This window comes from Lepidochelys kempii, chromosome 26 (assembly GCF_965140265.1).
Source record: "Lepidochelys kempii isolate rLepKem1 chromosome 26, rLepKem1.hap2, whole genome shotgun sequence".
NCBI lineage: Eukaryota > Metazoa > Chordata > Testudines > Cheloniidae > Lepidochelys > Lepidochelys kempii.
This window is the reverse complement of record NC_133281.1, coordinates 16535393-16607325: the sequence shown is the minus strand read 5'-3', so window position 1 is coordinate 16607325 and position 71933 is coordinate 16535393. Positions and strand designations below refer to the sequence as shown.

Genomic DNA, 71933 nt, shown 5'->3' with positions numbered 1-71933 from the left:
GCACGAACCGATCTGTTCCAACGCACCAAGGGAGAATGCCTTTGCTTTTCTGCTGGAGGATTCCGTGGGAAATTTATCAGAGGACGGCTGAGGAATGAATTGTCTCATTCCTAGTCAGTTTCACGGACCGATTTTAGTCCAAATCTCCAGGAGCTAATTATGAATATAGTACGGAGGATGATTCCATGTGTATTTAATTGCTAACATTGATCAGAAAGAACTGCCTCCTTTTTAGTCATTTCTACCAAATCGTCAACTGATATCTTCCTAATCACAAGGAGCCAATGTTAAAGGCTTTTGGAGCATGAGTCCATTTGTCAGTGATTATTAGCATTGAAAAGTTATAACTTTCTCTTTTTTAGCAATTTTCACGGTAAATCTCTGCCAAATGTCGAAGAGAGAATAGACTTGCTTTTTGGTGGATGGTTCCATGAGAAAGACATCAGGATACCTGATTACGAAAGACGTTCTCATTTTCAGTAATTTTCGCAACCTGCTCTGTACCGTCTGACAAGAAGTGAATCCTCGGGGCTTTCAGGAAGATTTCCTCTCAAATGTATCTGTCGCACAGGTCAAAGATGAATTTTTCTAGTTTAGTATATTTCGAGAAACGATTTCTTCCAAATCACCAGCAGGGAATCGAAAAGCGTTTTGGTGAATCATTCGAGGAGAAATGGATCCCTAGTACTTGTCAATCATGTATGTCTCATTATGAGTAATTTTCTTGAACAGATCTCTACCAAATGATCAGGCGAGATTACGTATGGCTTTTCGAGGAAGAGTGCATGAGACATCAACGGCTACATCTGATTAGTAATGAATCTCTCATTTTTAGCAATTTACACTACCCATCTGTATGTGTGACGTGTTCTGTGTGTGTGTGCGTCGGTGTCGTGCTGTGTGTGTTGTCTTGGGTGGCCACAACACAGGGTAATGCACAAAGCATTCCCCTCCTGGAGGAAGAGTGACATGACGTGGCCACTCAGGAGTAACACACAAACAATCCCCCGCCTCCTCCCCACCCCCCACTCCGGAGCAACAGTGATGTGTGTGGCCAATTCAGGCCATGCACAAAGCATTTCCCTCCCGGAGCAACAGTGACACCGGGCAGCCCCTTGGAGTAAGACACAAATCATTTCCTCACGGAGCACCAGTTGCACAAACTGAGTTTAATAATAATAATAATAATTAATAATAAAACTAAACAAAAAATAGATAGGTAGATTTTCAGTGATTAGAAGGGATAGCAAACAGAAGAAGGCAGATTTCTAAGCAACTACAAATATGCACTCATACTGAGCCTAAGATCTACAAGAGACGGGATTCAAGAAGTAATTGCCGATCCTACATGTCTTTCGGCAACTTGAAGAGTTTCTGTAGCTTAGACTTCCCGTTGTTTCTCTTCACAGACCACACTCCTGTTTTAGGCTGGACTTCCCTCTTCTCATTTCCTTTGTCTCTTCAAGTACTTTCAGCAGCCTTTCTACTGCCCTGCATGATATTCGTCCGCTCCGACTTTTCCATGGCTCCCGAGACCTCACTTGTGGGAATGCACACCTACCCGCGTCCTGTGAAGGGACACGGCACGAGGAGAGAAGAGCAGAGAAGAGAACGAGAGAGTTAGCGAACACAGGAGAGAAAACAGAGAAGCATGAGAGCAAGGCGAGCAACTCACCACCTGGAGTCATCCTCTTGGATCCAAGCTTCAGTTGTGGAGAAGACACCGTTCCTGACCAGAGAAACGAGCAGCCTCTGAAAATGGGACCTTTTCTCCCTCGTAACCACAGCTGATCAGGAACCTTTGCTTACAAACCGAACCCTAATGGATGGGGCTTCCCGACCCGGACTCAGGTGGGGGCGTGAGCAGAGTCCTCACCAAACCAGACACTTCTCTCACCGAGACTGGCGAGAGCTCGGCTCCCAGATGGAGTTCTCTTGCCTGGCATCACCAACGGTCACAGGCTCGCTGCTCTCACTCACATTCCGTCGCACGAGGGCAGTAGACTCTGAGGCTGGACTTCTTTTTCCTTGCTACTAAACCCAGCCCAAGGGGAAAAAAACAAGTAAGTTACCATCTCAGTCGGCAACATCTCGGAGGCTCCTCTGTTTGCCTCTTCCACACGGCGGGGATCCGCCCTCCACTCTCCTCCCATTACACCTGGAGCATCCCAACCAAAATCTCCTTTTCTTACGGCACCCCACAGAGTCACTCTGCTCAAGAGACTCTGGCCCCTCTCCACCTACATCCCCCCGAGCCCCGTCCCCAGCGAGGACGCCCACGGCCGCTGAGGAGGACGACAGCGAGTGCGGACGAGGAACTGGAAGCACTGACCTGGCAGCCAGGTCTGCAGAGGGCAGAGAGCGGAGGCCTTGTTCCACCCCCTTGGAAAGAGGCCCAAGCGGCTCAGGCCCCCTCCTGCCGTGTTCCCCTCCGGCGAGAGCTCCAGCACCATTCCTCGCCAGAGCCGCTGCGAAAGCCGAGCCGGAGCCCTCGCTCCACAGCCCTCGACACGTTGTGGGTCGTCTTGTGTTGCGTGTGACATGTTGTGGGTCATTTTGTGTGGAGTGAGTGTGTGTTTGTGAGATGTTGTGGGTCGTGTGTGTGATGTTTTGTGTGTGATGCTTTCCGTGTCGCGGGGGTGTGTGTGTCTTTGTCGTGTGTTATTTTTGTGTGTCGTGTTCTGTGCCCTTCTGTGTCGTCGTATCGAAAAGCATTTTGGTGAATCATTCGAGGAGAGCTTCAGCACTAGTACTTGTCGATAATTTAAGTCTCCTTAGGAGTAATTTTCTTAAACCAATCGCTACGAACTCTCCAGGAGAGAAGCTGGATTGCTGGAGTCTTTACCACTAGGTATTTGTAAAGAATGATTTTCTACCTTGAGTCCTTTGCACGAACCGATCTGTTCCAACGCACCAAGGGAGAATGCCTTTGCTTTTCTGCTGGATGATTCCGTGGGAAATTTATCAGAAGACGGCTGAAGAATGAATTGTCTCATTCTTAGTCAGTTTCACGGACCGATTTTAGTCCAAATCTCCAGGAGCTAATTATTAATATAGTACGGAGGATGATTCCATGTGTAATTAATTGCTAACATTGATCAGAAAGAACTGCCTATATTTTAGTAATTTCTACCAAATCGTCAACTGATATCTACCTAATCACAAGGAGCCAATCTGAAAGGCTTTTGGAGGATGAGTCCATTTCTCATTGATTATTAGCATTGATCAGTTATAACTTTCTCTTTTTTAGCAATTTTCAAGATAAATCTCTGCCAAATGCCGAAGAGAGAATAGACTTGCTTTTTGGTGGATGGTTCCATGAGAAAGACATCAGGATACCTGATTACGAAAGACGTTCTCATTTTGAGTAATTTTCGCAACCTGCTCTGTACCGTGTGACGAGAAGTAAATCTCGTGGCTTTCAGGAAGATTCCCTCTCAAATTTATCTGTCACTGTCAAGGTTCCTCCCCCACTCTGAGCTCTAGGGTACAGATGTGCGGACCTGCATGAAAAACCTCCTAAGCTTATCTTTACCAGCTTAGGTCAAAACTTCCCCAAGGTACAAATTTTCCACCCGTTGTCCTTGGATTGGCCGCTACCACCACCAAACTAATACTGGTTCCTGGGGAAGAGCTGTTTGGACACGTCCTTCCCCCCAAAATACTTCCCAAAACCTTGCACCCCACTTCCTGGACCAGGTTTGGTAAAAAGTCTCACCAATTTGCTTAGGTGATTACAGACCCAGTCCCTTGGATCTTCAGAACAATGAACAATCCTCCCAACACTTGCACCCCCCCTTTCCTGGGAAATGTTGGATAAAAAGCCTCACCAATTTGCATAGGTGACCACAGACCCAAACCCTTGGATCTGAGAACAATGAAAAAGCATTCAGTTTTCTTACAAGAAGACTTTTCATAAAAATAGAAGTAAATAGAAATAAAGAAATCCCCCCTGTAAAATCAGGATGGTAGATATCTTACAGGGTAATTAGATTCAAAAACATAGAGAACCCCTCTAGGCAAAACCTTAAGTTACAAAAAAGATACACAGACAGAAATAGTTATTCTATTCAGCACAATTCTTTTCTCAGCCATTTAAAGAAATCATAATCTAACACATACCTAGCTAGATTACTTACTAAAAGTTCTAAGTCTCCATTCCTGGTCTATCCCCGGCAGAAACCAGCATATAGACAGACACACAGACCCTTTGTTTCTCTCCCTCCTCCCAGCTTTTGAAAGTATCTTGTCTCCTCATTGGTCATTTTGGTCAGGTGCCAGAGAGGTTACCTTTAGCTTCTTAACCCTTTACAGGTGAGAGGAGCTTTCCCCTGGCCAGGAGGGATTTCAAAGGGGTTTACCCTTCCCTTTATATTTATGACACGCCCCCCAAATCTCAGCTAGGGTGAAACACTGGCTGGGATTTCTTCCTGGAGCTCTAGGAAAAACAGAGTTAAGAAGACACATGCATCTCTAAATATACTACCAAGTACATAAATACTAACAATATTTTCCACATCTCAAGGACGATTTTAACCAGTTGATTCTGGGAAACTTTCACGGGAGAGTGCATCAGCCACTTTGTTAGGAGCTCCTGAGATGTGTTGGATGTCGAAATCAAAATCTTGGAGAGCTAAACTCCACCGAAGAAGTTTTTTGTTAGTTTCCTTGACGGTGTGAAGCCACTTCAGTGCAGCATGGTCGGTTTGCAGGTGGAAACGCCGTCCCCAAACATATGGGCGTAGCTTTTCCAGAGCGTAGACAATGGCCTAACATTCTTTTTCAGTGACTGACCAGTTGCTTTCCCTCTCAGACAGTTTTTTGCTGAGAAACACTACAGGGTGAAATTCTTGATCAGGTCCTTTCTGCATTAAAACTGCTCCCACACCACGCTCGGACGCACCTGTGGTTACTAGGAACGGTTTGTCAAAGTCTGGGGCCCTTAGTACAGGGTCAGACATGAGTGTCGCTTTAAGCTTGTTAAAGGCCTTCTGACACTTTTCGGTCCACTGAACAGCATTTGGCTGTTTCTTTTTGGTTAGGTCTGTCAGTGGGGCAGCGATTTGGCTGTAGTGCGGTACAAATCGTCTGTAATAACCGGCCAAGCCTAAGAAGGATTGAACCTGTTTCTTTGACTTTGGGACAGGCCACTTTTGGATAGCATCCACTTTGGCCTGTAGGGGGCTGATAGTTCCTTGACCCACCTGGTGTCCAAGGTAAGTCACTCTGTTTCGGCCTATTTGACACTTCTTAGCCTTAACAGTTAGTCCTGCCTCCCTTATGCGCTCAAGGACTTTGTGTAGATGTTCCAGGTGGTCTGCCCAGGAATCCGAAAATATGGCCACATCGTCAAGGTAGGCGACTGCATATTCTCCTAATCCCGCTAGGAGACCATCTACAAGTCTTTGGAAAGTGGCGGGTGCATTTCGCAGCCCGAAAGGGAGTACATTAAATTCATACAGCCCGAGATGTGTGATGAAGGCTGACCTTTCCTTGGCAGATTCATCTAGCGGTACCTGCCAGTACCCCTTGGTTAAGTCCAAGGTAGAGATGAACTGGGCCCATCCCAGTTTCTCTAATAGTTCATCTGTGCGTGGCATTGGATAGTTGTCTGGGCGAGTTACAGCATTTAGCTTACGGTAGTCCACACAAAAACGTATTTCCCCATCTGGTTTGGGAACTAGAACCACTGGAGATGCCCATGCACTTTCAGAGGGGCGGATTACACTCATCTGTAACATATCCTGGATCTCCCGTTCTATAGCAGTTTTAGCTTGAGGAGACACCCGGTAAGGGTGGACCCTAATTGGGCGAGCATTACTTGTGTCAATGGAGTGGTATGCCCGTTCAGTCAGTCCTGGGGTGGCTGAGAACGTTGGCGCGTAGCTAGTGCACAGCTCCTGGATCTGCTGTCGCTGCATACGCCCAAGGGTCATGGAGAGGTTCACCTCTTCCACACCACCACCACATTTCCTTTCGTAGTAGACACCTTCGGGCCACTCCTCCGTGGGCTGTAAACTGACAAACCTTTAATTCTCTGGAATAAAAGGGCTTTAGAGAATTAATATGGTACACCTTAGGCTTTCGGTTGGAGGTGGGGAATGCTATGAGATAATTAACAGCTCCCAGGCGCTCCTGGACCGTGAATGGCCCTTCCCACGATGCTTCCATTTTATGGGCCTGGAGCGCCTTTAAGACCATGATCTGGTTTCCTACTTTGAAGGAACGCTCTCTGGCATGTCTATCATACCAGGCTTTTTGCTCTTTTTGAGCATCCTGTAAGTTTTCTCTAGCAAGGGCTAAAGAGGTTCGGAGGGTGTTTTCTAGGTTGGTTACAAAGTCCAGAATGTTAGTTCCTGGAGAAGGTGTAAATCCCTCCCATTGCTGCTTCACCAACTGCAATGGCCCCGTAACCTCACGGCCATATACAAGTTCAAATGGGGAAAACCCTAAACTGGGATGTGGTACAGCTCTGTAGGCAAAGAGCAACTGCTGCAACACTAGGTCCCAATCATTGGAGTGCTCATTTACGAATTTACGTATCATGGCCCCCAAAGTTCCATTAAACTTCTCCACCATGCCATTTGTTTGATGGTGGTAAGGAGTGGCAACCAAGTGATTTACCCCATGAGCTTCCCAAAGGTTTTCCATAGTTCCTGCCAGGAAATTAGTTCCTGCATCTGTGAGGATGTCAGAGGGCCAATCTACCCTGGCAAAAATGTCTGCTAGTGCCTGGCACACACTTTTAGCCCTGGTGTTGCTTAGAGCTACTGCTTCCGGCCATCGGGTGGCAAAATCCATGAAAGTCAGTATGTACTGCTTTCCTCTGGCTGTCTTTTTCGGAAAAGGACCCAGAATATCCACAGCTACTCGCTGAAATGGAACTTCAATGATGGGGAGTGGCTGGAGAGGGGCTTTGACCTGGTCTTGGGGTTTTCCCACTCTTTGGCACACCTCACAAGACTGGACATAGGTAGAAACATCCTTGCCCATTCCCTCCCAGTGGAATGACCCCCCCAAACGGTCTTTGGTCCTGTTCACCCCAGCATGGCCACTAGGGTGATCGTGGGCTAAGCTCAAGAGCTTGGCCCGGTATTTAGTTGGAACTACCAACTGTCTCTGAGGATGCCAGTCTTCCTGGTGTCCACCAGAAAGAGTTTCCTTGTATAAAAGTCCTCTTTCTACAACAAACCTGGATCGATTAGAAGAGCTGAGAGGCGGTGGGTTGCTCCGTGCCGCCGTCCAAGCTCTCTGGAGGCTTTCATCTGCTTCCTGTTCGGTCTGGAACTGTTCCCTTGATGCTGGAGACATCAGTCCCTCATTGGATTGTGGACCTAGGCTTGGTCCCTCTGGAAGCGATATAGGGGATGGAGCTGTTTCTGTTGACTGTGAACCGCTCTCCGCTGGTGCTCTATGTTGGGATTCAGGCTCCGACTGAGCCTCTTGTGTCAGGTTATCGGCTGCTACCAGTTCAGGGTCGGTGGGGCCCTCTGGTGTTGAGGTTGCAAGTACTGGATTCAGTGCTGACACGGGGTCTGGTGTTGGTTGTTCGGCTGGTTCTGGTTCTGGGACTGGTTCCGTCTGGGTCTCTGGGACTGGATCCACTACTGCTGTTGCAGACATTGGCATGGGGTCCGGGTCCATCACCTCTGACCGGGTCCTGATAGAAGTTTCCGGAACAGAGCTAGGCCTCACGGCTTGTTTAGCCTGGCTGCGGGTGACCGTTCCCACCCTCTTGGCCTGCTTCACATGATTGGCCAAGTCTTCCCCCAACAGCATGGGGATGGGATAATCATCATTGTCACGGAGTCCCTGGGCGATGCTCTGGAACTGCTCCCCATGAAGCCAGTCAGGACTCTGGGGCAGTCGCCTTTCTGTGAGCAGCCTGTCTGCAGGACACACAGCTCACACAGCTTCCACCTTCCTGGGTCTGACCTCGGAGCATTCAGCATCCTCTGCCCCTCCGTGCGCTTCCCCCCAGTGAGTCCGCTCAGGCGGGGCTCCTGGGGAAGCCAGAGGGTCCTGCACCCCAACTTCGCAGTCAGACGTGACTCTCAGCCAGCCAGTAAAACAGAAGGTTTATTAGACGACAGGAACATGGTCTAAAACAGAGCTTGCAGGTGCAGAGAACGGGACCCCTCAGCTGGGTCCATTTTGGGGGGCAGTGAGCCAGACAACCACGTCTGCACTTCACTCCATGTCCCAGCCAGCCCCAAACTGAAAACTCCCTCCAGCCACTCCTCCTCTGGGCTTTGTTCCTTTCCCGGGCCAGGTGGTCACCTGATTCCTTTGTTCTCCAACCCTTCAGCTCTCACCTTGCAGGGGGGAAGGGCCCAGGCCATCAGTTGCCAGGAAACAGGGTGTTGGCCATTCTCTGTGTCCAGACTCCTGCACACACATGCCCTCTAGGGCTCTGCAATGATCATACACCCCTACTCCACCCCCCCAGATACCCAAGAACTGCCTAGGGGAAACTGAGGCACCCCCACACCACTCAGAGGAAGCATCAAGAACAGTCCCACTTCGTCACATCCATAGACTGCAAAAGTCCACATTCCTGACCAGCCCTTGTACTGGACAGGCAACTTGGCTGTAGGCAAATTGAAAGAGTTGGACTTGAAGGGTTGAATCGTCACTTGGATCTCTGGGTTGATGAAATTGGGGTCCACTAAGGAAGCATGGATAGCTGACACTTGTGCTCCGGTGTCCCTCCACGCGGTGACCTTCTTCCCGCCCACACTCACAGTTTCCCTCTGCTCCAAGGGTATCTGGGAGGTATCTGGGCCTGTGGACCTCTGGTGTGATTCTGGTGCAATGAACTGTAATCTGTTGGGGTTCTTGGGGCAGTTGGCCTTTACATGCCCCAGTTCGTTACATTTAAAACATCGTCCAGCTGACGGGTCACTGGGGCGAGGAGGGTTGCTGGAGAACGGGGTGGTGGGACGATAAGGGGTCTGGAGGGTTCTTTGGGAGGTAGGTGGGGCTTTGGGCAGCCCCCGGTAATAGGGTGTGGTCTGGGGTGGTCCCTTCTGGTCTCCGCTCCAACTACGACCAGTTTTCTTCTTCTCTGCCACCTCCACCCATCTGGCTCCAATCTCTCCTGCCTCGATTACAGTTTTGGGTTTCCCATCTAGGATGTATCTTTCTATTTTCTCAGGAACACCCTCTAAGAATTGTTCCATTTGCATTAGGAAGGGCAAATTTACTGGAGATTCAACACTTGCTCCTGATATCCAGGCATCCCAATGTGGTAGGCATGTCGGGTAGATGACATGTCTGGTTTCCACCTTAGGGCTCTGAACCTCCAACGAGACTGCTCGGGTGTTATCCCCATTCTGACTCTCGCCTTGGATTTAAACAGTTCATACTTGTTCATGTGTTCTTTAGGCATTTCAGCTGCCACCTCAGCTAAGGGTCCACTGAGCTGCGGCCTCAGCTCTACCATGTATTGGTCAGTAGAGATGTTGTACCCAAGGCAGGCCCTTTCGAAGTTTTCTAAGAAGGCCTCAGTATCATCACCTGCCTTGTAGGTGGGGAACTTTCTGGGATGGGAAGTGGTACCTGGAGAAGGATTGCTAGGGTTTGTTGGTATATTCTGTTGGGCCTTTATCCTCTCCACCTCCTCCACATGCTTCCTCTCTTTTTCCTTCTCCTCCTCCAAATGCTTCCTTGCTTCCTTTTCCCTCTTGTGGGCAGCCTCCTGTACCTCCTTCTCCAGCCGCATGAGTTCTATCTGTCTTTCATGTTCCCTTTGTTTTTCCTCAGCCTGAAATTTGGCTAATTCCAGCTGTAGTCGAGCTGCGGATTTTGTCATTCTAACCTCTCTGTTTTTAACTAACTTTACACTCGAGGTTTAGAAATAAACAAACAAAACTTGGCTGTAAAATTTTGCTGTGCTGGAATAGAATACCTATTCTCTGATAGTGATTGTCAGCCTACAGAAAAAGGCAATTCCCTTGTCTCTGCTCTGGGCCCAAATTAAAGCTAAAAACCTCCAACTACTTGGAAACCTGCTTACCCAGCCCAAAGAAAAAGCAAATGGGTAGAACACACACCCCCTATTTACTTTTAGGAAGAAAAGAAAAAACAACAACTCTGGGTTGGAAGACTGTGAATTTCCCTGCAGGAGTTAAGTACCCTGCCTCCAGGCAAAGAAAACCTGCAATTCACAAAGATAATCCCCTTTTGTCTCTGCTTGGCCACAAAGCAGAGAAAAAACAAGCTGCTTTCAGTTTCAGCTGCTTTCTGGACTTCCTTTCCAAAGGAAAAAAAAATTTCCTTTTTAAAATCTGTATTTCTAGTTCAAAAAATCTCAACTGGATCTCAAAATGATTTCAGGTTAATCCCACCACTATGCCACCATGTCAAGGTTCCTCCCCCACTCTGAACGCTAGGGTACAGATGTGGGGACCTGCATGAAAAACCTCCTAAGCTTATCTTTACCAGCTTAGGTCAAAACTTCCCCAAGGTACAAAATATTCCACCCGTTGTCCTTGGATTGGCCACTACCACCACCAAACTAATACTGGTTCCTGGGGAAGAGCTGTTTGGACACGTCCTTCCCCCCAAAATACTTCCCAAAACCTTGCACCCCACTTCCTGGACCAGGTTTGGTAAAAAGCCTCACCAATTTGCCTAGGTGACTACAGACCCAGACCCTTGGATCTTCAGAACAATGAACAATCCTCCCAACACTTGCACCCCCCCTTTCCTGGGAAATGTTGGATAAAAAGCCTCACCAATTTGCATAGGTGACCACAGACCCAAACCCTTGGATCTGAGAACAATGAAAAAGCATTCAGTTTTCTTACAAGAAGACTTTTCATAAAAATAGAAGTAAATAGAAATAAAGAAATCCCCCCTGTAAAATCAGGATGGTAGATATCTTACAGGGTAATTAGATTCAAAAACATAGAGAACCCCTCTAGGCAAAACCTTAAGTTACAAAAAAGATACACAGACAGAAATAGTTATTCTATTCAGCACAATTCTTTTCTCAGCCATTTAAAGAAATCATAATCTAACACATACCTAGCTAGATTACTTACTAAAAGTTCTAAGTCTCCATTCCTGGTCTATCCCCGGCGGAAACCAGCATATAGACAGACACACAGACCCTTTGTTTCTCTCCCTCCTCCCAGCTTTTGAAAGTATCTTGTCTCCTCATTGGTCATTTTGGTCAGGTGCCAGAGAGGTTACCTTTAGCTTCTTAACCCTTTACAGGTGAGAGGAGCTTTCCCCTGGCCAGGAGGGATTTCAAAGGGGTTTACCCTTCCCTTTATATTTATGACAGTCGCACAGGTCAAAGATGAATTTCTCTATTTTAGTATATTTCAAGAAACGATTTCTTCCTAATCACCAGCAGGGAATCGAAAAGCGTTTTGGTGAATCATTCGAGGAGAAATGGATCACTAGTACTTGTCAATAATGTATGTCTCATTATGAGTAATTTTCTTGAACAGATCTCTACCAGATGATCAGGCGAGATTACATATGGCTTTTCGAGGAAGAGTGCATGAGACATCAACGGCTACATCTGATTAGTAATGAATGTCTCATTTTTAGCAATTTACATTACCCGTCTGTATGAGTGACGTGTTCTGTGTGTGTGTGCGTTCGTGTCGTGCTGTGTGTGTTGTCTTGGGTGGCCACACAGGGTAATGCACAAAGCATTCTCCTCCTGGAGGAAGAGTGACACGACGTGGCCACTCAGGAGTAACACACAAACAATCCCCCGCCTCCCCCGGCCCCTCCCCACCCCCCCAGAGCAACAGTGATGTGTGTGGCCAATTCAGGTCATGCACAAAGCATTTCCCTCCTGGACCAACAGTGACACTGGGTGGCCACTTGGAGTAATGCAGAAAGCATTTCCCTCACGGAGCAATAGTGACACTGCGGGGCCAATTCAGGTAGTGCTCAAATCGTTTCCCTCCTGGAGCAACAGTGACACCGGGCAGCCCCTTGGAGTAAGACACAAATCATTTCCTCATGGAGCACCAGTTGCACAAACTGAGTTTAAGAATAATAATAATAATAATAATAATAATAATAAAAATAAACAAAAAAATAGTTTCACTAGAAAAGGTAGATTTTCAGTGATTGGAAGGGATAGCAAACAGAAGAAGGCAGATTGCTAAGCAACTACAAATACGCACGCATACTGAGCCTAAGATCTTCAAGAGACTGGATTCAAGAAGTAATTGCCCATCCTACATGTCTTTCGGCAACTTGAAGAGTTTCTGTAGCTTAGACTTCCCGTTGTTTCTCTTCACAGACCACACTCCTGTTTTAGGCTGGACTTCCCCCTTCTCATTTCCTTTGTCTCTTCAAGTACTTTCAGCAGCCTTTCTACTGCCCTGCATGATTTTCGTCCGCTCCGACTTTTCCATGGCTCCCGAGACCTCACTTGTGGGAATGCACACCTACCCGCGTCCTGTGAAGGGACACGGCACGAGGAGAGAAGAGGAGAGAAGAGAACGAGAGAGTTGGCCAACACAGGAGAGAAAACAGAGAAACATGAGAGCAAGGAGAGCAACTCACCACCTGGAGTCATCCTCTTGGATCCAACCTTCAGTTGTGGAGAAGACACCGTTCCTGACCAGAGAAACGAGCAGCCTCTGAAAATGGGACCTTTTCTCCCTCGTAGCCACAGCTGATCAGGAACCCTTTCTTACAAACCGAACCCTAATTGACGGGGCTTCCCGACCCGGACACAGGTGGGGCGTGAGCAGAGTCCTCACCAAACCAGACACTTCTCTCACCGAGACTGGCGAGAGCTCGGCTCCCAGATGGAGGGCTCTTGCCTGGCATCACCAACGGTCACAGGCTCGCTGCTCTCACTCACATTCCGTCGCATGAGGGCAGTAGACTCTGAGGCTTGACTTCTTTTTCCTTGCTACTAAACCCAGCCCAAGGGGAAAAAAACAAGTAAGTTACCATCTCAGTCGGCAACGTCTCGGAGGCTCCTCTGTTTGCCTCTCCCACATGGCGGGGATCCGCCCTCCACTCTCCTCCCATTCCACCTTGAGCATCCCAACCAAAATCTCCTTTTCTAACGGCACCCCACAGAGTCACTCTGCTCAAGAGACTCTGGCCCCTCCCCAGCTTCATCCCCCAAGCCCCGTCCCCAGCGAGGACGCCCACGGCCGCTGAGGAGGACGACAGCGAGTGCGGACGAGGAACTGGAAGCACTGACCTGGCAGCCAGGTCTGCAGAGGGCAGAGAGCGGAGGCCTGGTTCCGCCTCCTTGGAAAGAGGCCCAAGCGGCTCAGGCCCCCTCCTGCCGTGTTCCCCACCGGCGAGAGCTCCGGCACCATTCCTCGCCAGAGCCGCTGCGAAAGCCGAGCCGGAGCCCTCGCTCCACAGTGCTCGACATGTTGTGGGTCGTCTTGTGTTGCATGTGACAAGTTGTGGGTCATTTTGTGTTGAGTGAGTGTGTGTTTGTGAGATTTTGTGGGTCGTGTGTGTGATGTTTTGTGTGTGATGCTTTCCGTGTCGCGGTGTGTGTGTGTCTTTGTCGTGTGTTATTTTTGTGTGTCGTGTTCTGTGCCCTTCTGTGTCATCGTATCGAAAAGCATTTTGGTGAATCATTCGAGGAGAGCTTTAGCACTAGTACTTGTCGATAATTTAAGTCTCCTTAGGAGTAATTTTCTTGAACCAATCGCTACGAACTCTCCAGGAGAGACGCTGGATTGCTGGAGTCTTTACCACTAGGGACTTGTAAAGAATGATTTTCTACCTTGAGTCGTTTGCACGAACCGATCTGTTCCAACGCACCAAGGGAGAATGCCTTTGCTTTTCTGCTGGATGATTCCGTGGGAAATTTATCAGAAGACGGCTGAGGAATGAATTGTCTCATTCCTAGTCATTTTCACGAACCGATTTTAGTCCAAATCTCCAGGAGCTAATTATGAATATAGTACGGAGGATGATTCCATGTGTAATTAATTGCTAACACTGATCAGAAAGAACTGCCTCCTTTTTAGTAATTTCTACCAAATCGTCAACTGATATCTACCTAATCACAAGGAGCCAATCTGAAAGGCTTTTGGAGGAGGAGTCCATTTGTCATTGATTATTAGCATTGATCAGTTATAACTTTCTCTTTTTTAGCAATTTTCACGATAAATCTCTGCCAAATGCCGAAGAGAGATTAGACTTGCTTTTTGGTGGATGGTTCCATGAGAAAGACATCAGGATACCTGATTACGAATGACGTTCTCATTTTGAGTAATTTTCGCAAACGGCTCTGTACCGTATGAGGAGAAGTGAATCCTCGGGGCTTTCAGGAAGATTCCCTCTCAGATTTATCTGTCGCAGAGCTCAAAGATGAATTTCTCATTTTGAGTATATTTCAGGAACTGATTTCTTCCAAGTCAACAGGAGCAATTTGAAATGTACTGAGGAGGATCATTATGTGAGGAAAGAATGACTGCCACTAAGCCGTTAAGAATTTCTCATGTTTCGGAATTTTCGAGACTCGATCTCTAACAAATCACCAGAAGCAAATCTGAAACGATTTTGGAGGATCATTCCAGATGGAGTTAATGACTAGCGATGATCAGTAATAACTGTCTCAATGTTAGTAATTTTCATGAACCGATCTCTACCAAAGCATCAGAAGAGAATCCGAATGGCTTTTCGAGGAAGAATGCATAAGACAGCCATGGCTACAGCTGATTAGTAATGAATGGTTCATTTTTAGTAATTGACACAAACTATTTCAACCAAATGACCAGGAGAGTATCTAAAAGATCTTTGGAGGATGATTCCATGAGGTACTAATTACTTGCACTTTTCAGTAATAACTGACTCCTTTACAGTAAGTTTCACTGACCGTTATTCACCAGATCCTAAGGCGAGAATCCTTATGGCTTTCTCGGATGACTCCATGAGGAATTTATTAGCAGCCCTGAGAAGGTATTACTTTCTCATTGTTCAGTAAATTTCATGAATGGAGCAGACCTTTGACCGGAAATGTATCCTAAGGGGTCGCCAGACAATTTCTTGAGAAAGATAGCCGTCCCACACATCGAGGATGAATTCCTCATATTTAGAAATTTTCACTAACCGATGACTTCCAAATCATCATGATCAGAGACTGGAAAAGAGTGTTGTGTGAAAGTAGACTAAATTCGATTGAAATTATCATTCATTCAAGAAATGCTGCTTGAAGGGTTTGTTGAAATATAGTAGTCAGGAAGAGAATGAGTGTGAAACAATCGTCCTCAAACCAATTAAGTGAGAGTTCCTACTGAGCTAGGAGATTGGTAAACGTTAGTATGCAAATAAGATATGTATGTATATTTGTCAGTTTCCGCTTCCTTTTGTCTCTTATGGTAAATTGGTTCTGGCTTAGCTATATAAATAAATCAGCTTGAGCTTTTCCAGGAGGTTCACATCTATCTGGGTGCATTGGCAAAGCGTTTTCCTAATCAACAGAGTGGTCTGACAAATTCAGTGAGTCTTGAGTCTGACTTTGACAGGTGGGAAATGATTGCTGAAGACTTTATCACTAGTACTTGTAAGGAATGATTTCCTCATTTTTAGTAATTTTCACAACGCAAGCTTTACGAAATCCTGAAGAGATAATACAACTGTTTTTTGGTGCGTGATTGCATGAGAAATATGTCAGGAGACCTGAGGAAAAATAACTTTCTGATATTAATTTTCACAAACTGCTCTGTAACATAGCGTGAGAAGTGAATCCTCGGGACTTTCAGGAAGAGTCCCTCTCAGATTTATCTCTCCTACAGCTCAAAGATGAATTTCTCTTTTTTAGTATATTTCAAGAACGGATTTCTTCCAAATCACCATCAGAGAATTGAAAAGCATTTTGATGTGCATCATTCGAGGAGAAATTGATCACTATTATTTGTCAATAATGTATGTCTCATTATGAGTAATTTTCTTGAACAGATCTCTACCAAATAATCAGGAGAGAATCCGAATGGCTTTTTGAGGAAGAGTGCATGAGACATCAACGGCTACATATGATTAGTAATGAATGTCGCATTTTTTGCAATTTACCAAACTGCTCTGTACCCTGTGACGAGAAGTGAATCCTCGGGGCTTTCAGGAAGATTCTCTCTCAAATTTATCTGTCTCACAGCTCAAAGATGAATTTCTCATTTTTAGTATATTTCAAGAATCGAATTCTTCCAAATCAGAAGCAGAGAATCGAAAAGCATTTTGGTTAATCATTCGAGGAAAGCTTTATCACTAGTACTTGTCAATAATTTAAGTCTCATTAGGAGTAATTGTCTTGAACCAATCGCTACAAACTCACCAGGAGAGAATCTGGATTGCTGGAGTCTTTACCACTAGGTACTTGTAAAGAATGATTTTCTACCTTGAGTCATTTGCACGAACCGATCTGTTCCAACGCACCAAGAGAGAGTGTAATTGCTTTTCTGGTGGATGATTCCATGGGAAATTTATCATAAGACGGATGAGGAATGAATTTTCTCATTGCTAGTACTTGTCACGAACCGATTTTATTCGAAATCACCAGAAGCTAATTATGAAAGGATTTCGGGGATGATTCCATGTGTAATTAATTACTAACATTGATCAGGAATAAGAGTCTCATATTTAGTAATTTCGACCAAATCATGAACTGATAGCTACCAAATCACAAGGAGCGAATCTCAGAGGCTTTTGGAGGATGATTCCATTTGTAATTGATTTATAGCAAGGATCAGTTATAACTTCCTCATTTTTAGCAATTTTCACGATAAATCTCTACCAAATGCCGAAGAGATAATAAAATGGTTGTTGGTGGATTGTTCCATGAGAAATGGACAGGATACCTGATAATGAATGACTTCCTCATATTGAGTCATTTTCACGAACTGCTCTGTACCGTATGACAAGAAGTGAATCCTCAGGGCTTTCAGGAAGATTGCCTCTCAAATTTATCTGTCGCACAGCTCAAAGATGAATTTCTCATTTTGAGTATATTTCAGGAACTGATTTCTTCCAAGTCAACAGGAGTGAATTGGAATGTACTAAGGAGGATCATTATATGAGGAATGAATGACTACCACTAAGCCGTTAAGAATGTCTCATGTTTCGGAATTTTCAAGACTCGATCTCTAACAAATCACCCGAAGCAAATCTGAAAGGATTTTGGAGGATAATTCCATATGGAGTTAATGACTAGCAGTGATCAGTAATAACTGTCTGAATTTTAGTAATTGTCATGAACTGATCTCTACCAAAGGATCAGGACAGAATCTGACTGCCTTTTCGAGGAAGTGTGCATGAGACATCAAGGGCTACATCTGATTAGTAATGAATGTCTCATTTTTAGCAATTTACACTACCCATCTCTACCAAATGACCAGGAGAGTATCTAAAAGGTCTTTGGAGGATGAGTTCATGAGGTACTAATTACTAGCAGTGATCAATAATAAATGTTTGATTTTTTAGTAATTTTCATGAACCAATCTCTAGAAACTCACCAGGAGAGAATCTGGATTGCTGGAGTCTTTACCACTAGGTACTTTTTTTTTTTACTGGGGAGGGGTCCTGCTTTTGAGCAGGGGGTTGGACTAGATGACCTCCTGAGGTCCCTTCCCCAACCCTGATATTCTATGATTCTATGATTCTATACTTGTAAATAAGGATTTTCTTACTTTGAGTAATTTGCACAAACCGATCTGTTCCAGCACACCAAGAGAGAATGCAATTGCTTTTCTGGTGGATGATTCCATGGGAAATTTATCAGAAGATGGATGAGGAATGAATTTCTCTTTCCTAGAAATTTTCAAGAACCGATTTTTTTCGAAATCACCAGGAGGTAATTATGAAAGGATTTCGGAGGATGATTCCATGTGTAATTAATTAATAGCATTGGTCAGTTATAACTTTTTTAGTTATTTTCATGAATCGGTCTCTACAAAATCCCCAAGAGATAATAGACTTGGTTTTTGGTGGATGGTTCCATGAGAAATAGATCATGATACCTGATTATGAATGACTTTCTCATATTGAGTAATTTTCACGATATGACGAGTAGTGAATCCTTGGAGCTTTCAGGAAGATTCCTTCTGAAATTTATCTGTCACACACATCAAAGATGAATTTCTCATCCGCTAAAGAAGGAGATTCCATCACCTCCCTTGGTAACACATTCCAGTGTTTCACCACCCTCCTCGTGAAAATTTTTTCCTAACATCCAACCTAAACCTCCCCCACTGCAACTTGAGACCAGTACACCTTGTTCTGTCATCTGCTACCACTGAGAACAGCGTAGAGCCATCCTTTTTGGAACCCCCTTTCAGGTAGTTGAAAGCAGCTATCAAATCCCCCCTCATTCTTCTCTTCCACAGACTAAACAATCCCAGTTCCCTCAGCCTCTCCTCATAAGTCTTGTGTTCCAGTTCCCTAATCATTTTTGTTGCCCTCCGCTGGACATTTTCCAATTTTTCCACATCCTTCTTGTACTGTGGGCGTTCAAAACTGGACACAGAACTCTAGATGAGGCCTCACCAATGCCGAATACAGGGGAACGATCTACCACTCCTCCCAGTTTGGTGTCATCTGCAAATTTGCTGAGGGTGCAATCCACACCATCCTCCAGATCATTAATGAAGATATTGAACAAAACTGGCCCGAGGACCGACCCGTGGGGCACTCCACTTGATACCGGCTGCCAACTAGACATGGAGCCATTGATCACTACCCATTGAGCCTGACGATCTAGCCAACTTTCTGTCCACCTTATAATCCATTCATCCAGCCCATACTTCTTTAACTTGCTGGCACGAAATACTGTGGGAGTCCATATCAAAAAGCTTTGCTAAAGTCAAGGAATAACACGTCCACCGCTTTCCCCTCATCCACAGAGCCAGTTATCTCATCATAGAAGGCAATTAGGTTAGTCAGGCATGACTTGCCCTTGGTGAATCCATGCTGACTGTTCCTGATCACTTTCCTCGCCTGTAAATGCTTCAGAACTGATTCCTTGAGGACCTGCTCCATGATTTTTCCAGGGACTGAGGTGAGGTTGACTGGCCTGTAGTTCCCCGGATCCTGCTTCTTCCCTTTTTTAAAGATTGGCACTACATTAGCCTTTTTCCAGTCATCCAGGACTTCTGCAATCACATCTGCCAAGTCCTTTAGCACTCTCGGATGCAGCGCATCAGGCCCCATTGACTTGTGCTTCTCCAGCTTTTCTAAATAGTCCCTAACCACTTCTTTCTCCACAGAGGGCTGGTTAACTCCTCCCCATGCTGTGCTGCCCAGTGCAGTAGTCTGGGAGCTGACCTTGATCGTGAGAACAGAGGCAAAAAAGCATTGAGTACATTAGCTTTTTCCTCATCCTCTCTCACTAGGTTGCCTCCCTCATTCAGTAAGGGGCCCATACTTTCCTTGACTTTTTTCTTGTTGCTAACATACCTGAAGAAACCCTTCTTGTTACTCTTAACTTCTCTTGCTAGCTGCAACTCCAGGTGTGATTTGGCCTTCCTGATTTCACTCCTGCTTGCCTGAGCAATATTTTTATACTCTTCCCTGGTCCTTCATCCAGTCTGCCACTTCTTGTAAGCTTCTTTTTTGTGTTCAAGATCAGCAAGGATTTCACTGTTAAGCCAAGCTAGTCGCCTGCCATATTTACTATTCTTTCTACATATTGGGATGGTTTGTCCCTGTAATCTCAATAAGAATGCTTTAAAATACAGCCAGCTCTCCTGGACTCCTTTCCCCCTCATGTTATTCTCCCAGGGGAGAAGTCCAGGGTCCATATTCTGCAGCTCTCCTTTCTTCCCTGTGTCAGGATCCTGAAGTCGACCATCTCATGGTGACTGCCTCCCAGGTTCCCATCCACTTTTGCTTCCCCTACTAATTCTTCCCGGTTTGCGAGCAGCAGGTCAAGAAGAGCTCTGCTCCTAGCTGGTTCCTCCTGCACTTGGACCAGGAAATTGCCCCCTACACTTTCCAAAAACTTCCTGGATTGTCTGTGCACTGCTGTATTGCCCTCCCAACAGATATCAGGGTGATTGAAGTCTCCCATGAGAACCAGGGCCTGCGATCTAGTAACTTCCGTTAGTTGCCTATAGCAGAACTCCCACCACAACATCACCCTTGTTGCTCAAGCTTCTAAACCTAATCCAGAGACAGGTTTTCCTGCAGTTTCATACTTGAGCTCTGAGCAGTCATACTGCTCCCTTACATACAGTGCAACGCACCCACCTTTTCTGCCCTGACTGTCCTTCCTGAAAAATTTATATCCATCCATGACAGTACTCCAGTCATGTGAGTTATCCCACCAAGTCTCTGTTATTCCAATCACAACATAATTCCTTGACTGTGCCAGGACTTCCAGTTCTCCCTGCTTGTTTCCCAGGCTTCTTGCATTTGTGTATAGGCACCTGAGATAACTCGCTGATCGTCCCTCTTTCTCAGTATGAGGCAGGACCCCTACCCTCTCGCGCGCTCCTGCTCCTGCTTCCTCCTGGTATCCCATTTCCCCACTTACCTCAGGGCTTTGGTCTCCTTCCCCCGGTGAACCTAGTTTAAAGCCCTCCTCACTAGGTTAGCCAGCCTGCTTGCGAAGATGCTCTTCCCTCTCTTCGTTAGGTGGAGCCCCTCTCTGCCTAGCACTCCTCCTTCTTGGAACGCCATCCCATGGTCAAAGAATCCAAAGCCTTCTCTCCCACACCACCTGCGTAGCCATTCGTTGACTTCCACGATTCGACGGTCTCTACCCGGGCCTTTTCCTTCCATGAGAAGGATGGACGAGAAGACCACTTGCACCTCAAATTCCTTTATCCTTCTTCCCAGAGCCACGTAGTCTGCAGTGATCCGCTCAAGGTCATTCTTTGCAGTATCATTGGTGCCCAGGTGGAGAAGCAGGAAGGAGTAGTAATCCGAGGGCTTGATGAATCTCGCCAGTCTCTCCGTCACATCGTGAATCCTAGCTCCTGGCAAGCGGCAGACTTCTCAGTTAGATGGCAGATAGGCAAATAGGCAGATCGATGACTCAGTCCCCTGAGGAGAGAGTCCCCGACCACCACCACCCTCCTCCTTCTCTTGGGAGCGGTGGTCGTGGAACCCCCAACCCTAGGACAGTGCATCTCATGCCTTCCAATCGGCGGAGTCTCCTTCTGTTCCCTTCCCTCATATGTATCATCTAGTCCACTCTCCACATTAGTACCTATGGAGAGAACATGAAAACAGTTACTTACCTGTAGTCTGCGTTGCTGGTACATGGACGCTCCCCTTCCTTCTTCTGGAGGTCACATGCTGCCAAATTTCCTCACCGTCTTCCTGTCCCCGCTGTGCAGCCTGCTCTGAATCTTCAGAATTTTGTGCCCATAGAAGCATATCCTGACGTCTGTCCAGGAAATCTTCAGTTTCTCTTATGCAACACAGGGTCGATACTTGTTTCTCCAGACCTTGAACCTTCTCTTCCAATATGGAGACCAGCTTGCACGTTGTACAGACAAAGTCGCTTCTGGCCTGTGGAAGAAAGACAAACATGGCACATCCAGTGCAGGTCACAACAGCTGAATGCTCCCCATCCATATTAACTTCCTTCTATGATTTTCCTCAGGAGTTGTAGTAACTACTCAGAGACGCCTGCAAGATGAAAGCCTCAGTGGGCTCTGCCCAGGCAAACTCCAATCAAGCACACGGTCAAACTGTCCCCACAACAGACACTCAGATACTCACAACACAGCCTCCTTAATGCAGCCCTTAGCGTACCTCCTCTCAGGCAGATCCCAGGCAAACCCTCTGTTAGCCGCTCTGCTGTTTGCGGTGCAACCTTCTGAGATGCTCATTTTGTATTGTCCTTTGTTGTCTGTTGGGAGATGCTCAATAAACGTAGACATCTGTGTAAAAACGTTGTGAGTGTATTTGGCTAATAGCGTGATGTAGTTAGTGATGCATAACTGAAGAGTCACTGAGGAATAGGCCTTTCTATCAAGCAGGTCAAGGCGTTTCCAGTCTTTGTCGTAAGGGGTAGTACGAGAAAGGTGTTGTTTTCCCCTTTGATTAATGGTTTCCACAACCGGTGAGAGTGAAGAGGAATTCAGCCCCTTTTGCTGGTACATAATACTTGTTTGAACATTTACAAGAGGGTGGGGCCGTTGCCAGTGTCTGACAGACCATTTTTGCCAGGTCCTTAATGGCAGAATTAATCGGCAATGTAATCTTGGCCATAGAAGAGGCATGGAGAATATCAGTGAGCTTATGCTGTGTCTCTGGCAGCTCTTCTAAGCAGATGCCTAGGGAATCAGCCACACACTTGAATAGATCTTGGAAAGATTTAAAGCCGTCCGGTGACTTCAGGGGAGGCTGGAGCAACCAGTGAGGTAGATCTAGGCGATCTTGGTCTTCTGGACCTGGATTGGATGGAAGGGCTGAATATTGTGAGCCCTGTTTAGTGCCCAGGGTCCCAGTATGGTCAGTTTGGTGGGAGAGCCATTTGGGGGGGGGGGCATCCATTGAGGGGGTTACCACACTGTGGGTTGTAGCCCTGAGGTTCCAGGTGTTGCCGGCACCCAGTGCCGAGAGGCTGAACAACAGCTTGAGTTGGTTCGTTACCCAGTGTGCTACACCCAATAATCACAACGGGGTGGAGAAACAGAAAAGTTTATTTGCAGCTGCAAAAAGGTACAGGGAGAATAAAATCTCAAATCCTGCACACAGAGCAGGAAGTTACACAGGCTTTTATACATCCTTTTTCCCAGCATACTTATCCAATAGCAAGCTGCCCCAAGTATCCATATAGCCAGCCAATCCAGTTCCCAGCTAGTTCCCTGATTCTCTGTATCATTTGTTTAACTATACATAAAGCTGCTTTATTCAGCATTGTTCTTCCATATCTCCCCTGTTTGGCCTTGCTTAGTTTCAGGCAGTCTGACTCTGCAACATGTTGTTGCAGATTCTCAGCATAACTGCTGTGTGTGCCTCCAGGCGGGGGGACCAAGGACACTTGGGCCTAGTACGCAGAGCTGCTGCGAGTGCCTCCAGGCAGGAGGGGGGGCCAAGGACACCTGGGCCTAGTGCGAGGGGGCTTCATCGACACTCATGGTCTTCCATCCCCTCGAGTTACCTAGTGGCCATGCCCCAGTGTCCCCAACAACTCCCCCTTTGAGAACACTCAACAACCTTGGCTCTGAGTTTTCTCACTTGGGTTACTTATTTCTTTACAATAGGACTTTGCATAAGCACTTTGTGATAGCCTGAAGAGAATGACTTATTAACTTTTGCAAAAGGGCCCTGACACATGATACTGCACAGCATAATACCAGTAATACAAGCAATACAGGAAAGAGAATTTTCAATAGCAGGCTAAATAAACCACCAAGCCAAGACAACAAACCCCAGCCCGAAAACAAGGTTTGCAACCAATCATTCTCTGGGGCAGTATAGGCAACCTGTGCTCCGGCTCTGGCATGGGCCTCAGCCTGTACCACCTTTTCATAGATCTCATAACTGCTATCATTTACATATACACAACATTGGGGCCCGACGAGGGCACAAACCCCTCCTTGGGATGCCAAGAGATAGTCCAAAGCCAGCCTGTTTTGGAGGGAAAACGTCCTGAGCTGCTGTACCTCTTTATTTAATGTTTTTACTGCTGACCCTAACTCACTAACCGAGTCCTCTAACTCTAAGGCCACTTTCTCAAGTACCATTTGCAGCCTTATAGTATAGCGGCCTATGCATGCCATGGCTGGTCCGGTAAACAGTGGCGCTATTCCCAGTACAGAGCACCCTACAAGCTTCTTGGTTGTGAGGGAATTCTTCATATTGCCCGCCAATGCCTTAGTCAGTCGCCGCAGGGTGTTTTCTTGTGACTCAACAGAGGTGTCTCGGGCATTTCTAATCTTTCCTTTGGGTAGTGTGGCAGTTATGGAAAGATGAGGAACTCCACGAGCTATATAACAGCTACCTGTCCAGTTGGCTGGCAGCACCTTGTAAGCCTTTCGGCCACATACAAAATAGTGACCCTGTAGGGCCCAGTAAGGACTGTTTCTGAAGGGGATTCCTGGGATATTTAAGGCTGTTCTTCCAAACAGTTCATATGCCCCTAAGGGGGCATCCCATCCTCCTGATTGCGTACAAGTGGGGGCATTTTTAATTGTGCCGTTCAAATTACACTCGCCATAGGGACCACTACAAACCCACCATTGGCTTGCTACATTGGAGATGTTAACTTGATGGCAAGTTACGTTTCCAAACCCCTTTTTTTGTGGTAAGATTATTTGTAAGTGATTCCCTAAAAGGGGAGGAACCATTACACCCACACTGTTGGCCTCCCCTGTTGGTCTTTATCCAATACCCATCAGCCCACTGTGTAATAACACAGGAGCTTTTTCCCACAGGACGCCCATAGTGATCAGATTGGTTTCGGGTAAAACATAACACTCCCTCAGTGAGTACTGCAACTGAATACTCCTGGTCCTGATAGGTGGCTTGCTGTAAAGAGGTCTTGTTCCAGAACGGTGAGTCCGTTCTTTCCTGCTCTTTGGTGGTGGCTAATTCTGCTAGGGTCAAGGGCAGCATGTCAAGGGGCATTCCCGTTTTGGGGGATAGTGGAGTTGGAGCACATACCCAGCAATCAGTCTGGTTTGTTAAATTAGCAACATGGTGCGCAAGCAAAACAAAGGAGTTATGCTCCCGATATGCACAGTTTGGAAATACCAATACAGAGAATAACAATGTTACCCAATTAATTATGACCAGAGTCTTCCCAACCCAGGGTCTCCAGTACCTGGGTGGGCCCATTTTAGCATTAAGGTGCCCGCTATTTGTGTCTTTTAAACAGTAGCTTTAGCCCGAGATCGTCACTAGATGAGGAGTCAGCAGGTTGGACGGTCCACTGTTCTGCTGACAAGGGGGCGGGTACTGCCTTCAGACGAGAGTAATGGATCCAGTTCTTGTGTCCCTCGATCTTTGCCACTGTATGGGAGATCAGCAGGACGGTACAGGGTCCTTTCCACTTTTCCTGGAGAGGCTCGTCTTTCCAGGTGCGAACAAGCACAGAGTCACCGGGCTGTAAGGAGTGAACGGGAGAGTCCAAGGGGAGAGGCTGGGAATCCTTGGTATACCTGTGAAGAGACAAGAGAACAGCGGACACAGGGGACACATATACTGAGACAAAAAACCATTACCCAACTCCCATTCCTCTGACAGAACCGGGGTGCCATTCATAGGCCATGCCCTTCCAAACATAATTTCAAAGGGACTGAGCCCTAATCTACCCTTTGGGAGAGTGCGGATATGGAGTAGGACAAGGGGCAAAGCATCAGGCCATCGCAGTGAGGCTTCTTGGCACACTTTTGACAGATGCCGTTTAAGGGTCTGATTGGTACGCTCCACTACCCCACTGGCTTGCGGTCTCCAGGGCGTATGGAGTTTCCAGGGGATCTGTAAGGCATTTGAGATGCTTTGAATGATTTTTGACGTGAAGTGTGTCCCGTTGTCAGATTCCATCCACAGGGGGAGTCCAAAGCGAGGAATGATCTCCTTAACAAACTTGAAGGCCACTGTTCTGGCAGCGCAGTTACGGCATGGGAAGGCTTCTGGCCATCCGCTGAACCGATCCACTATAACAAGGAGATATTTGAACCCTTGGGTCCGGGGAAACTCAGTAAAGTCTATTTGCCACACTTGTCCAGGGCCCGGAGTGGGTTCTAGGGCAACTGATGGCACAGGATGACCCGGTCGGGGGTTATTCTTTTGGCAGACTAAGCAGTCCGCTTGTACCTGGGCAGCCAGGGGTCGGAGTCTGGAAGTGATAAAGTATTTTCCCATTAGCTGGATAAGTGCTTCCCTGCCAGCATGAGTGGTTTGATGTAGTTTCTGCAGCAGTGGCTGGATTAGGCCCTTTGGTAAGAGGACCTTCCCTTCTGGGGAATGGAGCCATCCCTCCTTTTCCCGGAGACCAAGTTTGTCAGTTAGCTGTCTCTCCTCCCCAGAGTACTGAGGGGTTGGAAGCTCCCCTACTGATGGGATAAGGGCATGCATATGGGCGTTCTCAGTCTGAGGGGATGGCAGGGTGGCAGCATTCTTAGCCTCTCTATCTGCCCGGGCGTTACCTCTGGCCACATCTTGATCCTCCCTTTGATGGGCTTTACAGTGTACTACCGCCACTTCCGAGGGAAGTTGTACGGCTTCTAGGAGCCGGAGGATTTGGGGCCCATACTTGACTAGGGAGCCTTGGGCTGTCAGCATTCCCCTTTGCTTCCATAGGCCAGCATGAGCATGCAGCACACCAAAAGCATACTTTGAATCAGTAAAAATGTTGACCCGCTTTCCTTTTGACAGTTCAAGTGCACGGGTCAGGGCTATTAGTTCGGCAAGCTGGGCAGAGGTCCCAGCAGGCAAACCTTCAGCTTCCACAGTGTCATGGAGGGTCACAACAGCATAACCCGCCCTCCTTTGCCCATTTATTACAGTACTGCTACCATCAGTGTACCACTCATAATCTGCATTTGGGAGGGGTACATCCTTTAAATCCGGACGGCTGGAGTACTGGACATCTATGATCTCTAAACAGTCATGTTTCTGTTCCTCTGTTTCTGGCAAGAGAGTGGCTGGGTTAAGGGAGGGGCAAGGCTGTAGGGTGACTTCAGAGTTCTCTAACAGCTTAGCCTGGTACCGAGCAATCCGAGCCTGGGTGAGCCAAAGCCCTCCCTTTGCATCCAATAAAGCTCGGACCATATGGGGAGTATAGATTTGCATAACCCCTCCCAATGTTAGCTTCTCGCTTCCTCAAGCACTAGGGCAGTAGCTGCGACCAACCGTAAACATGGTGGCCAACCCTTTGCAACCTGATCCAATTGCTTAGAAAAATAAGCCACGGGACGTCTCCATGCTTCTAACAGCTGTGTGAGCACTCCTAGGACCACCCCCCTTCGTTCATGTACATACAACTGAAACAGCTTAGAGAGATCTGGCAGGTCCAGAGCTGGGGCTTCCATCAATTTCTTTTCAGGATTTTAAATGCCCTGTCAGCCTCTGGGGTCCAATAGAAGGGGTCATGATCTCCTTTTACACAGTCGTACAGGGGTTTAGCCCACAGTCCAAACTCTGGGATCCATATCCTGCAAAAGCCTGCCATACCCAGAAATGCCCTGAGCCGCTTACAATTACTTGGAGAGGAACTTGACAGATAGCTTCCTTTCTTTTTTTTTTTTTTTGAACGCTGACGCTCCCCTTGCCTTAGCTGTAACCTGATCCCTCTCCACCTCAGACAACAGGGTTCTCAGGAGGATATTACAGTCGTCTCAATCGGCTTGTGACTACTGAGGCACCCCTCAAAGACTGAAATAAACCTGCTTGCATTCGTTGAGAATTCTCCAGCCTGTGTTTTAAAAGCTGCTAAGTCTATTGGATTGAATGGCACGTGGGTGTAAACTTGCATAGTGGTAGCCTGATGTCCGTCTGCCCCTGGGCAAGCCACAACAGTCTCGGTAAGCAAAGGATAGAGTCCCACCGAGGGGGCAATCTCTGTAACCCGAGGCATCCTACCCTTATACGGTGGGGGTGTGGGGGCCGAAGGGGACACCGGCTCTGCCATTACAGTGGGGGTGGCGGTCTGGGGACTGACTTTAGCTGCTACCGAACCAGTCGGAGTCAGATTACAGTGTTGTAAAATATCTGGTCGAGTACATAAAGTCAGAAACAAATGAGCATACATATGTTCATTCCATTTCCTTGTTCTCTGACAGAACAGGAGTAACTGAAGGATCGTGTTGTAATTAATTGACCCTCCTGGTGGCCACCACTCCTGGTCCTCTAGTTGATATTGAGGCCAGTCAACTGTACAGAATCGTTTTAATTGGCTCTTAGTTATCGGATCCGCACCAAATACCTTCCAGTTTGCTAGAATGCACTCTAGGGGCGTACACCGTGCCCTAACCTCTGAGCTCTGTCCCTGTCCCATACCTACAGGGTAACTCTGGGCATCCCCAAGTTCCAACAGAGCATATAATCCGGATTTTAAAAGGTTCCTACCTTATCCAAGGGACCGGTTCTTCACCGTGGCCTGCAGCTGCTCCTCCCCCACGTCTAAGGGACCGGTTCTTCACCGCCGTCCACAACTGCTTCTCCACTATATGAGTGCGTTGCACCGTTGTGTCCTCCGGGGTCGATCAAATCGCGTCTCCTCCGAGGCCCCCGATGAACTCACCGGTGCGCGCTGGGCGTCGGTTCTCGCCGCAATCCTCGACCTCCAGGAGGGGTCCGGGCAAGGCTAAATTGCAGCCTCGTCGCCCACCCAGGGACGCCAAAAGCTGTTGCCGGCACCCAGTGCCGAGAGGCTGAACAACAGCTTTAGTTGGTTCGTTACCCAGTGTGCTACACCCAATAATCACAACGGGGTGGAGAAGCAGAAAAGTTTATTTGCAGCTGCAAAAAGGTACAGGGAGAATAAAATCTCAAATCCTGCACACAGAGCAGGAAGTTACACAGGCTTTTATACATCCTTTTTCCCAGCATACTTATCCAATAGCAAGCTGCCCCAAGTATCCATATAGCCAGCCAATCCAGTTCCCAGCTAGTTCCCTGATTCTCTGTATCATTTGTTTAACTATACATAAAGCTGCTTTATTCAGCATTGTTCTTCCATATCTGCCCTGTTTGGCCTTGCTTAGTTTCAGGCAGTCTGACTCTGCAACATATTGTTGCAGATTCTCAGCATAACTGCTGCGAGTGCCTCCAGGCGGGGGGACCAAGGACACTTGGGCCTAGTACGCAGAGCTGCTGCGAGTGCCTCCAGGCAGGAGGGGGGGCCAAGGACACCTGGGCCTAGTGCGAGGGGGCTTCATCGACACTCGTGGTCTTCCATCCCCTCGAGTTACCTAGTGGCCATGCCCCAGTGTCCCCAACACAGGTTTGGGTGAGGAACGGAGTGGGCTGCCCCATCTCTACAGCTCCTTCATCGTCCTCATCTCTTGAGAGAGGAGGGGCTAAGCCAGCAGCTGTAGCCGTGAGACTCATGGATGGTCTAGCTGGGGTGCCATCTGAGCCGAAGACAGGCGTGCCTGGGGTGGAGGCAATGACAAGGTCTGCCTGGCTAACTAAATGCGGCAGCACCAGGAAGTTAAAAGCAGACCTATGAGGCACACAGCATCTGTGCTGCCGGTGCTGTGGGCTTGCTGTAATATAGAGGAACAGCAGGTGGCGCCATAGCACTGCTCAGTGCTGAGGACTTCAGCTCTCTTGGCTATCTCAGAGCTAGACCACGGGATCTTTTGCTCCTCTGGTTCCCTCTGCTCTGGAGGAACCATGTGCTACCTGGTCCCAGGCTCTGCATGCCCACGGTACTGGGGCAGAATTAGGGGTCGGAGATCGCTTTTTGCATGGCGATTCTCCCTGCGGGGAGGAGTGAGCCCGCTTCTTTGTTTTCATGGGGGCTGGATCCTCTGTGCTCCTCTTAGAGGAGGCTTGGATGTCCAACACAGCAGTTGGTGAGTGAGTGATGGTGGGGAGGGGTCCCTTGCTCAGGAGGAACCTCAATCTACAGGCCGAAGATGTGGAGGAGCTTTCAGACTCCCTCTTTGATTGAGCAGGGGGCTGGACTAGATGACCTCCTGAGGTCACTCCAACCCTGATATTCTATGATCTATGTCCTCTCTGCCACAGCACCGGCTAAGGTGGCCCTTCATCTTCATGAAGGGGTGGCAAAGATCTCTAGTGCCCTGTGGCAGAACCCGTCCTCCCTGCCCTCATCTCTAAGAGGGCACAAATATCTATATAGCCACCCCGCCCCCAACGCCCTAGTGGTCGAGGCGGTCAACCACAAGGAGCGTCAGGACCAACCCGCTCCCATCCCTGAGAATAAGGACTCGAGGAGGTTGGACTTGTTTTGTAGAAAGCTTTATTCTTCCTCAAGTTTCCAACTTAGGGTGGCAAACCACCAAGCCCTGCTAGGCAGATATGACTTTAACTTATGAAGCTCAATGCCAAAGTTCATGGACTCCCTTCCAGAAGCATGATAAAGAGTATAAGGCCCTGGTGGAGGAGGGCACAGTTGCTGCCAGAGCAGCCTCAGATGCAGCGCTGCAAGAAAAAATGGTTACTCACCATTTTTTAACTGTTGTTCTTCGAGATGTGTTGCTCATATCTACTCCAGTTAGTGTGTGCGCGCACTGCATACATGGATGTTGGAAATTTCCCTAGCAGCTACCAGTCAGGCCGGCAGTGGAGCCCCCTAGAGTGGCACCGATATGGCGCTCTATATATGACCCTGCCGGCCTGACCCCCGCCCTTCAGTTCCTTCTTGCTGGCAACTCTGACAGAGGGGAAGGTCGGGGGGGAATGGAATCATAGAATAGAATATCAGGGTTGGAAGGGACCTCAGGAGGTCATCTAGTCCAACCCCCTGCTCAAAGCAGGACCAATCCCCAACTAAGTCATCCCAGCCAGGGCTTTGTCAAGCCTGACCTTAAAAACTTCTAAGGAAGGAGATTCCACCACCCCCCTAGGTAACGCATTCCAGTGTTTCACCACCCTCCTAGTGAAAACGTTTCTCCTAATATCCAACCTAAACCTCCCCCACTGCAACTTGAGACCAGTACTCCTTGTTCTGTCATCAACTACCACTGAGAATAGTCTAGAACCATCCTCTTTGGAACCCCCTTTCAGGTAGTTGAAAGCAGCTATCAAATTCCCTCTCATTCTTCTCTTCTGCAGACTAAACAATCCCAGTTCCCTCAGCCTCTCCTCATAAGTCATGTGTTCCAGTCTCCTAATCATTTTTGTTGCCCTCCGCTGGACGTTTTCCACATCCTTCTTGTAGTGTGGGGCCCAAAACTGGACACAGTACTCCAGATGAGGCCTCACCAATGTCGAATAGAGGGGAACGATCATGTTGAGCAACACATCTCGAAAAACAACAGTTACAAAAAGGGTGAGTAACCGTTTTTTCTTCTTCGAGTGCTTGCTCACATCATTTCCAGTTAGGTGACTCCCAAGCCTTACCTCAGAGGTGGGGTCGGAGTCAAGTCATTGCAGACTGGAGAATCGCCCTGCCGAAGGCTGGATGATGGTGTAGTACAACGTGAAGGTGTGCACCGAAGCCCATGTGGCAGCCCTGCAGATTTCCTGTAGAGGTACAGGTTTCAGAGTAACAGCCGTGTTAGTCTGTATTCGCAAAAAGAAAAGGAGTACTTGTGGCACCTTAGAGATTAACCATTTATTTGAGCATGAGCTTTCGTGAGCTACAGCTCACTTCATCGGATGCATACTGTGGAAACTGCAGAAGACATTATATACACAGAGACCATGAAACAATACCTCCTCCCACCCCACTCTCCTGCTGGTAATAGCTTATCTAAAGGGATCACTCTCCTTACAATGTGTATGATAATCAAGTTGGGCCATTTCCAGCACAAATGCAGGTTTTCTCACCCTCCGCCCCCCCCCTCCCCCCACACACAAACTCACTCTCCTGCTGGTAATAGCCCATCCAAAGTGACCACTCTCTTTACAATGTGTATGATAATCAAGGTGGGCCAGCACAAATCCAGGTTTTCTCACCCACCCCCACTTTTTCCAAAAACCACACACACAAACTCACTCTCCTGCTGGTAATAGCTTATCCAAAGTGACCACTCTCCCTACAATGTGCAGGATAATCAAGGTGGGCCATTTCCAGCACAAATCCAGGTTTTCTCCCCCTCCCTCCCCCCCTCCACAAACTCACTCTCCTGCTGGTAATACCAGCAGGAGAGTGGGGTGGGAGGAGGTATTGTTTCATAGTCTCTGTGTATATAATGTCTTCTGCAGTTTCCACAGTATGCATCCGATGAAGTGAGCTGTAGCTCACGAAAGCTTATGCTCAAATAAATTGGTTAGTCTCTAAGGTGCCACAAGTACTCCTTTTCTTTTTGTAGAGGTACATGCGCCAGGAAGGCTATGGAGAAGGCCTGAGCTCTCGTGGAGTGAGCTGTAACAACAGGCGGAGGGACGTTCACCGAGTTATAACAAGCGCGAATACACACGGTGATCCAGGAAAATATTCACTTGGAATAGACGAGCACACCTTTCATTCGTTCTGCCATAGCGATGAACAACTGGGTTGTTTTGGGAAACAGTTTTGTTTGATCTATGTAGAAGACGCGCACCCTTCTAACATCCAGTGAATGCAGCTGCTGCTCTCGAAGATTGGCATGCGGTTTGGGGTAGAAAACCTGCAGGAAAATATGGCTGACATGGAAACGGGATATGACTTTTGGCAGGAAAGCTGGGTGAACGTTGTCCTTATGAAATATGGTGTACGGTCAGTCACATGTGAGGGCCCGTAGCTCAGAAATATGTCGTGCTGAGGTAATGGCCACTAGGAAGGCAACCTTCCAGGAGAGATAAAGGAGCGAGCAGGAAGCTAGCGGCTCGAAAGGAGGACCCATGAGGCAAGAAAGGACAAAGTTAAAATCCCAGGCTTGGCACAGGGGGATGGATCTTTTCCAGTCCTTTTAGGAAACGATGGGATGTGCAAACACAGAATACCCGGAAGCACCCAGGTGGAATGCCGAGATAGCCGCGAGGTGGACCTTAAGAGAGCAGAATGCCAGACGCTGGTCTTTCAAGTGCACCAGATAGTTCAGGATGCACGGGATTGAAGCCTGAAATGGGAGCACCAGATGGAAAACCTTTTCCATTTTGCTTTGCACGTGATCCTTGTAGAAGGTTTGCGGCTTTCCAGGAGCACTTGTCTCACTGGGTCCAAACAGGCAAGCTCTGCTTGGTTCAACCATGGATCCTCCAGGCCCTGAGGTGGAGATCTGGGTGAAGGAGACAACCATGATTCTGTGAGATGAGGTCGGAAGTGAAAGGTAGACGCAGCGGGGGCCAGAATGACAGGTCCAAGAGAGTGGGGTACCAGCATTGGCGAGGCCAAGCTGGGGCCACCAGCATGATGTCCACATTGTCCCTGTGGACCTTGAGAAGCACCTTGTGAATCAGTGGAAATGGCGGGAAGGTGTATAGTAGCTGACCGGACCATGGAGTCAGGAAGGCATCTGCGATCAAGCCCCGGCTGTGACTCTGGAAGGAGCAGAAAGTTGGGCCCTTCCTGTTGGCCCACGTGGAGAACAGATCGATTTGGGGAAACCCTCAGCTGCGGAAGATGGAGTGACTAATGTCCAGAAGAATCGACCATTCGTGTGTAAGGAAACGTCTGCTCAAGCTGTCTGCCAGTACGTTCTGAACACCCGTCAGGTACGAAGCTTGGAGAAGGATGGAGTGGGCTAGACAGAAATCCCATAGTAGGAGGGCTTCCTGACAGAGAGGAGCTGACCGGGCTCTGCCTTGCTTGTTTATATAAAACATGGCCGTGGTATTGTCTGTCAGCACCGCTACACAACGACCCTGCAAGTGGGACAGGAACACTTGGCACGCGAGGCGGATAGCCCTGATTTCTCTGATATTGATATGCAGGGTCAGGTCCTCTACTTGCCATAGGCCCTGAGTTGTCAGGTTTCTGAAATGTGCTTCCCAGTCCAGCACAGACACATCCATTTCTAGAGTCAGAGTGAGCCAGGGAGGGTGGAATGGAACCCCGGCACCCACCGTGTGGGGGGGTCCAGCCACCAACGCAGGGAATCGAGGGTATGCCTCGGAACGGAGAGCACCATGTCCAGACTGTCGCGGCCCAGGCGGTATACGGACGCAAACCATGCCTGTAGGGGCCTGAGCTGCAACCTGGCATGCTGCACCACATAAGTGCAGGACGCCATGTGGCCCAGCAGCTTGAGACACTGCCTCACTATGGTGGTGGGGAAGCTGCAAAGACCGGTGCTTATGTGTGTGAGAGCTAGACATCGGGCCTCTGGGAGAAACGCTCTCGCTTGATTAGCATCCAGGACTGCCCCGATAAATTCTATTGTTTGGGTTGGGGTGAGACCAGACTTGTTGACATTGAGAATGATGCCCAAGTGGTCGAATGTGTCTCTGACCATTTGCACCTGTGATTCTACGTGCTGGCGGGACTGGCCTCATATGAGCCAGTCGTCAAGGTATGGGTAGACATGCCATGGTGGCGAAGAAAAGCTGCCACAACCACCATGCACTTGGTGAAGACACAAGGCACCGTGCACACCGGTGAACAGAAGGGCTGTGAACTGATAATGCATCTTGTTCACCACAAAGCGGAGAAAATGTCTGTGACATGGAGTGATTGAAACGTGAAAGTAAGCTTCCTTCATATCGAGGGCGGCATACCAATTTCCTGAATCTAGTGAGGGAATGATTATGCTCAAGGAGACCACGCGGAACTTCAAGTTGACGATGTACTTGTTGAGTTCCCTGAGGTCCAGGATGGGCCATAGGCCTCCTTTTGCCTTAGGGAAGAGGAAGTAGCTTGAGTACCCTTGCCTCTGAGCTCCTGAGGCACCTCATCCACAGCTCCTAGAGCAAGGAGGGACTGGACCTCCTGAATAAGGGTCCGGTTGCCCTAGGTCCACCACACTAGGGGCGTGGGCCTGAACTGGGGGCAGAGCAGTTGCCTCCAAGCCACCCGGGGGAGGGCAACTCATGGTGGCCTCCAGTCCCCGGGGCTCCGAGTGGGTGGAGCAAGAAGCCCCTGAGGGGACACCCTGGGCCTGAAGGTAAGCCCAAGGAGTCCAAAAGGACCATTGCGGAGGACCCTGACCAGAGTCCTGGCCCCTATCCTGCCATTGGCTAGCGCCGTACACCTCTTGGTCCTGAATGTGGTAGCCACTTCCTGCTTGAGATGACCGTGAGACCAAGTGGGACGGCCAAGGTGGTGCCGAGTATATTTGTAGTGCTGTCTTGGCATGTGATACCGCAGTGTGCTGGGGAGATGGAGATCGGTGTCGCGATCCTGATCGGTACTAGTGACCATATCGGTCCCGGGAGCCAGATCTGGACCTCGATAAAGATCTATGGGTGGATTGATGCCGGGATCGACTCTGAGTAAATCGGCGCTCAGACTGGTGCTGTGATCACTGCCGGGAGCTGGACCAGTATCTACCGTACCGAGAAGAAGATCTTTGTGAGTGCGACTGGGGCTGAGATGGTGAGGGGTGCCAGGACTGCGAGCAGTGCCATGAACTAGACCAGCATCTGGATTGGGACGATGACCGGGACCGGGATTGGTGCCGTCCTATCTTGCTCTGCGATGGAGGGTGCAGCACGGAGGGCTTTCCTTTTGAGGGAACAGCCCGTACCGGCGGCACCAGAGGCTGCGATGATCCCTGCTCGGTGAGCGCAATCAGGTCGCTCCTGCGTGGACGGTGGCCTAAGCTCAACCACTGTGCGCACCAGGAAGCTTACGTGCACCGGACTAGACAGCCCTTGCGGTGCCGGAGTCAACAGTGCAGGGGTTGGTGCCTTTGCCAGTCGCTCCAACACTGGACGCGGCTCCGAGGGAGGCACAGGTGGCGCCAGCAACTGCAAAGGGGAAAATGTTGCAAATGTTGCTTGTGCTGCCTCTTCGGTCCCAAAGACAGGGAGCGACGACACACTGGCAGGGGTGCCAGAGACGTCCGGTGCCGGGAGTCTTTGCCAGCGTCTGGACGTTGCGCTGAGTGCTCCGGTGCCACAGGTGTGCTCTGAACCAATGAAGTCAGTGCCGGGTCTCGACGCAGGGCTGAGGACATGGGCTAAGTGCTGCCTCCATAAGGAGCTGCTTCAGGCGAAAGTCCCACTCCTTTTTAGTCCAAGGCTTGAATGCCTTGCAAATGCGGCACTTGTCAGCTTGATGGGATTCCCCTAGGCACTTCAAGCAGGAGTCATGGGGGGTCTCCCTCAGGCATCAGCTTAAGGCAGGCCGAGCACAGTTTGAAACCCAGAGACCTAAGCTTCAGCCCGGGTACCGGTAGGGAGGGAAGGGGAGAAGCCCCTTACCCCCCAACTACTATTTACACTAAGTTCTATAACTACTAACTACTTACTAAAGAACTATTAACAACTATTTAAAACTATTTACAACTATTAACAAGTGCTAACAAGAGAAGCTAGGGAAAGTGGAGTTCAGCTAAGCTGCGCTCCACAGTTCCAGTGACCGTCACGGAGGGTAAGAAGGAACTGAGGAGGTGCTGGGTCGGCTGGGGCATATATTCGGCGCCGTGAAAGCCCTGGCTGGGATGATTTAGTTGGGACTGGTCCTGCTCTGGGCAGGGGGTTGGACTAGATGGCCTCCAGAGGTCCCTTCCAAATCTGTTATTCTATGATTCACTCCAGGGGGCACCTCAGCCGACCCATCAGGTGTTGCTAGGGTAAAAATCTTCTGACAATTGTACACGCGGCGCGCACCCACCTAATTGGAATCGATACGAGCAAGCACTCGAAGAACTTCTGTATCTCCTCACTCTACACCAGTCATGATTTTATAGACCTCCATCATATCTCCCCTTAGCTGTCTCTTTTCCAAGCTGAAAAGTCCCAGTTTTATTAATCTCTCCTCATATGGAAGCTGTTCCATATCCCTAATAATTTTTGTTTTTCTGAACCTTTTCCAATTCCAGTATACCTTTTTTGAGATGGGACAACCACATCTGCACATAGTATTCAAGATTTGGGCGTACCATGGATCTATATACAGGCAACATGATATTTTCTGTCCTATTTTCTATCCCTTTCTTAATTATTCCCAGCATTCTGTTCCCTTTTTTGACTGCCACTGCACATTGAGTGGATGTTTTCAGAGAGGTAGCCACAATGACTCCAAGATCTCTTTCTTGAGTGGTAACAGCTAATTTAGACCCCCATCATTTTAAATGCATAGTTGGGATTATGCTTTCCAATGTGCATTACTTTGCATTTATCAACATTAAATTTCATCTTCCATTTTCTTGCCCAGTCACCCAGTTTTGAGAGATCTGTTTGTAGCTCTTTGCAGTCTAGCTGGGTCTTAACTATATTTAGTAATTTTGTATCATCTGCAAATTTTGCCACTTCACTGTTTACCCTTTTTTCCAGATCATTTATGAATATGTTGAATAGGACTGGTCCCAGAACAGACCCTTGGGGGACACCCACTATTTACCTCTCTCCATTATGAACACGGACCATTTATACCTATCCTTTGTTTCCTATCTTTTAACCAGTTACCAATCCATGAGAGCACTTTCCCTCTTATCCTGTGGCAGCTTACTTTGCGTAAGAGCCTTTGGTGAGTGACCTTTGTTAGGGGGCTTATTCCTTCACCCACTCACTTCCCTGGTCCTTCTCGCATGAACAGAGAGCAACAATACCCGAAGTCCAAAGGTGCAAACAATTCGATGTTTATTGGGGTGAACTTCCAGCAAGCATATTCCAGTTTCCTTCCTTAGTATCCTCCTTCCCAGCTCTGACACCACAGAGCCTTACACCTGTGTCCCTGAAATGTAACTAACCAATCCTAACATATTGTAACATGATTATGTAACCAATTATATCCCAGCAGCTTAATTAGTTTACACCCAGCAAAATTAATTATACAGCAGACAGGAACAATCACAGAACCAGACAGAGATTATACAGACAAACAATAGCAAAGTGGGAACTATAATGACAAGACAATACAGAAGTGAGGATTTCACATCCCAGCTATTGATAAGTGAGTTCTTGCCAGACAGGGTGCTATCAAACTAAGTTTCCTTTTACATTTTCTAGGCACTTCCCTTTCTCTGGAGGTGATAGGAATACCATCCTGTCCTGATAGTACCTAACAGCCCAATAGCACCTTATTTCAATATGACTAGTTTGGAATGTGAGGATGTGACTGTTTGCTTCCTAGCTTCTGGCTGCCTCTGCTGCTTAGCCAAAGGCCTTAGCCTAAGAACAGGGCCTCAGACTGTCACAGTAAGAGAAGGCCCTTACACCAGCAGACAGTGATTTTGATTCTCTCTTTTATACCTCTGTAATTAGCCAAGTGATAAGAATACACCTAAATTCTTAGAGTATAGGCCTTTACAGACAGGCCTGAATATCTATATCCTAACAACCTTGTCAAAGGCTTTCTGAAAATCTAAGTACACTATATCCACTGGATCCCTTTGGTCCACATGCTTATTGACCCCCTCAAAGAATTCTAGTAGATTGGTGAGGCATGATTTCCCTTTACAAAACCCATTGTTTTCCTCAACAAATTATGTTCATCTATTTATCTGACAATATTGTTCTTTACTATATTTTCAACCAGTTTGCCCAGTACTGAAGTCAGGCTTCCAGGCCTGTAATTGCTGGGATCACCTCTGGAGCCCTTTTTAAAATTAGCTATCCTCGAGGCATCTGGTACAGAACTGATTTAAATGTTAGGTTACAGACTACAGTTAGTAGTTCTGCAATTTCACATCTGAGTTCCTTCAGAACTCTTGGGTGATACCATCTGATCCTGGTGACTTATTGATGTTTAATTTATCAATTTGTTCCAAAATCTCCTTGAATGATACCTCAATTTGGAACAGTTCCTCAGATCTGTCACCTAAAAAAAAACGGCTCAAGTTTGAGAATCTCCCTCACATCCTCAGCTGTGAAGACCAACGCAAATAATTCAGTTAGTTTCTCTGCAATGGCCTTATTGTCCTTGAGTGCTCCTTTAGCATCTCAATTGTCCAGTGGCCCCACTGGTTGTTTAGCAGGCTTCCTGCTTCTTATGTACTTTAAAAAAAATTGCTATTACTTTCTGAGTCTTTGGCTAACTGTTCTTCAAATTCTTTTCTGGCCTTTCTAATTTAATTTTTACATTTCATTTGCCAGTGTTTATGCTCCTTTCTATTTTCCTCATGAGGATTTAACTTCCACTTTTTAAAGGATGCCTTTTTGCCTCTGTAGTGATGCTGGTTCTGGCGGGACCCAACTGAGAGTGCCAATTCAGGACAAATTGCTTCAAGCAGGGCAGTCACAGCCCAAGACTGGGGTTTTTCCACCTCTATGGCAAACCAAACCAGCCAAACAGAGAAGACTTTGGTCTCACCCCACTGGCCAACCATAAGTCACATAAACAATTCCCTTAGATACTCCAGTTTCCCTGTATCTCCACCAGTGCCACTCGTTATGGGGATGAATGGTTATGAAAACCAATACCTCAGTAAAAGAAAAAAGGTTCTCTCGATCCCAAAGGACCAAGCCCCAGACCCAGGTCAATATACAAATCAGATCTTACCCACAAATCACGCTGTTGCCAATCCTTTAGAATCTAAAATCTAAAGGCTTATTCATAAAAGGAAAAGCTATAGATGGTTAAATGGAATCAATTACATACAGTAATGGCAAAGTTCTTGGTTCAGGCTTGTGGCAGTGATGGAATAAACTGCAGGTTCAAATCAAGTCTCTGGAGTACATCCACAGCTGGGATGGGTCATCAGTCCTTTGTTCAAAGCTTCCGTGCAAAGTTCCTCTAGAGGTATGAAGCAGGATTGAAGACAAGATGGAGGAGCTGCAGGAGCTTTTTATATTCTCTTGCCATGTGGTCTCTGCTTTCTTTGTCCCAAAGACAAGCTGTCCATCACATGGCATGGAAAAACCTCAGAGTTCTGTCCATAGGCATGTCCCTGCATACATTGCTGAGTCACAAGGCATGTCTGCCTTCTCTCAATGGATCAGTTGTGTAGCTGATGGTCCTTAGTGGGCCATCCAGCAGGCTAGGCACAGCTGACACCAACTTGCCTGGGGTGTCACCCAGAAGCATAGCATAAGTTTGAAATACAGACAGTATAGAGCCAATATTCATAACTTTAACCACAAAAATGATACACACATATAGACACCATAATCATAATCAGCAAACCATAACCTTGTCTTAGACACCTGATTTGACCCCCTTTATACAAGATTTGGTGCCACTACAGGATCTTGGTTGCAACAATGTTCTATATGGGCCCAGTTCAAGTCAATAACATCACAGCCTCTCACTGTTTCTTTTACTTTTTTGGTTCTCTTACTGTGTTTTTTAATTTGGGGTATACATTTAAGTTGAGCATCTATTATGGTGTCTTTAAAAAGTTTCCACCCAGCATGCAGAGATTTCACATTTGACACTGTACCCTTTAATTTCTGTTTAACTAACCTCCTCATCTTTGTGTAGTTCCCCCTTTCTGAAATTAAATGCTACCAGGTTAGGCTGCTGTGGTGTTTTTCCTGCCACAGGGATATTAAACTTAATTACATTATGGTCACTATTACCAAGCGGTCCAGCTACATTCACCTCTTGGACCAGATCCTGTGCTCCACTTTGGACTAAATCAAGAATTGCCTCTCCTCTGGTGGGTTCTAGGACCAACTGCTCCAAGAAGCAGCCATTTAAGGTGTCAAGAAACTTTATCTCTGCATCCTGGACCCAGTCAATATGGGGATAATTGAAATCCCTTATTTATTATTGAGGTTATTTTTAATTTTAATAGCCTCTCTAATTTTCCTGAGCATTTCACAGTTCCTGTCACCATCCTGGTTAGGTGGTGGGTAATATATCCCTACTACTATGCTCTAACAAGAAGACTATGGCATTTCTATCCAGACATTCTATGGTACAGTTTGATTCATTTACTATTTTTACTTCTCTTGATTCTGTGGTTTCTTTCACATATAATGCCACTCCCCCACCAGCACGACCTGTTTTGTCCTCCTGATATATTTTGTACCCTGGTATTACTGTATCCCATCGATTATCCTCATTCCACCAAGTTTCTGTGATACCTATCTCAATAGCCTCATTTAATACGAGGCATTCTAATTCACCCATTTTATTATTTAGACTTCTAGCATTGGTATATAAGCACTTTAAAAACTTGTCTCCTTTTAGCTGTCTGCCATTACACAATGTAATTGAATGGGACTCTTTTATTATTATTATTTGATTGTTTCTGATCAGACCCTGCCTGTATTTTATCATTTTCCATCCTCTTGTCCTCACTAGGAGATAGAGATTCTCTATTAATAGATCCTCCCCTAAGGGATGTCCGAACCACATGCTCCTCCGCACCTGTCAGCTTTCCCCCAGCCCTTAGTTTAAAAACTGCTCTACAACCTTTTTAATGTTAAGTGCCAGCAATCTGGTTCCATTTTGGTTTAGGTGGAGCCCATCCTTCCTGTATAGGCTCCCCGTTTCCCAAAAGTTTCCCCAGTTCCTAATAAATCTAAACCCCTCCTCCCTACACCATCGTCTCATCCACGTATTGAGACTCTGCAGTTCTGCCTGTCTAACTGGCCCTGTGCGTGGAATGGGAGCATCTCAGAGAATGCTGTTGTGGAGGTCCTGGACTTCAGTCTCTTACCTAGCAGTCTAAATTTGGCCTCCAACACCTCTCTCCTATCCTTCCCTATGTCATTGGTACCTATACGTACCACAACCACCGGCTCCTCCCCAGCACTACACATAAGTCTATCTAGATGTCTCGAGAGATCCGCAACTTTCGCACCAGGCAGGCAAGTCACCATGCGGTTCTCTCAGTCATCACAAACCCAGCTCTCTATGTTTCTAATGATCAAATTACCCATTACTAATACCTGTCTCTTTCTAGTAGCTGGAGTTCCCTCCCCCGGAAAGGTATCCTTAGTGTGAGAGGATACCACATCATCATCTGGAAGGAGGGTCCCTACTATGGGATTCGCAAAAAGAAAAGGAGGACTTGTGGCACCTTAGAGACTAACCAATTTATTAGAGCATAAGCTTTTGTGAGCTACAGCTCACTGCATCTGATGAAGTGAGCTGTAGCTCACGAAAGCTTATGCTCTAATAAATTGGTTAGTCTCTAAGGTGCCACAAGTACTCCTTTTCTTTTTGTGAATACAGACTAACACGGCTGTTACTCTGAAACCTGTTACTATGGGATTGTTTCCCTCTGCTCCAGTTAGATGTTCTCCTTCCCTGGGACTTTCATCCTCCTCAACAGCATAGTGGCTGTCCAACTGGGGGTGGGTAAGAGACAGTAAGGTAAGAGACAATAAAGAGACAAAATGTAAGGAATGAAAGAAGCAAATTATGTGCAGGGCAGAGCAGCTGTTTGGGTTTGGAAGGGGTTTTTTTTAGAACAAACATTAAGATTTTTCTCATTTCTCATTCCCAGGAACGTCTAATGAAAACCTGGCAATTAGGATCAATTAAGGTAACATCTGGCGTGAAAGTTTAGATCCAGATGTGACCTGCATTAATGTGACAAAACTCTATTCTGTGCTATGCAGGCGCCCTCCTTCCTTCTATTCTTTCTGTTTGTGGCTCTGAGTGAGATGCCATCAGGGCTGGGAGGTGCCTGATAGCAGGTTAGAACTGGAACATTGCCAATAATCATCATCAGAATCACTTATGATGCCATCGAATCCGTAAGAGCTTTGTAGTATGAAATGCAACATTCAGAAGGGGGACGAGGCAGCCATTTTACAGTTCCACAGGGAGTTTAGGATAGAAAATTAAAGTGGATTCCACATCCAACTGCGATGGCAGAGGGGATATTAGAGAGGTAAAATGGGATCACCTGAGTGGGTAGCTAGCCAAGACATCAAGATAACATATTAGTAGTTCCATGTATAGGAGGGTCTTGTGGGGAACAAGGAGAGGACACCAGTGGGCAAGGGTCTGTGGGAGTAAGGCGATTGGGCAGGCCTCTTGCATGTAGAGAGTCCCACTCCGCCCTGTCACTTGAAACCATGTGATTTTTAGTCTCCATTCTCCCAAAACACACCTCCCTGCTACCTAGCCACAGTGATGGCAGATCAAGTGGGAATGCATGGCTGTCAAACCAGGTGGTGTAAAATACTGTCTTTTGGGCATTTATGCATGCATATAAAACTGCCCCATTGTGACTGGGGCCTATGCAAGACAAAAGTCCTACTGCCACTACTGACAGATGATGAAGCTTCTCCTTCAGCCTGTGTTTTGGGAGTCCAAGGTCCTAGGTTGTAACTGCATCCATGATGCCTGTATGTATTTGACTGCCTTCCTTTCTCACCCCAGCCCCATCATGGAGGCTGCATCATCTTTTCGTGATATTATGGAAAGGGAATGTCAAACCCTCACAGCTATCCAAACACAGCATGGGTGACACAATGGCCAATGTGGAAAACAAGTCACACCATCTGTTTGATTCAAACAGTCTGAGGCCTTTTATTGAATACAAGCATGCAGGGAGAGGGAGACAGAGATGGTCACATGCAGGTGCCACCCTGGTCTCTCCCTCTACCCTGCCCCTATAATACCAGTCTTATATAGATCCAAGCCAAATGATATGTTTTCTTATTATTTTTTTCACCACTTAAGCACTATTAATAAAGCCTTATAAGGAATAATGGAAAGACAGTTTTATAATTAGCACAGTGCTGATGCACCTTGTTATTATCAAGATCTGCGGTTTGCTGTGGCAGCGTTTTGACTAGGGACTTTTGCAGGGTGGAGGGTGCATATAATGGACAGCTAGGGACTTTAGTAGGCCCTTTGGTTTTTTTTTAGTTAGAGATTGGCCTAGTCCATTATCTGTGTCAAGTGCCACAGCCTAGCATACGTAAATGCTTTTAGCTTAAGCCAAGTCTTACAGGATACCGGCCTGTAGGCCTCTTGCATTACAGCTCTTGCATATGTTGCATATAGTGCATAGACTGTGCCGCAGAATGGGAAGGGGTCAGGTCAACAGCAAGGTTAACAGCGATTTCCCCCACACCAATAAAGGACATTGGGGCCCTCTGACCTACCAGATCCACCTCTTTTTCATCTGGGATGCTGACTACACCCACATCTGCCTCACTTTCTCCCCCGTCATCGCAAGGTCCAAGAGCACTGACTCCTTGGAGAAGATAAAATGTAAAGATGCAGAAAATAAGGGGCTCTTCTCTGAGCCTTAACACTTTTCCCCTCGTTTAATGATTAGTGAGTTTAGCACTGGTGGAAGGTGCCAGCTCGACAGCCCCTGGAGAATGAATCATAGAAATGAAGGACCGGAAGAGACCTCAATAGGTCATCTAAGTCCAGTCCTCTGCATTGAGGCAGGACTAAGTATTATTCTAGACCACCCTGACAGGTGGTTGTCTAACCTGTTCTTAAAAACCTCCAATGACAGAGATTCCACAACCTCCCTAGGTAATTTGTTTCAGACCTTAAGTAGGAAAAATGTCCTAACTGGAAGGGTAATCTCCCTTGCTACAATTTAAGCCCATTACTTCTTGTCCTGTCCTCAGTGGACAAGGAGAACAATTTACCCCCCTCCTCTTTATAACAACCTTTGACATAGGTGAAGCCCCGTCAGTCTTCTCTTCTCCAGACTAAACAAACCTGATTTTTTCAATCTTTCCTCATAGGTCATGTTTTCTAGACCTTTAATCATTTTTGTTGCTCTCCTCTGGACTTTCTCCAATTTGTCCACATCTTTCCTGAAGTTTGGTGCCCAGAACTGGACACCGTACTACAGCTGAGGCTAACTGAGGCTATCAGTGCTAACTATTGTGGAAGAATTACTTCTCACACCTTGCTTACAGTACTTCTGCTAATACATCCCAGAATGAGGTTTGCTTTTTTTTGCAACAGTATTACCTTGCTGACTCAAACTTAGCTTGTGATCCCCTATAACCCTTAGATCCTTTTCTGCAGTTCTCCTTCCTAGGGAGTCATTTCTCATTTTATATTTTTGCAATTGCTTATTCCTTCCTAAGTACAGTACTTTGCATTTGTCCTTACTGAATTTCATCCTATTTATTTCAGACCATTTCTCCAGTTTGTCAAGATCATTTTGAATTCTAATTCTGCCCTCCAAAGTGTTTGCAATCCCTCTCAGTTTGGTATCATCCACAAACCTTATAAGTTTACTCTGTGCCATTCCCAAATCATTTATAAAGATATTGAACAGAAGACCCCGACAGATTCATGCAGGACCCCACTTGATTTCCCTGGCCAGCTTGACTGTGAACCATTGATAACTACTCTCTGAATCCAGTTTTCCAACCAGTTGTGCACCCACCTTGCAGTAGGTTCATTTGGCTATATTTCCCTAGTTTGCTTATGACAAAGTCATGAGAATCAAAAACCTTACTAAAGCCAAGATGTATCACATCTACTGCTCTCCCCATCCACAAGGCTTTTTACCCAGTCCAAGAAGGATATTCTCTCTCTATTTCCCCAGAGCTGGAGGCAAAGGAAGCTTATGTCCCCTCTCCAAAGAGCTTTACCCTGCTCTCCCCTTGAAGGTGCCAGTGAGGATGTCTATTGGTCCTAGCTATGATGAGGTTTTACCCGTGTGGCTAGCACTAGGGACTGGACTCAAACTCCTACATAATTTCACACAGGGGCTCCAGAATGGCTGCCAGACGGGAGCATTCAGTCACTATTGAGCCACCTTGGAAGTGGTGCCTTAAAGGTGAAACCCCAGGGCCGGCCTTAGGCACGGGGCAACAGCCTGGGGCACCATTACAAACGGGGCACCTCTGGAGCAGGTTTGCACCTCCGGAGAAGGTTTGCACCTCCCTCTGCTGGCATCTGCAGCCCTGCCTTGGAGCCACCCCTGGCCAGCTGCTCCCAGGAGCTTCCTGTCTGCTGTAAGGATGGGGGGCTCCGATGTCACAGTTTCCCCTGCCTCCCGACCCATTGTTCTCTAAAATGTCTCTTTTTAAATGTCTCCCTTCTTTCCCTCCAACAGCTGCAAATATTTCAACGCTCCCCCTATCATCTCCGTCCCAGAGGCTATCAAAGATTAAAAGCTGAAAAAAAAACACTCACAATGAAATGTTCTCTGAACTCATGCAAGCCTCCCATGCTGAGGGAGACAATGTTAGAGTCCAGGAAAGCACAAAATGAACGTGAGGAGAGGAGGGATGAGCGAGAGGAGAGGAGGGACGAGCGAGAGGGGAGGTGGCATCAGCGTGATGCAGAGGCAGCAGGATGCAATGCTGAGGCTACTGGAGGATCAAACTGATATGCTCCGGTGTATGGTTGAAGTGCAGGAAAGGCAACAGGGGCACAGACCGCTGCTGCAGTCCCTGTGTAACCAACCGCCCTCCTCCCCAAGTTCCATGGCCTCCTCACCCAGATGCCCAAGAACGCGGTGGGGGGGCCTCCGGGCACCCAACCACTCCACCCCAGAGGACTGCCCAAGCAACAGAAAGCTGGCATTCAATAAGTTTTGAAGTACAGTGTGGCCTTGTCCTTCCATCCTCCCCTCCTCCCCCACCCGTCCAGGGCTACCTTGGCAGTTATCCTCCCATTTGTGTGACAAATTAATAAAGAATGCATGGTTTCAGAGTAGCAGCCGTCTTAGTTTGTATCCGCAAAAAGAAAAGGAGTACTTGTGCCACAAGTACTCCTTTTCTTTTTAAAGAATGCATGAATTTGAAACAACAATGACTTTATTGCCTCTGCAAGCGGTGATCAAAGGGGAGAGAGGAGGGCGGTTGGCTTACAGGGAAGTAGAGTGAACCACGGGGGCGGGTTTTCATCAAGAAACAAACAGAACTTTCACACTGTAACCTGGCCAGTCATGAAACTGGTTTTCAAAGTTTATCTGATGCGCAGAGCGCCCTGTTGTGCTCTTCTAACAGCCCTGGTGTCTGGCTGCGCATAATCAGTGGCCAGACAATTTGCCTCAACCTCCCACCCCGCCATAAACGTCTCCTCCTTACTCTCACAGATACTGTGGAGCACACAGCAAGCAGTAATAACGATGGGAATATTGGTTTCGCTGAGGTCTAACCAAGTCAGTAAATTGCACCAGCGCGCTTTTGAACGACCAAATGCCCATTCTACCACCATTCTGCACTTGCTCAGCCTATAGTTGAACAGCTCCTGACTACTGTCCAGGGTGCCTGTGTACGGCTTCATGAGCCATGGCATTAAGGGGTAGGCTAGGTCCCAAGGACAACTATAGGCATTTCAACATCCCCAACGGTTATTTTCTGGTCTGAAAGTAAGTCCCTTGCTGCAGTTTTTCCCACAGACCAGAGTTCCTAAAGATGCCAGTGTCATGTACCTTTCCCGGCCATCCCACGTTAATGTTGATGAAACATCCCTTATGATCCACCAGTGCTTGCAGCACCACTGAAAAGTATCCCTTTCGGTTTATGTACTGGCTGCCTTGGTGGTCCAGTCCCAAGATAGGGATAAGAGTTCTGTCTATCGCCCCACCACAGTTAGGGAATCCCACTGCAGCAAAGCCATCCACTATGACCTGCACATTTCCCAGAGTCACTACCCTTGATAACAGTAGCTCAGTGATCGCGTTGGCTACTTGCATCACAGCAGCCCCCACAGTAGATTTGCCCACTCCAAATTGATTCCTGACTGAATCATAGAATACCAGGGTTGGAAGGGACCTCAGGAGGTCATCTAGTCCAACCCCCTGCTCAAAGCAGGACCAATCTCCAACTCAATCATCCCAGCCAGGGCTTTGTCAAGCCTGACCTTAAAAATACCTAAGGAAGGAGATTCCACCACCTCCCTAGGTAACACATTCCAGCGTTTCACCACCCTCCTTGTGAAAAAGTTTTTCCTAATATCCAAACTAAACCTCCCCCACTGCAACTTGAGACCATTACTCCTTGTTCTGTCATCAGCTACCACTGAGAACAGTCTAGATCCATCCTCTTTGGAACCCCCTTTCAGGTAGTTGAAAGCAGCTATCAAATCCCCCCTCATTCTTCTCTTCCGCGGACTAAATAATCCCAGTTCCCTCAGCCTCTCCTCATAAGTCATGTGTTCCAGTCCCCTAATCATTTTTGTTGCCCTCCGCTGGACGTTTTCCAATTTTTCCACATCCTTCTTGTAGTGTGGGGCCCAAAACTGGACACAGTACTCCAGATGAGGCCTCACCAATGTCGAATAGAGGGGAACGGTCACGTCCCTCGATCTGCTGGCAATGCCCCTATTTATACATGCCAAAATGCCATTGGCCTTCTTGGAAACAAGGGCACACTGTTGACTCATATCCAGCTTCTCGTCCACTGTAACCCCTAGGTCCTTTTCTGCACAACTGCTGCCGAGCCATTAGGTCCCTAGTCTGTAGTGGTGCATGGGATTCTTCCGTTCTAAGTGCAGAACTCTGCACTTGTCCCTGTTGAACCTCATCAGATTTCTTTTGGCCCAATCCTCTAATTTGTCCAGGGCCCTCTGTATCCTATCCCTACCCTCCAGCGTATCTACCTCTCCTCCCAGTTTAGTGTCATCTGCAAATTTGCTGAGGGTGCAATCCACACCATCCTCCAGATCATTTATGAAGATATTGAACAAAACCGGCCTGAGGACCGACCCCTGGGGCACTCCACTTGATACCGGCTGCCAACTAGACATGGAACCATTGATCACTACCCTTTGAGCCCAACAATCTACCCAACTTTCTATCCACCTTATAGTCCATTCATCCAGCCCATACTTCTTTAACTTGCTGGCAAGAATACTGTGGGAGACCATGTCAAAAGCTTTGCTCAAGTCAAGGAACAACACGTCTACCACTTTCCCCTCATCCACAGAGCCAGTTATCTCATCATAGAAGGCAATTAGATTAGTCAGGCATGACTTGCCCTTGATGAATCCATGCTGACTGTTCCTGATCACTTTCCTCTCCTCTAAGTGCTTCAGAATTGATTCCTTGAGGACCTGCTCCATGATTTTTCCAGGGACTGAGGTGAGGCTGACTCGCCTGTAGTTCCCAGGATCCTCCTTCTTCCCTTTTTTAAAGATGGGCGCTACATTAGCCTTTTTCCAGTCGTCCGGGACTTCCCCCGATGGCCATGAGTTTTCAAAGATAATGGCCAATGGCTCTGCAATCACATGCACCAACTCCTTTAGCACTCTCGGATGCAGCCAGACCGGTAGCTGTCTAGCGTTGCAAGTTTCCAGAGGGCTATCGCCACTCGCTTGTGAACTGTGAGGGCTGCTCTCATCTTGGTATTCTGGCACTTCAGGGCAGGGGAAAGCAAGTCACAAAGTTCCATGAAAGTGCTCTTACGCATACGAAAGTTTCGCAGCCTTTGGGAATCGGCCCAGACCTGCAATGCTATGCAGTCCCACCAGTCTGTGCTTGTTTCTCAGGCTCAGAATCGGCGTTCCACGGCATGATCCTGCCCCATTGCCACCAGGATGGCCAAATTGCCGGGGCCTGTACTTTGAGAGAAGTCTGTGTCCATGTCCTCATCACTCTCCTCACCGCGCTGCCGTCGCCTACTCACCTGCTTTTGCAGGTTCTGGTTCTGCATATACTGCATGATAATGCGCATGGTGTTTAGAGCGGTAACAACTGCTGCAGTGATCTGAGTGGGCTCCATGCCTGCTGTGGTATGATGTAAGCAGGAGAGCAGAGTGGCAGCGGAAGCGGCGGGTGCATGACTATGCTGACAGCAATATGGCGCTTGCACGGAAAAAGGCGCAAAACGATTGTTGGCCATTGCTGTCATGGAGGGAGGGAGGGGTAGGCTGGCAGCAGACGGTGCTGTTGGGTGGGAGAGCAGCCTGAGGCAGAATGGCCCCCTCAAAGATTGAACTCACAACCCTGGGTTTAGCAGCCAATGCTCAAACCACTGCCAATATCCCTCTGCCAATATTCCAGGCAGGACTGAATATTCATTAGACAAAACTTAAAGAAGAGAATGACCTAAGTCATTTATGTGCAGGCGCCCCTGCCAGCCTGACCAAGGCCGGCCAAGAGAACTCAGGAGACGACGAGGATGGCTACTAGTTGTACTGAACTATCTGCTGCCACAAGGCAATGAGCTGCTGCTGTGTAGCAATGCAGCCTCACGTCTGCCAGTTTCCAAGAGATGTACGGTGACGGTGAGCTGAGCGAGCTCCATGCTTGCCGTGCTATGGCGTCTAGAATCATAGAATCATAGAAGATCAGGGTTGGAAGGGACCTCAGGAGGTCATCTAGTCCAACCCCTGCTCAAAAGCAGGGCCCATACCCAATTAAATCATCCCAGCCAGGGCTTTGTCAAGCCTGACCTTAAAAACTTCTAAGGAAGGAGATTCCACCACCTCCCTAGGCAACGCATTCCAGTGTTTCACTACCCTCCTAGTGAAAAAGTTTTTCCTAATATCCAGCCTAAACCTCCCCCACTGCAACTTGAGACCATTACTCCTTGTCCTGTCCTCTTCCACCACTGAGAATAGTCTAGAACCATCCTCTCTGGAACTACCTCTCAGGTTCACAGGTAACCCACAAAAAAAGGCGCAAAATGATTGTCTGCCATTGCTTTCATGGAGGGAGGGAGGGGATGGGGGCCTGACATGTACCCAGAACCACCCATGACAATGTTTTTTGCCCCATCAGGCATTGGGATCTCAACCCAGAATTCCAATGTGCGGCGGAGACTGCGGGAACTGTGGGATAGCTACCCACAGTGCAACGGTCCAGAAGTCGACGCTAGCCTCGGTACCGTGGATGCACTCTGCCGACTTAATGGTCTTAAGTGGGGACACACACAATCAACTGTATAAAATCGCTTTCTAAAAATTTGACTTCAATAAATTCGACCTAATTTCATAGTTTAGACATACCCTGCCAGCTAATTCCTAAATTACCTGAAAAAACACTAGAATTTTCAGGTGCCTAAGTAGTCCCTGGAATCATGTTTAAAGTTTCCTCCCACCCTCCCCAAATCTGAAATGGTGCCCCAGGTGAGCTAGGAGTGGCCAAAGGGCTGCAGGAGGGCCATGGGCTCTGGCAAGCTGCAGCCTACGTGTGACAGTGTGAAGCCTGCCTTGAGCCACATGCCAAGCATCAGGCACCACAAGCCACAGCAGCAGCGCATATGCCATGCCACCCTTACTTCTGTGCTGCTGGTGGCAGTGGCATTGCCTTCAGAGCTGGGTGCCCGGCCAGCACCAGCCAGTATCAGGCCGTCCTGCCCAAGCTTAATTTGAGCCACAGCTGAGCTCTGGGATCTCTTTCAATACAAATTAAACACTGTGGGAGGCAATGGGGCCCAGAGGTGATGCGGTGGGGGAAGCCCAGGGAGCCAGGAGTGATGGGGTGCGCCAAAATACAAGTTCATCCAGGGTGCCACTTTCCCTAAGGCAGGCCCTGTGAAAGCCTCTGTATCCTATTCCCAGATCTTGTGAAGCAGCCCATCCACCCTGAACTGAGGCCAAATTGGAACCAGCGCCCTAGATATGAAAGGCCCAGTGTCCCATACCGTGATTCCCTTGAGCCAGCCAGCCAGTCCCCACCAACCTGAGGCCAACTGGAACTGGTGCCCTAGATATGAAAGTCCCTGTTATCCTGTTCCCCAAACTCTTGATCTAACAATAAACCCTGAGCACAACAAAACAGCTTCACTAGTAACAGACTATTCCATTGTCGCTGCACATGGAAAGAGAGATGAGGAAAAGGAAACAGGGCTGTAAGAAGAGATGAAGGCTCATGGATTTTGGAGCACTTTGTAATGCGGGTTTCTAAAGCACCATGAGCCTCCCTCAATCAGAGTGACAAGGCCGCCTCATGAGCCTTTCTAACACATTAGGTTATGGAAGCGTGACATACAGCTAAATGTTTCTGTTCCTGAACGTCAGCACTACGAATGCGACACCCTGTAAACCCAGCAGAGAGGGACCTCGGGGACATTTACAATGTTGTCATGAAGTGTGACAAATTAACAGTCAAGCTGAAACAGAAACTCTCTAATATCAACTCTTTAAATTAACTGTCCCCCATCCCCTACTCCTCAAATCAAACGCAGTGAGACAAGCCACTGCCCATAACGAGCCATCATTTGTGTTTCAATTACACCAGCATCCAGAGAGAGGCACCCTCTGCTCACAGCAAAGGAATGAAGAACAGTCACCTTCTGACTGGCCACGAATACTTTTCTTTAATATTAAAAACTGTTAGCAAGTGAATTTAAGGGTTGGTGAAAGGTGCCAGCTTAGCATTCCCCAAACATGGAGTCCTTCATTTATCATCAAAGCAGGTACAGCTGGGCAGTAGCAAAATAAACTTTCCCCCCAGTTGGTACATGGTCTGCATCAGTGTGCCTCAGTCGGTGGAATCCCTTGTAGGGGAAATCAAGAATTTAGTCTACATGGACCAGATTTTAAAGGTATTTGGGCACCTAACTCCCCACTGATTTAAAATCGGTGCCTATAGCCCATTTGGCCTTTGCATCTCTGCCAAGGCTGCCAGCACAGGAGCAGACAGTGGTGATAATCGTAATGTGGAACCTTGTGGAACTGGCCTGTGACAGGTTGGGTAACAGAAACCCCCTTGGGACTGCGACCTGATGTGCTAAGACTACCTCTGAGCCCATTTTCCCAGCCAGCTTGGGACTTCAGTACCCTGTCTTGCTGAGGCAGACATGCTAGACTGTTGCAAACACAGATCCAGGTCTGAATCATGTCCCCCGAAAGCTGCAGATTTAACTGAAAATGGCTTAGAAACTGCTCCTGTCTCTAGCACCCAGGTACCCAGTTTCCAATGGGGTCCAAACCCCAAATAAATCCATTTTACTCTGTATAAAGCTTATACAGGGTAAACTCATAAATTATCTGCCCTTTTTAACACTGATAGAGAGATATGCACAGCTGTTTGCTCCCCCAGGTATTAGTCACTAACTCTGGGTTCAGTAATAAGCAAAAAGTGATTTTATTAAGAATAAAAATTAGGATTTAAGTGGTTCCAAGTAATAACAGACAGAACAAAGTAAGTTACCAAGCAAAATTAAACAAACCACGCAAGTCTAAGCCTAATACATTAAGGAACTGATTACAAATAAAATCTCACCCTCAGAGATGTTCCAATAAGCTTCTTTCACAGACTAGAGTCCTTTCTAGTCTGGGCCCAATCCTTTCCCCTGCGATCATATTTAAAAGTTGCTTTGGAATTTCTCTCAATTTGAATTCACAGCTGAAAAAAAAGCAGGCTAGACTCTCGCAAAGCGATTTAGCAATCTGCTCACTCAAACAGACCCACCTGAGGTTTTGCATTTCTAGAGCATGTGCCCTAGTCACAGAATGAGGGAAGTGAGAGATGGAAAGCTCTATTAGGCCAGGTGCTATCTTGTCCAGGTCCAGCATAGAGCACCCCAAAACTCGGGCATTTAAGGTCTCATCTAGGAGACCCCCCCGCAAGGTGTAGGTAAACCTCCCTGTAATCATCTATGATTCGGGTCTGAAATCTCTAGGGACTGAAATCCTAAGAAGGTTGTTTGCTCCCTCCACATTTCTGAGCACAGGCAAGGTCTTGTTTGCTTCGCATGAGTATTAATGATCCTGTGGGCTGCTTTTTGTAAGAGTCAGGATTTGCTCTGGTACCCTCAGCTAAAATTTCCTTTCCCCCCACTCCTCTCTGTTGTGCTCTACTTCAGAAGAGGCTGCATTTCATTGGTGAAATTAAATCTAAAGGGAAGCAAGATCCACACCTAGACATCATCACTCCCAATGCTAATTAACAACTCCCAGTGGCATAACTACCCCACCCAGAGCAGAAAAAAGCCAAGCCTACAGCAAAACTTAAAACACCACTGGAGAGATCCAAAACAATGAGTTAGACTGCTACAGGACTATCACACTAGCAGATACTTCACTACAGTAAAACATGCAAACCTGAGGCTGATTCTCAACAAATCAGTAACCATAAACTAGATGTGGAAACTGGGAGACACGGTTCCAAGCTTGAGAGAAGTGACAGTGTAGTCAACGTGACACAGGCGGAGAGATTGAGAGAGAGGCTTCGTACTGCAATGTCTGAAATAAGAGGGAGTACCAGAGAAATTTCCTCAAAGTATCAGGAATCACAAAAGACTTCTCATCCCAAAGCTAGAGCAGCATTCCACTAGCACAGGACTGAACTGCAGTGGCAAATGGACACAGGATAAAAGTCCTAACCCCGTGTGATGCCCCCTCCTGGATAGATGGTATCTGCCTCGAAGACAGACTTGACAGCCATTCCCTTTTACACTTTGGCAATACTCTGTATATAGCTTGTCATGCCAATAAAGCCCTACTGAATTGAAAAATGCAGTTTGGTGATCTACATTCTGCCCAGCATCTCTCCTCCCCTGCCACCCAATGGCCAGCTCATTGCTGAGTGGTGGTAATGCCACATGACCAGCAGCTCCCCACTTCTTTTCCTCTCACTTCTTCTCCTTCTGCTGCTGCTTTAGAAACAGCACAGCTTATTAGTGGACAATGAAGGGAATGAACAATCATATGCAATGGGGGGGAGCGGGCCTTGGAGGAGGACAGGCAGTCATGGATTCTATAATAAACTGCTGAGTGTACCACTGCCCCCACTGGATGGACTCGAATGATTCAGACATGCTTCTTAGCCCCTGCACTGCTAGAAGCTGAGGGAGTCTCCTTTCACCCAAGTGTTAGGGTCCTGACCTTCTGGAGCAGGAGGAACTACGGGTACATCTTCACTGCAATTGGGACAACACACATAGGCATACCCAAGCTAGCTTGGATCGAACTAGCTTGCTACAAATAGCAGTGTAACTGCCGCAGCATGGCCAGCAGCATGGGGCTAGCTGCCTGTATATGTAGCTAGGGGCCAAGGCAGGATTGTCCTCAGCCAGCTAGCCCACGCTGCTGCAACTACACTGCTATTCTTAGCAAGCCAACTCAATTAAAACTAGCTTGGATATGCCAACACATGCCTCCTGACTTCTGTGTACACATATTCTGAGTTCTAGATCTGCCTCTGGTGTGTGGCTCTGAGCCACCACTGTGCACAGCGCAGGACCTCCTGGCGGTCACTAGCCACATGTTCAAATCCAGGCACCTCTAATACTCGCGGCCCCATTTTAGATATTCAGAACCCGATCTTCAGAAGTGCTGAGCATCCCCAGATCCAAATGGTGCCAGCGGGAGTTGTGGGTGCTCTGCAGCTCTGAAAATCAAGCCCAGGGTGCCCCAATATAAGAACCCAAAAAACAGAGTGTCCACCTCTAAAGGGATTTGTTACCATGAATGGCTAGATAGACAAGGTGGGTGAGGCAATATTGGACCAACTTCTTTGGTGGGAGCGACCTGGGACAGACATGGCTACAACAACTCTGCATACAACAATGGCCAGAGAGACAGACAGGCATGGGGAGACAGCTGCCAACAGGGGAGGTCTACATCCAGCCCTGATGACTCAGAGCACAACAAGGGGGACCAGCAGACAATCAGGCCACACCTGGATGCTGGTATTACAGACCTAATCTTTGGTCCCTTTCATCTTGTCTTCTGTTTCATGCTCCCTTGTCCCTAATCAAACCCTCTGTACTTACTAAATAAAACCTTCCGCGGCTTCATCTCCCAGGGAGCACGCCGTGGATGTGCTTCCCAGTTCAGCCAGCGTTCAGTTGCCTGACAGTGGATGTCATTTCACTGTCGCAGCAGATTGGATTGGAGCAGAAGCTCTGAGCAGAGATGGCTTCGTGCACGTTACATAAGACAGCAATGATCACTGGAACATAAGAGCTAGCGTGAGCTCTGAAGAGCTGCTGCTGGAAATCTGGATGGGTTACTCTGGTAACACAGGTTTCAGAGTAGCAGCCGTGTTAGTCTGTATTCACAAAAAGAAAAGGAGTACTTGTGGCACCTGAGAGACGAACAAATTTATTTGAGCATAAGCTTTCGTGAGCTACAGCTCACTTCATCAGATGCATTCATCGGATGCATTTCTGGTAACACACTGAAGGGAAACAATTTGAGGGGGAGGAGGGCTCACAGACCTGGTTATGATAAACATCTACAGCTAGGAGTTTTAAATGATAAGACTGAAGAAAGGAATGATTGAAAAGACAGCATAGATTGGGGGACTGAGACCCCCCAATTTGAGAGACTGAGCTTTTCACCACTAGAGCATCAGTTCCAATATTGTCTCACATGCAGGAGAAGGACAAGGAATGGGTCTTTCACCTCTAGGACACTGGTTCTGATCCAGCCACACATGGGGAGCACTGGCTGGATGGATGGCTCTCTCTTGGGAGGCAGGGAATGGGACAGGGGGCCTTTCCCCTCTAAACCAGTGGCTGCATCTGGCATCGTGTCAGAGGTGTTTGGTTAGTTTAGGGAGTAGGATGAAGAGCCTTCCACAACTACAACAGCAGTTCTAATCCAGCCCCGGGTTAATGGCTTTTCTACGACCCCCCGCAAATATTAAAAGTATTTTAAAGACAGCTGGGTCTCAAGGGTGCCCATAATGAACAAGACTAGCGGATGTCTTCAGCTTTCCTGTATCTTTAATAGGGTGAAGAGTCAGGCTGCACTTCACTCTCTATATCAGGAGGCAATGAAGGTAACACTGGCTTTGATTTAACAAGGTGAGGCCTATACTAGACATTTTTATGTCTGGTATAACTTCCCACCCTCAGAGCTCCAGCAGTGTGCAGAAAGAACCCAGATTGTTGTGTTTTAACCAGCATCTCTTGTGGACCTCTAGTTACACCACTGCACTAGGACCCAAGAGACCTGTCTTCTACTCCTGGCTCTGCCAGAGATCTACTGCATAGCTGTAGGCAAGCCGTCTAGCCAGATTGTTAGCTCTGCGACAGGGACTATCCCTCACCATGTGTTTGTACAAGGTAGCACTGCAGGTGCTACTGTAATCATAATAGACTTGCTGAGAGCAGGTTAGATCAGCAGTCTGCAACCTTTTTTCAACTGTGAGCCCCTAAAAATTTTGGAATGGAAGTGCAGCCCCCTTTGGAAATGACAGACATAGTCGGCAGACCCCCCATGGACCACAGGTTGAAAACCATGGTTCTATGGCAGTGGTTCCCAAACTGGGGTTTGTGAACCCCTGGGGGTTTGCAAAATGTAGGGAAAAAAATTCCCTAATGGAGGACAGAGCTGTCCCTAGGGACCCCGGGCAGCATGGGGCCAGCAGCCCAGAGCCCCTGGACTTCCAAGAGCTAAGCAGATCAAAGCAATCATATCTATCACACTGAGGAGATTTAAATTTCAAGACTCCTTATAAGAAATGGAAAGGGAGGTGGATATTTTTGCTGTTTTAAAAATTGAATAGGCAGCTAGTATTGTTTTTTAAATGATTATAAAGAACAAGTTTAAGCTTTGTTGTAACGTGCATTGTTTGCCTGGACTGCTCAAGACCTGAATGCTTGTGTAGGAGAAACTCTGAGTTGGCTTCTTAAATACCTTCATGCTGTTTCACATCTGATACTCCTTGATGAAACATAGGAGTCTTGTCTAAAAACAGGCTTATTCAAAGTGATACAAGCTACGAAAGTGAGATCTTGGAAGAGTGTTGCTGTTTTCATAATGTAATAAAAATACTGTAATGATAAATAATAACTAATAATAAATAGTGTGTAATAAGCATGTCATAAAAACAAATTGTGTATTTCCAAGATCGCTGCTTTTATAATTTATACTCAGGTAAAGGAGAAAATCCCTGGAAATATTCATTTTTAGGAGGGGGTTCACGAGACTTGACATTTCAAGGTTGGTATTTGTACCAAACCTGGATGCAAACAGGTACAGTTTGGGAACCACTGCTCTATGGGAATGACAACCTTTCACAAAGCCCTTAGGCATAGTCTGCGGACCCCTGAAAACCACTGGGTTAGATGAATTTTATGGTGACTAAAATGCCCAAAACCTGTCCAGGACAATGTTGACACAAGAATAAAAGGGGATAAACTGGCCAGGAGCAAATCTAGGCTGGAAATGAGAAGAAGGTTTCTAACTCTAACCCGACCTTTTGGCCTTTCTCCTGTGGTTTACTCATCTGGAGTGGGCCAGATTTTGAAAGATCTGTCTCCTAGTGGGGTCTAGGTGCCTGGGCTTAGCACAACCCAGGTCTGAGGTTGTCACGGTGCCGAGAGGTTTAGAGAGAGGTTCTGGAACAGCATCCCAGTAGGAATAGTGGGGGCAAACAACCTAATAGTTTGAAGCTGGAGCTTGATAAATTTAAACGGGATATGACAGGGTGACCTGGGACAGCAAGGGACTGGACTCCATGACCCAGGAAGACCTTGTCAGTCCTATGTATGGTGGTGCAGGTGCAACAGTCAAAACAATGGCAGGGAATTTTAAGGGCCTGCAGCTCTCATTGACTTCAGCTCACCACTTGAAAACCAGGCCCTAAGAAAGTAGTGTAGACAAGGCCAAAGAGGCTGCAGTCTGGCCAAATGTCTAGTTATTTGACATGAACTTTGCATCCAGGTTTGGCACAAATTAGGATATAGCTAGGGGCAGGATTTGCAGAGGGCTGAGCACTTGTCACTCCCAGGAAGCCACGGGGTGCTCAGAGTTGGATCATCTGCACAGCAGGCAGCGCTAGGAAAGGGTTTGGGGAAATACCAGTCTCCTCTGGGTGGGGTGGGTGCCAGCAGACCCAATTCACTATCTGTTACCAGGGAGAGTCTCCGCACAGCACTTTTGCACAGCTATTTGTCACTGGGTACTCATCATTCACCAAAAGCTCTTTGAAAAAAAACAAACCTGTATTTAGGAAACTGACTACATAACTGGAAGGAAAAACAGTCTAACAGAGCAGGTGAAACAGAGAGTCAAGGTCCCATTCCCAGCTCTGGGAGGGAAGTGGGACCTAGGGGGTTAGAGCAGGGGGCTGGGAGTCAGGACTCCTGGGTTCTATCCTTGATTCTAGGAGAGGACTGGGGTCTAGGGGGTTAGAGCATGAGACTCTGTTCCCCTGCCCTTTGCCCTTTACCCAAGAGGGAAGCAGGTGTAAAGTGCTACCATTCTCCTCAGGTGGGTTTTACACCGTTTGCTCTGGGGTAAATGACTGCACACGGCCCAGAGCAATAGAGAATCAGGAATTCTGTTACTAAGCCACCACTAAGTAGCTGTGCTTTTGGGGAAATCACTTCCTGTCTCTAGACAACGCATCTGCGCTCTGCTCCTGCTCCCTGGATTTAGTCCCTCTTCCTCCTCCTCTTCAAAGTCATTGGCCTCTTCCCAGTAAACTGTTCCCGCCCCTTAATGGCTGTTACCTGTTTTCAGCTGCCCCCCTCCCCAACCACACCCCAACCCACCTGCCCCACACACACCTTCCCCACCTCACACTTGTCCCCTTCCTCCCCACCCCAGCTGCTCACTTGCCCCCTTTTCCACCCATCCTCCAACTTCCACCTGCCCCGCCCCTACCACACGTTGGCCCCACACTCTTTTACTTGCCACCTAACTCCCTCTCATTAGCTCCTGCCCTCTCCTGCACTTGACACCTTCTCCCATCCCTCCTCTCCTGCACCCACCCTCTCCCCTCACCTCACACGCACCCCTACCCCCTGTTCCCTTCCACTCACAACCGTCCCCCTCCCCTCCACACCCTTCCCATTTGCCCTCTCCCCCAGCTGCTTCCTACCTGCTGCTCCACTAACTGCCTCTCCCCACACTTGACATCTGTCACTCCCACACCTACTCCCAGCTGCCCCTTCTCCTCCCCTACCTGTCCTTCCCTCCCCTTCCCACTTACCCCTTCCCTCACCTGCCCACCTCCCCCCAGCTACTCTTTCCACCTGCCCCCTCCCCTCACACACTTCCCCTTCCCCTTCCCATCACATCTGCCCCTCCCCTGACCTGCCCACCTCCCCACCTCCCTCCCAGCTACCCTTTCCACCTGTCCCTTCACATTGCCCCCTCCCCACCTGCCCCCTCTCCTCACTTGCCCTCCCCCCCACATCCATCCCTCTGAAATCTGCCCCTCCTCCTGCTCCCACAGCTACCCTTTCCACCTGCCCCTCCCATCTCCCCAAGCTACTCCCTCTTTCATCCTGCCACTCCCCTCACTCCTCCGCTATGCCCCCCACGCCTTCACATCTGCCCCTTCCCTCAGCCCTGCCCCGCACGCTCCACTCCAACTCGCCCCTCGGGTCTCCCCCGCCCGCCGCGCAACGGACGCTCTCGAGAGGCGCGCGAGCCCGTTAGGGAGCCAATGAGAAACTGCCCGGGTGAAGGAGCGCGCGCCGCTTGACTGGCGGTTGGGGCGGGGCGGGGCGAGGGGGCGCAGCGAGCGCTCGCCGCTTCTCTGACAGTTGGTGAGCGGAGCTTGGAGGAGAGACTGGGATGGGAAGCAGACCTGTCAATCCTAACGAGAGAGGCGCCGGATTGGACAAGCAGGAGGATGAGGCGGGAAGAGGAGGGTGGGACTAGTACAAGCTGTCAATCTTGCCCAGTCAGGCAGCTGATTGGAGGGCGGGGGAAGAAGGCGAGAAGCTCCTCAAATTCCCTGTGGGATTCATTCCTCACGCCCGTCAAGGTCTGGATGATGGTCTCTCCCCAGGACCCCCCTTCACCGCCCAGGGACAGCCAGGGGAGGGCGGAGGCGGAGGAGGAGTGCACATGGAGGAGTGCCCGGAACCCCCCGACTGAGACTGCGGCCTTGTCGTGCCCGGCTCCCGATTCCCGTTATCTGAGAGGCAGGCGGTGTGCGGAGCCCCAATGCCCCGCAGCCCATCTCCCCACGCGGCTCGAGCGCAGATCTGGCGAAGGCTGCCCCTCTTCCGCAACCCCTGGCTCAGCACAACGAACGCCACGGCAGGGGGCACCCGCAGCCCATGGGCGCAGCCCCCGGCAGCGGTCGTTAGTCAGGGCTCGTTAGCTGACGGCCCACAATGCGGCGTGAAGCACCACTCGCTGCGCGCACCCGCCGCACGGACTGGGGGAGCAGCTGGGACTACGGCCGACCCAGCCGAGCCCTGCCTGTCGGGGGAGAGCGCCCCCTGCTCCGCCCCCTGCCCCGCAGAGCCCCCTCGCGCCGCCCTGCGACCGGCCCTGCCTGCTGGGGGAGAGCGCCCCCTGCTGCGCCCCCCGCCCCCTGCCCCGCAGAGCCCCCTCGCGCCGACCCAGCCGAGCCCTGCCTGTCGGGGGAGAGCGCCCCCTGCTGGGCCCCCCGCCCCCTGCCCCGCAGAGCCCCCTCGCGCCGCCCTGGGACCGGCCCTGCCTGCTGGGGGAGAGCGCCCCCTGCTCCGCCCCCTGCCCCGCAGAGCCCCCTCGCGCCGCCCTGGGACCGGCCCTGCCTGTCGGGGGAGAGCGCCCCCTGCTGGGTCCCCCGCCCCGCCCCCTGCTGAGCCCCCTCGCGCTGCCCTGGGACCGGCCCTGCCTGTCGGGGGAGAGCGCCCCCTGCTCCGCCCCCTGCCCCGCAGAGCCCCCTCGCGCCGCCCTGCGACCGGCCCTGCCTGCTGGGGGAGAGCGCCCCCTGCCGGGTCCCTGCCCCGCCCCCTGCTGAGCCCCCTAGCGCCCCTGCGACCGGCCCTGCCTGTCGGGGGAGAGCGCCCCCTGCTGGGCCCCCCGCCCCCTGCCCCGCAGAGCCCCCTCGCGCCGACCCAGCCGAGCCCTGCCTGCTGGGGGAGAGCGCCCCCTGCTGCGCCCCCCGCCCCCTGCCCCGCAGAGCCCCCTCGCGCCGACCGAGCCGAGCCCTGCCTGTCGGGGGAGAGCGCCCCCTGCTGGGCCCTCCGCCCCCTGCCCCGCAGAGCCCCCTCGCGCCGCCCTGCGACCGGCCCTGCCTGCTGGGGGAGAGCGCCCCCTGCTGGGCCCTCCGCCCCCTGCCCCGCAGAGCCCCCTCGCGCCGCCCTGCGACCGGCCCTGCCTGCTGGGGGAGAGCGCCCCCTGCTGCGCCCCCCGCCCCGCAGAGCCCCCTCGCGCCGCCCTGGGACCGGCCCTGCCTGTCGGGGGAGAGCGCCCCCTGCTGGGCCCCCCGCCCCCTGCCCCGCAGAGCCCCCTCGCGCCGCCCTGCGACCGGCCCTGCCTGTCGGGGGAGAGCGCCCCCTGCTGCGCCCCCCGCCCCCTGCCCCGCAGAGCCCCCTCGCGCCGCCCTGGGACCGGCCCTGCCTGTCGGGGGAGAGCGCCCCCTGCTGCGCCCCCCGCCCCCTGCCCCGCAGAGCCCCCTCGCGCCGCCCTGGGACCGGCCCTGCCTGCTGGGGGAGAGCGCCCCCTGCTGGGCCCCCCGCCCCCTGCCCCGCAGAGCCCCCTCGCGCCGACCCAGCCGAGCCCTGCCTGTCGGGGGAGAGCGCCCCCTGCTGGGTCCCCCGCCCCCTGCCCCGCAGAGCCCCCTCGCGCCGCCCTGGGACCGGCCCTGCCTGTCGGGGGAGAGCGCCCCCTGCTGGGCCCCCCGCCCCCTGCCCCGCAGAGCCCCCTCACGCCGCCCTGGGACCGGCCCTGCCTGCCGGGGGAGAGCGCCCCCTGCTGGGTCCCCCGCCCCGCCCCCTGCTGAGCCCCCTCGCGCCGCCCTGCGACCGGCCCTGCCTGTCGGGGGAGAGCGCCCCCTGCTGCGCCCCCCGCCCCCTGCCCCGCAGAGCCTCCTCGCGCCGCCCTGGGACCGGCCCTGCCTGTCGGGGGAGAGCGCCCCCTGCTGCGCCCCCCCGCCCCCTGCCCCGCAGAGCCCCCTCGCGCCGCCCTGGGACCGGCCCTGCCTGCTGGGGGAGAGCGCCCCCTGCTGGGCCCCCTGCCCCGCAGAGCCCCCTCGCGCCGACCCAGCCGAGCCCTGCCTGTCGGGGGAGAGCGCCCCCTGCTGCGCCCCCCGCCCCCTGCCCCGCAGAGCCCCCTCGCGCCGCCCTGCGACCAGCCCTGCCTGTCGGGGGAGAGCGCCCCCTGCTGGGCCCCCCGCCCCCTGCCCCGCAGAATCCCTCGCGCCGCCCTGGGACCGGCCCTGCCTGCTGGGGGAGAGCGCCCCCTGCTGGGCCCCCCGCCCCCTGCCCCGCAGAGCCCCCTCGCGCCGACCCAGCCGAGCCCTGCCTGTCGGGGGAGAGCGCCCCCTGCTGCGCCCCCCGCCCCCTGCCCCGCAGAGCCCCCTCGCGCCGCCCTGGGACCGGCCCTGCCTGCTGGGGGAGAGCGCCCCCTGCTGGGCCCCCCGCCCCCTGCCCCGCAGAGCCCCCTCGCGCCGACCCAGCCGAGCCCTGCCTGTCGGGGGAGAGCGCCCCCTGCTGCGCCCCCTGCCCCGCAGAGCCCCCTCGCGCCGCCCTGCGACCGGCCCTGCCTGTCGGGGGAGAGCGCCCCCTGCTGCGCCCCCCGCCCCCTGCCCCGCAGAGCCCCCTCGCGCCGCCCTGCGACCGGCCCTGCCTGTCGGGGGAGAGCGCCCCCTGCTGGGCCCCCCGCCCCCTGCCCCACAGAGCCCCCTCGCGCCGCCCTGGGACCGGCCCTGCCTGTCGGGGGAGAGCGCCCCCTGCTGCGCCCCCTGCCCCCTGCCCCGCAGAGACCCCTCGCGCCGCCCTGGGACCGGCCCTGCCTGCTGGGGGAGAGCGCCCCCTGCTGGGTCCCCCGCCCCCTGCCCCGCAGAGCCCCCTCGCGCCGACCCAGCCGAGCCCTGCCTGTCGGGGGAGAGCGCCCCCTGCCGGGTCCCTGCCCCGCCCCCTGCTGAGCCCCCTAGCGCCCCTGCGACCGGCCCTGCCTGTCGGGGGAGAGCGCCCCCTGCTGCGCCCCCCGCCCCCTGCTGAGCCCCCTAGCGCCCCTGCGACCGGCCCCGCCTGTCGAGGGAGAGCGCCCCCTGCTGAGGCCCCCGCCCTGCCCCCTGCTGAGCCCCCTAGCGCTCCTGCGACCGGCCCTGCCTGTCGGGGGAGAGCGCCCCCTGCTGTGTCCCCCACCCCGCCCCCTGCTGAGGCCCCTAGCGCCGCCCTGGGACCGGCCCTGCCTGCTGGGGGAGAGCGCCCCCTCCTGGGTCCCCCGCCCCGCTCCCTGCCCCACAGAGCCCCCTCGCGCCGCCCTGGGACTGGCCCTGCCTGCCGGGGAAGAGCGCCCCCTTCACCCCGCCCCCTGCAGCACAGTGCCCCCTAGTGCCACCCTGGGGCCAGCCCTGCACAGGCTGGGAGAGATTCGTGGGGGCTCGGGAGCGCCATCTGGATCCCCGCTCCCCCCATACATACCTTCCCTGAGACAGGGATCTCACCTGACCACCCCCCACACTTAGCTGCACCAGGCACAGGCATCGGCTCTGTGTGAGGGCAGGGCTGGGCCAAGGTGCAGGGAAGGGAAGGGAAGTGTCATTAGTGCTCTTTTAAATGGAAATATAATCAAGGGCTCTTCTCACCCATGAGCTTAATTACAGCCCCTGGAGATTCTGCTCAGCCCCTCCCCCACACCCATGAGTACCCCAGGGGTAAATGCAGGTCAAAGGGGAAGTGCCCCCCCTCCGCATGTGGGTAGAATGTGGCAGGGGTTGGGAGCCAGAACTCCTGGTTTCTCTCCCCAGCTCTATGAGGGGAGTGGGGTCTGGTGGGTTAGAGCAGGGGGGCTGGGAGCCAGGACTCCTGGGTTATATACCCAGCCCTCTCTAGTACCCTTTCTATGCCTCAGTTTCCCCAACTCTAACATGGAGCTGATTCTGCCCTATGTGCAGGGGTGGGGTGGACAAGCTGTGTTGGCAGAAGCGACACGCGAGGGGGCTGGGATGCTAGCTTCGGAGTTGCCTGCTGTCATAAATATAAAGGGAAGGGTAAACACCTTTACACACCTTTAAAAAGGTAAACACCTTTAAAATCCCTCCTAGCCAGAGGAAAAACCCTTTCACCTGTAAAGGGTTAAGAAGCTAGGATAACCTCGCTGGAACCTGACCAAAATGACCAATGAGGAGACAAGATACTTTCAAAAGCTGGGAGGAGGGAGAAAAACAAAAGGGTCTGTGTCTGTCTGTGTCAAGGTTCCTCCCCCACTCTGAACTCTAGGGTACAGATGTGGGGACCTGCATGAAAACCTCCTAAGCTTACTTTTACCAGCTTAGGTTAAAACTTCCCCAAGGTACAAATTTATTTTACCCTTTGCCCTTGGAATTTCCACTGCCACCAGCAAACTTTAACTGGGTTTACTGGGAAACGTAGTTTGGACACGTCTTTCCCCCCAAAATCCTCCCAACCCTTGCACCCCACTTCCTGGGGAAGGTTTGGTAAAAATCCTCACCAATTTGCATAGGTGACCACAGACCCAAACCCTTGGATCTGAGAACAATGAAAAAGCATTCAGTTTTTTTACAAGAAGACTTTTAATAGAAGTAAAGGAATCACCTCTGTAAAATCAGGATGGTAGATACCTTAGAGGGTAATTAGATTCAAAACATAGAGAATCCCTCTAGGCAAAACCTTAAGTTACAAAAAAGGTTCACAGACAGAAATAGTCAGTCTATTCAGCACAGTTCTTTTCTCAGGGTATGTCTACACTATAAAATTAGGTCGAATTTATAGAAGTCGGTTTTTTAGAAATCGGTTTTATATATTCGAGTGTGTGTGTCCCCACAGAAAATGCTCTAAGTGCATTAAGTGCATTAACTCGGTGGAGTGCTTCCACAGTACCGAGGCTAGAGTCGACTTCCGGAGCGTTGCATTGTGGGTAGCTATCCAACAGTTCCCGCAGTCTCCGCTGCCCATTGGAATTCTGGGTTGAGATCCCAATGCCTGACGGGGCTAAACCATTGTCGCGGGTGGTTCTGGGTACATATCGTCAGGCCCCCGTTCCCTCCCTCCCTCCGTGAAAGCAAGGGCAGACAATTGTTTTGCGCCTTTTTTCCTGAGTTACCTGTGCAGACGCCATACCACAGCAAGCATGGATCCTGCTCAGCTCACCGTCACCATATGTCTCCTGGGTGCTGGCAGACGTGGTACTGCATTGCTACAGCAGCAGCAACCCATTGCCTTGTGGCAGCAGATGGTGCAATAGGACAGGTAGCCGTCATCATCATGTCCGAGGTGCTCCTGGTTGCCTGTGTGAGGTTGATCAGGAGCGCCTGGGCAGACATGGGCGCAGGGACTAAATCTGGAGTGACTTGATCAAGTCATTCTCTTTAGTCCTGCAGTCAGTCCTATTGAACCATCTTATGGTGAGCAGGCAGGTGATACGGATTGCTAGTAGTCCTATTGCATCATCTTATGCCGGGCAGGCAAGAGATGAGGATGGCTAGCAGTCCTATTGTACCATCTTCTGCCGAGCAGCCATGAGATGTGGATGGCATGCAGTCCTTCTGCACTGTCTGCTGCCAGCCAAAGATGTAAAAGATAGATGGAGTGTATCAAAACAAGAAATAGACCAGATTTGTTTTGTACTCATTTGCAAACCCCCCCCCGCCCCCGTCTAGGGGACTCATTCCTCTAGGTCACACTGCAGTCGCTCACAGAGAAGGTGCAGCGAGGTAAATCTAGCCATGTATCAATCAGAGGCCAGACTAACCTCCTTGTTCCAATAAGAACAGTAACTTAGGTGCACCATTTCTTATTGGAACCCTCCGTGAATTCCTGCCTGAAATGTAAAGCCTTGATGTAAAGCCACCCCCTTTGTTGATTTTAGCTCCCTGTAAGCCAACCCTGTAAGTCATATCGTCAGTCTCCCCTCCCTGCATCAGAGCAACGGCAAACAATCGTGCATCTGAGTTGAGAGTGCTGTCCAGAGCAGTCACAATGGAGCACTCTGGGATAACTCCCGGAGGCCAATACCGTCAAATTGTGTCCACAGTACCCCAAATTTGACCCGGCAAGGCCGATTTAAGCGCTAATCCACTTGTCAGGGGTGGAGTAAGGAAATCGATTTTAAGAGCCCTTTAAGTCGAAATAAAGGGCTTCATCGTGTGGACAGGTGCAGGTTTACATCGATTTAACGCTGCTAAATTCGACCTAAAGTCCTAGTGTAGACCAGGCCATACCTAGCTAGATTACTTACTAAATTCTAAGACTCCATTCCTGTTCTATCCCCGGCAAAAGCAGCATACAGACAGACACAGACCCTTTGTTTCTCTCCCTCCTCCCAGCTTTCGAAAGTATCTTGTCTCCTCATTGGTCATTTTGGTCAGGTGCCAGCGAGGTTACCTTTAGCTTCTTAACCCTTTACAGGTGAGAGGATTTTTCCTCTGGCCAGAAGGGATTTTAAAGGGGTTTACCCTTGTCTTTATATTTATGACAGTCTGTGTGATGTTTTTGCCGGGGACAGAACAGGAATGGAGTCTTAGAATTTAGTAAGTAATCTAGCTAGGTATGCGTTAGATTATGATTTATTTAAATGGCTGAGAAATTAAGCTGTGCTGAATAGAATGGATATTCCTGTCTGTGTGGCTTTTTGTAACTTAAGGTTTTGCCTAGAGGGATTCTCTATGTTTTGAATCTAATTACCCTCTAAGGTAGTTACCATCCTGATTTTACAGAGGTGATTCTTTTTTACTTTTTACTACAGGCCAGTCAGCCTCACCTCAGTCCCTGGAAAAATCATGGAGCAGGTCCTCAAGGAATCAATTCTGAAGCAGTTTGAGGAGAGGAAAGTGATCAGGAACAGTCAGCATGGATTCACCAAGGGCAAGTCATGCCTGACTAACCTAATTGCCTTTTATGACGAGATAACTGGCTCTGTGGATGAGGGGAAAGCGGTGGACATGTTATTCCTTGACTTTAGCAAAGCTTTTGATATGGACTCCCACAGTATTCTTGCCAGCAAGTTAAAGAAGTATGGGCTGGTGAATGGATTATAAAGTGGATAGAAAGCTGGCTAGATCGTCGGGCTCAACGGGTAGTGATCAATGGCTCCGTGTCTAGTTGGCAGCCGGTATCAAGCAGAGTGCCCCAAGGATCGGTCCTGGGGCCAGTTTTATTCAATATCTTCATTAATGATCTGGAGGATGGTGTAGATTGCACCCTCAGCAAGTTTGCAGAGGACACTAAACTGGGAGGAGAGGTAGATACGCTGGAGGGTAGGGATAGGATACAGAGGGACCTAGAAAAATTAGAGGATTAGGCCAAAAGAAATCTGATGAGGTTCAACAAGGATAAATGCAGAGTCCTGCACTTAGGATGGAAGAATCCCATGCACCACTACAGACTAGGGACCGAATGGCTAGGCAGCAGTTCTGCAGAAAAGGACCTAGGGGTTACAGTGGACGAGAAGCTGGATATGAGTCAACAGTGTGCCCTTGTTGCCAAGAAGGCTAATGGCATTTTGGGATGTATATGTAGGGGCATTGCCAGCAGATCGAGGGACGTGATCGTTCCCCTCTATTGGACACTGGTGAGGCCTCATCTGGAGCACTGTGTCCAGTTTTGGGCCCCACACTACAAGAAGGATGTGGACAAATTGGAAAGAGTCCAGCGGAGGGCAACAAAAATGATTAGGGGACTGGAACACATTACTTATGAGGAGAGGCTGAGGGAACTGGGGATGTTTAGTCTACGGAAGAGAAGAATGAGGGGGGATTTGATAGCTGTTTTAACTACCTGAAAGCAGATTCCAAAGAGGATGGCTCTAGGCTGTTCTCAGTGGTAGCAGGTGACAGAACAAGGAGTAATGGTCTCAAGTTGCAGTGGGGGAGGTTTAGGTTGGATATTAGGAAAAACTTTTTCACTAGGAGGGTGGTGAAGCACTGGAATGGGTTACCTAGGGAGGTGATGGACTCTCCTTCCTTAGCGGTTTTTAAGGTCAGGCTTGACAAAGCCCTGGCTGGGATGATTTCGTTGGGTATTGGTCCTGCTTTGAGAAGGGGTTGGACTAGATGACCTCCTGAGATCCCTTCCAACCCTGATATTCTATGATTCTATGAAACCAGGGTCCTGGCTTCTAGGCCCGTACACCATCTACTAACCCCAGATTAGCCCTGCCCCTACTGCCCACAGCTCTCCCCCACAGCATCACCAGGGGCCCCATTTTCAGAGCTGGGTGACCCAGCTTTGGGATGGAAGAAGGAGGTGGTGTTGGAGGGTAGGGGAGACCCGGGTTCGTGTCTTGTTTCTGCTTGTTTCACAGCCCCATCAGATCTGCTTGCCTTGATCCTGCAGAAGGATGCTGGAATAGGGCTGGCTACCTCCCAAGTACCCCCTCATGGCTTGCCTTGGTGCTGCAGTGGCTCTGTCTCAGTTTCCCCTCTCCACAGGGCACCTGAACCGCTCCCCACCACAGTTTAAAACAAGGTTCCCTTTCCAGGGGCCAATTTCAGTTCTGCCAATGAAGTGGTAAAAACAGTGGCTGTCTGGCTTTCTGCTCTCTTTCCAGCCACACCCCCCAGGATTTCTTGTCACTCCACACACTCTGGCTCAGAGATTCCAGAAAGCCAAAAAACCCTGTGCTGTTCTGGTGTTACTCAGCCATCTTCTCCAGGCCTTTGCTGAAATGTCCCTTTCCCTTTACTCAGGCCTCTCCTGTAGGGGAAAAACTACAAGTTCCATTTTGTTTAGACACTTCGCCATTTTGTTTGTAAGGAGTTGTTGTTTGTCCACCATGTTGGTGACCTTCTTCTTGAGAAAATTGGCACCTTTTTCTCTCTACAGCAGGAAAGAGCAAGGGTCACATGGCCTGTTTTCTGCCTAGTATCAGGAGAGCATAAAAGACTGCTGCACCCAAGAGGAGAGGCTGTCCCTCCCAGTGGCAGTGCAGTACATGTCCTAGCCAAGACTTTGAGGGATCTACAGAAGACCACAGAAGAAGATCCAAACTCCATAGTTCCAGCTATCAGTTCCTGATTGATTCCAATCTTACCTGTATCCTGAACTCCTGTGTCCTCACCTTGCTGTCCTGATGTATTCCATCCATGATGTCCTCTGTCGTGGGTCCATTCCTCTGAACCTGATGTGGTATGCTGTGTACCTCTGTACCTTACCCTGTAAATTCCCCTTTGTCCTTATGGGTTTGGGACCTTGACTTTAAGTCAGTTTGTCATGCCAACCTGTACCTGTATGCCCTTTGTATATTGTTTTGCTGGGGGTCCTATGAGTTACTGTTTCCTGTTTGAGTCGCTGTTTATTAAACCAGTTTTCATTATAGTTAATCCTGTCCTTAGTTTTCTCACCATTGATAGATGCGTTTTGGGGGAATGAGTCTGGTGGGCGGGGACTCCGAGGTGTGGAACCTGGAGCACATCCAGTTAACCACAGGCAAGATCTGAGTTCCTGGTTAACACTCCCTTATTTATCCCCAAAGCCTAACTGAGTCACATGAGCCATTATCCTTTTTCCCACCTGGGTGGGTGCGTTAACAATGTTGCAGGTGGGGCAGAGAGACCCATTTCCTGTGCAGGGTGCTCTGGCACAATCCCCCCAATGACAGAGTGCCCCAGGGCTGGGCAGCTGCGGGGGCAGAAGCTTGGTCCTGCCGGCTCCAGGGGCTCCTGCTGCAGGACAGGCTCCGCCTGCCCCCACCAGCAGCCAAGCTTCCCCCTCCCGCAAGCGTGCCATGTTCCCGCCCCTCCCCCTCCCAGCGTTTCCCCTGCCACTGAACAGCTGTTTACCAGCGCTCTGGGAGGGAGGGAGGGAGGGGGCGGGGCCGCAGTGTGCTCGCGGGAGGAGACAAAGAAGAGGTGGGGCTGGGCCTTGGGGAAGGGGTGGGGGTGGGGGGAATCGGGGCAGGGCAGAGCAAAGGCAGGGCCCCCACACTCCCCCTACAAATGCCCTCGCAGCCCCCTGCCATGAGCTACTCAGGGCAGGGGCCTGGGAGCAACCCCCATGAACCCAGCCCACACACCCAGCCCCCTGCCCTGACTCCTGGAACCCCCCCGCCACATCCCCATCCCCACCCTGAGCACCAAGCAAGAGCTCCTGCACCCCTCTCACCAAACAGGAGCTGTCCCAGGTAAGCACTTCACACACTCCAACCTCCTGCCCCAACCCCGAGCCCCCTTCTGCACCCTGACTTCCTCCCAGACCCTCCCCCCCCTGCCCCGAGCCCCCTCCCGCACCCTGACTTCCTCCCTGATCCTGGCCCCGAGCCCCCTCCCGCACTCTTAGGCCTGGCCAGACCCCGCACCCCATTGCTTTTTTACATATTTGGTTTTTACAAAGGGCTCTTCTCCAAAGCGCTTCACACTAGTCAGCTAAGGGCACAAACACTATTTGGAAAGATCTAGAAGTGGTCTGCAGAGACCCTCAGCGATTTTCAAGTGGTCTGTGGAAAAATAAGTTAGACTACAAAACCAGTCAAGATCCCTCACTTTATTTTCATTTACTTGCTATTACTTATAGGAGGAGGAAGGAAAAAAGGATGAAAAACGGGGCCGGGGAGGAGATGAGCGAATGTTCTTTTTCTTGGCTGGGTTGGTCCCAAGGAGGGGCCCCAACAATGAAGCTGAGCACAGGGCCCCACTAACTCTAAATCCGCCACTGGGACTGATCCCTCCCCCACAGCTCCCCACGCCGCAGCCAGAGGCTGACCCCCCACTCCCTGAGCCCCGCATTCCGCTGCCAAGTCTGGGGCTGACCCCTCCCTCGCCCCAGTTCCCCGCACCACTGCCAGGAGCTGGGGCTGACACCCTCCCCACACTGCTGGCAGGGGCTGGGCTGGACCCTAACCCCCACAAGCTCCATTCTATGTGGGGCTGACTCCCATAAGCCCTGCTGCCTGACACCTCGTGTCGCCACCCCCCCCCCCACATGTTCCTCCATGCCCCGCTGCGGGGGCGCACCGGACTGTTTTGGTAAACTGGTCATTTGTTCATTTGCTCTTGCCAGTTGACCAGTTGGCAAGAGCAATCCGGATAAATGCCTGTTTTTGTCAAAAAAGTCAGGACGGCTGGGACAGAGCCTAAAAAGAGAACTGTCGCAGCCAAATGGGGACGCAAGTGAGTCCTGGGGGAGTCTGGCCAGGGCGGGGGACAGACCCTGACCTGGCTAATCGCGCCACTCCCGAGAGGCCGGACCAGCCCCAGCTGCGCTGCCAGCAAAGTGTGGCCAGGGGGGCAGGATGTGAGGGAGTGGGTCTCTGGAGGTGTGCGGGGGAGTGTGTGGGGGGGGGGTCCTTTGGGCAGTGGTGGGGGAGGTCTGTGTGTTGGGATGCTGGGAGTGGAGGGTTCTGAGTGGGGGGCTGTGTAGTTGTGGTGGTGGGCTGTGGGGAAGTGCATTGGGCAGTCGTGGTGCAGCTGTATGCGGGGTGCTGGGCAGGGGTGGTGGTGCGCAGGTCACTGTGCATTTGTGGTGGAGGGTCTGTGGGGGGGGGCTGCTGGGCATAGCAGTTCCGGGGGACTCTGGGCATAGGGAGTCGGGGGCTGTGTGGCGTGGCATGGGCCCACCCCCGAGAGGAAGGGGCACGCTGGCAGCACAGGGCTGGGTGGGCCAGTGTGCATCTGGCAACTGCCTGTTTGTATACAATGCCCTTGCACTGGGCTGTGTGGAGCAGGGCAGGCCCCACCACCAGGGGCGGCTTTACCAATTTTGCCACCCCAAGCAGTTGCCACCAAATTGCCGCTGCCCCCAGAAGAGTTGCGGAGCTGCCACAC

At 49.9% G+C, this 71933-nt stretch overlaps 1 long non-coding RNA gene across 1 annotated transcript; it reads left to right on the top strand.

Annotated features, from left to right (window-relative positions):
• The first annotated feature begins 59929 nt into the window (after positions 1-59929).
• LOC140903621 (uncharacterized) lies at positions 59930-69489 on the top strand. The gene is made up of 2 exons (XR_012156308.1): positions 59930-60038; positions 66920-69489. It is a non-coding gene; the product is annotated as an uncharacterized lncRNA (long non-coding RNA).
• Positions 69490-71933: the final 2444 nt, after the last annotated feature.